The sequence below is a fragment of the Megascapheus bottae genome, chromosome 8 (genome assembly GCF_031878675.1).
Source record: "Megascapheus bottae isolate mThoBot1 chromosome 8, mThoBot2.hap1, whole genome shotgun sequence".
Taxonomy (NCBI): domain Eukaryota; kingdom Metazoa; phylum Chordata; class Mammalia; order Rodentia; family Geomyidae; genus Megascapheus; species Megascapheus bottae.
The window spans coordinates 59,562,561-59,634,649 of NC_143516.1; the positions used below are offsets into that span (position 1 = coordinate 59,562,561).

Sequence of the window (72,089 nt, forward strand, 5' to 3'; positions counted from 1 at the left end):
AAAGTTAAGAAGATTTTGTGATCTGTTCTTAGTAATGGCTTGATTAAGGAAATGAAGAAGATATGCAGAAATCTAGGGGTCAGCTGTGCTGTCTCAACGGAGGACGGACCTACAGCAGAGCACTGTGGATTCCAGCCACGCCATGCCTGTCCTGCGGCAGCACAGGACTAAGCATGCTGGTCACCCCCACAGCTCAGATCTGACCTGAAATCTGGGGATCTGGGCACTGGCAAAGGTGTCCCCAGTGTCATTCCTTTCAGGGCACGGGTGGCCCACCCCTGCCATTCTAGCCACTATGGAAGGAGGCTAAGAACTGAAGAGCAAGGTTCCAGCCAGCCCAGACAGGAGAGACCCCTCGTTCACCTCCACAACTGCAAAGACAAACACGGATACCAACTGCGTGATGGAGGCCAGCAGTCAAGAAGCAGAGATGTATGAAGTAAGTCAGCCTGCCTTCTTTCCTTTGGCCCAGACAGAAAGGGTTGGAATATATCGAAGAGCTGTGGAAATGTAAATATAAAAATAACCATGAAGACTGGATTATAGAAATGGAGGTCCCCCAAAGCGCAAATTATTGGCAATTTGACATGACAGCAAAATGTGCCAGTGGCTTCTAGAATAAGTGATCACAATTTCTCTCAATTATTTTGTGAAAGTGAAGAGAAGTCACAATGTACATTTATTGATATCATTAGCATTGTTGCTTATCTAATTAAAAAGATTTGTGAATGTGTTGTGATGGCGAATGTTTGTCTGCAGGGCGGAGGAGACCTCTCAGAGCTCAAAGGTGATATTTCAATTCTCTGAAACACTGCGGGGTGAAAACTCAGAGCAGTCACTCACTCCAAGTATTCCTCCAATGAATTTTGCTTCCCCATTTTCTGTTGATGTACTTCATATGCTCATTTAAATACTAGAGGTGTTGAACAATTATAAAACTAAGAGTTCTAACAGGGTATCAATGGATCACACCAGTAACTCTAGCTACCCCGGAGGCTGGGATCTGAGGCTCCCAATTCAGAGCCAGTCTAAGGAGGATAGTTCTTGAGAATTTTACCTCCAATTAACCACCAAAAATCCAGAAGCAAGGTTGTGGATCAAGTGGTAGAGAAACAGCCTCTAGCAAAATTGTTCAAGGATATACATATACACATGGACACAATTTAAGTTCTAGAGGACCACTTGATCATTTAAGCTAAAAGCCATTAGAAGTAACTTAAAAAGATGTCTCAAAAATTTTTAAAAAGGGGGGAGATGAAGCTGTGGCTCAATTAGTAAAAAAGTGGGGGAGATGAAGCTTCACACATAAAAGCTCAGGGACAGTGATTAGGCCCTGAGCTCAAGCCCCAGGTCTTACACCAAAAAAGAAAAAAAATCACCAATCATCTGTTCTGGGCTGAGAATGTGGCTCAGTGGCTCAATGCTTGCTTAGCATACATGAAGCCCTGGGCTTAATTCCTCAGTACCACATAAACAGAAAAAGCAGGAAGTGGTGCTGTGGTTCAAGTGGTAGAGGTCTAGCCTTAGGCAAATGAAGCTCAGGGACAGTGCCCAAGCCCTGACTTTACTGAAGCTCAGGGGTAGTGCCCAGGCCCTCAGTTTAAGCCACAGGACTGGCAATAAAAAAATAAACAAAAAAAAGGAAAAAGAGAATAAAATTGAGCTTTACTGATTAGAATAGGTAAATAAGAGAATAATAATATTAATATCACAAGGTATTTTTAACTATGTAATGTGTTTGCTTGTAGCTTTATAGGCATATTCTAGTTACCAAGAATGAGGAAAACCATGCAAACTATGTGCCATTGGGTCTGGCTTACATCACATAATATAATTTCACCCATCTTTCCATTTCCTTGTGCATAGTGAAATATCATTCCTTCTGATGGATGAGTAGAATTACAAAGTGTACATATACCACATTTTCTGGATCCATTCTTCCACCGATATGCTATGATAAGCAATATTGCAATGTACATGATTGTGCTGGTAGCTTTAGTAAATTGGATAAATGTCCAGGAGCAGGATTGCTTGGTCCATGATTAGCCTTTGGGGAACCTCCTTACTGCTTTCTAGAGTGTTTGAACAAGTTTACACTCCCATCAACAGTGTAGTAGCCTTGCCTTTTGGCCGCATCCCCACTTCATCTATTATTGTTAGTTTTCTTGATAATGGCCATTCTTACTGGAGTGAAGTGGAGTCTCAGTATTGTTTTGTATTGCATTTCTTTTGTGGCCAGAGATGTTGAACATTTCTTCATGTGTCTACTGGCCATTATACAGGTGTGTAGGAATTCACACAATGAGGACAAAGGTGGATATTCTTAGGAAAGGATCACAAAGGCTCAACAGCTATGTGCATATGATCTTATAAAATAAGATTTACCAAAATGAACTCTAGAAAATGGAAATAAGAGGTGTTTTGGGTTATTGTTGCTACTCTTCTTGTTTTTCTTTCCTATTGTCTTGTTCATTTGTCTGTCTTTTCATTTATCTGTCTTTGGAAGAATAAGGGGGACACAGAAATGGAGTGACAAAGGTGAACAAATGCACCAGTGGTCCTCACCAGACACTGTGTTGAAAATGAAATACACAACTTGTGCTTGGGGGCAGGAAGGAGAAAAACTGGAGGAGAGTGAGGAAAGGGGTGAAATTTTTCAAAAGGAAATGTACTCTTTGTCTGACTTATGTAACTGTAACTCTTCTGTACCTCCTTTGCCCAGTAACACTAAATAAATTTTTAAATGGTGAAAGTGCTAATCACAGAATACATTGGGCAAACAGAATAATTACATAATTACATGTGACTCAAATAATAATAAGAAATGTATTGCTAATAAGATTTAGCACATTAAATGTGAAATTTATTATATAAATTTTGCTTAAATATGAAAGATTATCTGAGCAATGTAACCAAAATTAATGAAATATAAATGGAAGAGGAGAAATTTGAAGCACTCTCATTAATAGTCTATATAGGTGAAGGCCATACAGATTCCTTTCAACTTAGTCACTCTGAAGCAGGAGATAATTTCTCTTTGAGTGTCTTGGTCATTACAAGGTGTGTACTGAATAATAATAAACTGTAATTGTTCGTAATCACTAAGTTGATAAGTCATTACACTGGAGTATTGTGCAGAATTCTTTTCATGCATTATTGCACCCAGTCTTCAGAATCCTTTGAATTAGTATTATTGCCTTAGTTCATAATGAAAGGACTAAAGCTCAACAAGTACAGACGATTTGCCCCAGATTTCTATTTGATCCAGTCAGAATTCAAAGCCCGCAGTCCGACAGAGACCAGCACTCACCATAAAGGCCCCCTTGTGGAACTGAGTCTAAGTTACTCATCCAGACTCCTTCCTGTGAGAGTCAGTCAGAGGCTTTTCCCTGAATGCCAGTGAGGTGGAAGGTAGCAGTGAGGAGCCCTGATCCAGGCAAGTGTGGGGGGAGGGGATGAGGGTCCTGAGCCCCCATCTTCGCCAACAAGCTGGGGGTGTGATATGTACTGGAACCCTAGCTCTGTAGGAAGTGTAGTTAGGACGACTGTGGTGTGAGACCAGACTACAGAGGCAAAGGCATGGAACTATGTCTGAAAACTAAGTAAAACCAAGAGGACTGGGTATGATTCAACTAGAATACTGGCCTGCCACTCACTGCAGGCCTCTGAACCCAAATGCTGGAATCCAAATCACAAGCAAACAATTACAGCAACAGAAAAGATGAAAATAATCTTAAAACTACCCTTCATTAATTTTCAATATCTAATTAGATCAGAGAAATGAATTAGTTTCTACTACTTTAACACCCTAGACCATCAACATATAGAGTATCAACATATATTCATAATACACAATGCTATATATAATATCTATATAATGTAATATATATTATATTTTATACATAACATGTATCTTATATAATATACATTTGGTTCTTTTGTATATTTATATTATATGTAAATTTGCACATACATATTCATATATACATACATGCACACATATATGCATATACATATACACACATATGTACATAAAAATAAGGCTGACATTGGCTCACAGACACACTGAGCTCACTGGAAAAATTAGAAAACCCAACCTAAAAGATAGCTGATCATGGTTTCTCTCACACTGATGGTCGTTTCCTTTGCAGAGGGGATGCTAGGAGGGATGTGAAGTTCTGCTTTGACATTGTACAGCTGTGAACACTCAGACTTAACTATGACATCTGTGCCATAAATGTGTTCAACCTGCAGATTTGTTTAAGGGTTTGTTTCATTCAACTGTATGCCAAAATAAATGATGAACAGATTTTCAGCCAGTGGAAGTGTCTGAAATGATAAACTTTATTTATGGCTTAGTGATCAGTAGGTATCCCCAATTTTTTGTAGAAGACTTAGTGCTAGAGGCTTGAAAAAATAGAATAGCCAAATGACTGATAGACCATTAGGATACTTTGTGCATTTTAGGTTAACACATTGATTTGAAATATTAGTCTAAGGCTTACATTTTCTGGCTTGCCAAAACAGCAGCTCCATCAATGCAAGGTGGGCATATGTTGAAGAAATGGTCTCTAGCCCCAGTGAAGTCTTCAGGCCTGAAGCTGACCTAGAGGAGCTTGAAGAGTTCATTATATTCAACACATAGTTTGGAGAATTTTGCCTTCTGACATTAACCCTTGAAATCACACTGAAACTGTGAGAAGTAATGGATTTCAGTGATTCTTGCTTAAAATCACAGCATTAAAAAAAAAGAAACTACAAAACTTGGAATATTCTCTCGTACTGTCTGGATATACTTTGGCTGTCTTGCAAAAAGGGGCCAAAAGTTAAATTAATTAATGTAGAAATTATAGTGCATGTAGAACCTTGAACAGTTTTTGTAAAACACTATTATGAAAAGCTTAGAGACAGTGATCAGGTCCTAAGTATCAGCACACACAAACACACACACACATCCACACACACACACACACACACACACACACACACACACGCATGCACGAGTAGAAAAGAATGTCATCAATTTATTTTAAAATGCAATTATTCTCAGAAGTATTTTAAGCAATTGGAGAAAGGTAAGGGCAGCTGGAAGGAAGTGAGGATTTGGAAATCTGTCCTGTTGGCTGAGTTGTGCGACCACTGGCTGAACAAAATGCACTGTGCACATGCTCAATTGAGAATCGTGATATTAAAGGTATGTATGTTAGTTCACAATTTATGGGTGGAGATCTAAACTAATTTCCTCCTTTTTCTGTCTTGAGTGATCAATGAGGTTTGTGCAAATGTTCTAGCTAGGGACTGAAAAATCATTATCCCTCATTCTTTCTGATTCTCAGACACCTAAACACCATTCTTTTACTATAATTGTTAAAGTAATAGCAAATTTAAAGAGATAGGTGTAATGTTTTATCAGGTATAGAATTCAGTTAAAAGAATCAAATTTTTCAATGATACACAAAACCTGGGGAAAGTTTGAAAAATTTTGAAAGTGTTATTACAATTATAGCTATCAATAGAATTTGTAAAAGGTGCTGTGTCCTTGGCTCACATCTGCAACTCCAGCTACTTTACTCAAGAGGTAGGATATGAGGGTCGGGGTTGGGAGTCAGCCAGGAAGAAAAACACACCAGTTTCTCAGAAATGGAATAAATACAGTTGATATGAACTCTATTTCCAATCAAATTTAATTGAAATTTATAAATCCAAATACAGGTTAATATATATTCTTTTATTTCTATTAAAACATTTACAAAGAGGCATCTATTCTAGGCCATAATCATGCTTAAAGAGTTAGACTCATTCAAAAGTATATCATCAGACTTTAATGAAATTAAACTAGAAACTAATAAAGAAAAGATAACTAGAAAATTCCATATTAATGGATGTTAAACAAAATTCTGAATGGACTACTTGTCAAGAATGAGTCTCAATAGCCACACGAAATATCTTGTGTTAAATTCAAATGGTAATTTTAAATTAAAAGTCTGTGAAATGCCAGAAATGCAGTGATTTTAAGGATATTGATGCCATGGAAGAAACATCTAAAATTAACATGTTAAAATACTCCTTTGTAAACTACAGCAACATAATCAAATCAATTATGGAAGGTTAAGAGAGTTAATATTTGAAATGAGAAATCTTTAAGATCTCTGTATCCAAACAGTTTTCTTCAAAAGATCAAGAAAATCTCTAGTAGGCCAAGAAAAAAAGAAGGGGGGTTAGGAAGGAGACGGAGAAGGAAGGGAGAAGAGGAAAAGGAGGAAGAGGAGAATGGAGATGGTGAGGGGAAGATGGAGAGGAAAACAAGAGGAGGAGGAAGGAAAAAGAGAAAATTCATACAAATAGCCAATGTTAGAAATAAAGGTAGGCAAGTAAATTGAATAAAACAATTTGATGACCTTGTTTATTTTTTTAAATCCTGGTGATTTCACAAAAAGTTCCTAGAATTAAAATCTATTAAAAGATCATAGAATATAAAGTGTGCACAGATATAAATTCTGTTCCTCTTAGGAAACAATGAGCAAATGCAACTGGAAATGTGATGCAATCATTATGTAAGTTAGCAACAGTTAATATGATCTTGAAAATTAATGAAATTCCATCGAGCACCAATCTTTTCTATTTATAATTTTAGCATTTCAGGGCATACTGAAATATGAACTTGGGATCCCACACCCATTCAACTGGTTCTCTACCATTTGAGCCATACCTCCAGGCTACATTTATGCACACTAATCGCAAATGGTTCTTATGAACTTCTTTGTTTGGGCTGGCTTTGAACTGAAATGTTTGGATTTTTTCTTTTGTTGAAATAATGAAGCTGGATAGAATGCTTCAGGATCCCTCCCCCACCACAGCAGCTTTTCCCCTTAGGGCTTGAGTCCCACCTTCACTGCTGGCTTTATGGTGTTAATTGGAGATGAGTAGCTTGGACTTTTAGTCCCTCCCTCTTCCCCCAGTCCATCAAAGAAGATAGCCCAAGTTCTTACCTGGTAGATCTTCCCTATTTTATATACAGGGGAGAGTCACTGGCTCATAACAGGATCTACCCTACACAATGGAATTATGAGAGCTACACATACTATTAAGATGAGGACAAGTAATATTCCAATAATATTGGAGTATTCAATATCCCAACAGAGTTTGGGGACTCTGGGACTTTTCAGCAATGTAACTCAAGCAACTGAGAGATTGCTTTGATCAAAAGTAAAAGGAATCATGGGACTGAAAAACAAATGAAGTCTATAAAAAGAATCCTAAGCAAGATTATAATACGGATAGAATCCCAGGTCTGGTTACTGGGAAAACATAGGAAGCATATCACTTTTAATGGACTACATACAATTATTTGCATTTGAATGCCCTATAAAACCTATAGGAAGTGTATTTGTATAAAAGGCAATAGTATTTATAATTGGTTTGGGAATAAGCTTTTTGCAGTGGAATGAGTTTTTCCCTTTGGCATTTACAAAGCAGGCTAAGAACAGATGTGGGGAATTTACATGGAACTCTCAAGAGCAGCAGAAGAAAGGGAAGTCCAGAAGTAGCAGGTGGTCGAGTGATTACAGTGTATGAGTCGCAGTGCTCTCCGGGGCCGGGAAGGCTCCTGTGGGAGCCAGAAGTAAAAATACTCTGCTTTGGAATACTATTTTCCTTAATATTGACAAAGACTTTTAAACAATGCTACAGATGGGTGAGAAATGTTTACATTATATAAAGAGAGCAGATGAGAAAGCTGGTGGCTATGCATAGTGTTCTAGGACTGTACAAGGTAGCTGATTCAGTGCACCAACTTTTAAAGCCTGGTGAGATTCTCTCAGGTATTTTATTTGCCAAAGAGAGAAAACATTTCAGAACATTTCAGTCCACATTGGTAGACTTTGAACTGCCAAATTGGTTCTAAAACATTTACACACTGAAGGAAATACATTTAATTTTTATATGCACAATGTTGCCACCCATGGCACCAAGCGGATGGAGCTGCTAGCTGCGTCCACTGGGCCACCGGGACACCAGGCAGGGGCAGAGCTGGTCTGGGTCCCCAGTGCCGTGGCCACGGTGGAGCTGGAACACCCAGGGAAACCAAGGCGGAGTGGACGGCCCGTGTTCACCACCACGCACCACGGCCGGGTGGAGCCGTGTGCTTGCTCGCCGCTTGGCTGGGCACAGTGGCCAGGAATAGGAGGACTGACTGTTCAGGAGGGGAGAGGACTGATCAGGAGAGGGGAGGCCTGGTCAAGAGAGTGGAGGACTGGTCAGGAAGGTGGAGGACTGTCCAGCATTGGGGAGGCCTGGTCAGGAGGGTGGAGGACTGGTCAGCATCGGGAGGACCGCCACCCTCCCCTCCCCCTGCATCCGTCTGGGCTTCCCCGGAGAGCCCCCACCCCGCCGTGCATAGAATGGTGTCTCCAACGGTCCCACTGGCCAGCGTCCTACATCTACCACGAGGCGGAGCTCAGAGAGAGGGACAGAGGCCTGGGGCTGTGTCCAGGTACTTCAGCCACCCCAGGGGACCGGACGCGGTGGGGAGGTATGGGCGTCCACACCGGGTGGCCACGGAGGCAGAGGCCGGGGAGCCGCTCTGGGCCTCCATGCCCCAGGGAGGCGGAGGCCGCAGGGGAGGTCTGGGTGTCCACGCCTGGTGGCTGCAGGATTGCTCCTCTTTTCTCTCTTCTCTGTGCCAGGCCCCGGCTGAAACTCAGGGCCCGGGGCTGTTTCCGAGCTGATTTTCTCAAGGCTGGCGCTCTGCCGCTTTGGACACGGTTCCACGTAGAGCTTTTGGGGGGCAGTCAGCCTGAGGACTGCCCTATCCTCGAACCGCCGCCTCCCCGGGGGCGAGGGTCACCGCGCGAGCCGAGACCCTGTTCACCTGAGCCTTGGCCGGTGCTGGCCCAGTCTGGAGAAGGGGTGCCAAAGCATGTGTGATGTCTGCTTGTGAGGTTCTGGTGTGTGAGTCTACCGTCAGAAACAGAACCTTCAGAACATCTAATAATCAGACATAACATACACTTTCAGCTTATTTTGGCTGCAAGGTTTACTGTGTTTTGTATTTGCTAAGTGGGATGCTCTAGCCTGACTCCTTGAAGTGAATTAGCATGAAAATATTCATGTACATTCACATACTTTGGAGACCATTTCACTTTGGTTGGAAACGGGTTTCTAGATTCTAATGGACTTCAGGCTTTGTAATTTGCCAAATGGGATACAGCACAGCTCATACTTGTTTTTTAGGGTTCTGCAAAGACCAGCTCTCTCTCTGTCTCTGTCTCTGTCTGTCTGTCTGTCTGTCTGTCTGTCTGTCTGTCTGTCTCTCCCCTGTCTCTCTCTGTCTGTCTGTCTCTCTCCCTGTCTGTCTGTCTCTGTCTCTCTCTCTGTCTCTCTCTGTCTGTCTCTGTCTCTCTGTCTCTCTGTCTCTCTGTCTCTCTGTCTCTCTCTCTCTCTCTCTCTCTCTGTATCTCTGTCTCTGTCTCTGTCTCTGTCTCTCTCTGATTTGTACTCAGTTTGCATGCCAAAATAATCTGGAAGGTTATTAAAAGTACTCCGGAGAAAATTAAAGAAATGAAATGCATACTTTCTAAAAACTGTACTAGCATGCCATTGAAAAGGAAATAATCGGAATATGATGACTCACTTATAACTACTGCAGATCAAAACTACTGAGTATGGCATTGGATTTGCATTCGAGTCCCAGTTCCTGCCCAGGCTACACCTGCTGCTGGACTCAATCCCCCGGACCACAGAGAAAGTGAGGTTTGGTTTCACAGTCACCTGGACTAGGTAAGGCACACAACTGACACAACTGGAAGACACAGTAGCATTATCTTTAAGGAAGTGTGTGTGTGTGTGTGTGTGTGTGTGTGTGTGTGTGTGTATGTGTGTGTGTTGGTTCTGGAGCTTGAATACATGCTCTTGCTTGGACCTTTTTTCAGCGCTGACACTCTTATCAGTGGAGACAGCTCCATGTCTGGCTTCTGGTTGGTTCGTTGGAGGTTAGAGTCCCATGGACCCATCTTGTTGAATCCCCATCCACAGATTTGAGCCTCTGAGTAGTTAGGATTACAGGCGTGAGCTACCAGCACCCACTTTTATCTACAGCTTTTAAATTACACAGAAGGTTGCACAGAAATGATGCTTCATTTCAGATGGGTTGGTAGGAAGGCAGCACACCAGAAAGTTGAGTGTCCATAAGATTAAGTATTTAAGGATTTTACTGAACAAATATCCACTTAACACCTCAACATATTGAGAGGCTATGTTTCTGTTTGATGAACATGTTTAATTTTTTATTACCTGATAAGATATAAAGTTCCACATATAATAACAGTGCCAGTTCTTTTAGACTCTGGCAACAAATATGAATTTTTTCTTCTTTGGTAAATTTGATCTATGAGATAAAAAACTTATTCTGTACCCAACTAAAGATTTAAAAAATGTCTTTAAAGTTTGAATTACTGAATCTTATATCTCTTTAGCATTTAAATTTCTGTGAAAAATTATAGATAATATTTATATTAAAATGTCTCCTATAGGACAAGTCATAAAAGAAATTCTAAATACTGTTCTATATTTTGATGTTCATCTACTTTCAAATAATTAGGATATCAAAATAGCAATAATGTAACCAATATTTCTTTTAACAAACCAAAATATGCCTTTTTCATGGTATTTTTAAAAACATAATGTGTATAAATTCTAAGAAAATGTGGTGGGCTTGATAATATTTTCTGTTTCCATAAACTGTAGGCATAAATTCTAACATAAAAGTGACCATGTAAATACATATTTCTGCATTATTTTAGGGGTATTTATTGCCTGGTGTTCACACTCAAATTGATATGTTGTCTTAAGTTGATTTAAAAAAATATTTTAGGAGAGAAAAATACTGTGTTTGTTCAAATGTTTTATGAGTTTTCATAAAAACATTTCTAAGTTCTATTTTTGGGCCTGCTGATGAAGACTTCTGAAGGCCTGGGATGGCCTGCTGAGAAGGAACTCTACGTAAAGTCTGATTGCTATGCTCAGAATTAAAACGAATAGTGACCAGATGTATCTTTAAGTTCTAGAGGAACTATTTTGATTTGTTCCTGAAACCATATAATTTTTTCATGCTTGATCAGCCATGTATCCAGAGGAGCTTCCTGTGAGGCCCTACTTTCATTAAGCTACATGAGCAAATAAAGGTAGCAGCAAACAAAGACAAAAATTTAAATGTTAAATATTATTGAATGCATAGAAACTCAAAGGGCATTTAAGATTTAAAGAATTATTGGACAGCAATGAAAAACTTTCTAATGCAGTTTTTATGCTATTACCTTACTGGGAATAGTTCTCAGAAGGAATTACTTTAAGCTTCATGAGATCCTTTTAGGCTCTCCTAATGAAAAAGATCGAGAGAAAAAATACCAATCAGTATAAATAGGACTTATACAAATACATACATACACACATATCATATAATGTAAACTTGGTTTTCTGTTGGGTTTTATGGTGCATAGTTGACAAAATTAATACTTGTGTTTTTGCTCGTATGGCCTAGAACTCAGGGTCTTACACTCTCACTTAGCTTTTTCTACCTCTGAGCCACTTTTCCACTTCTGGCTTTATTTCTCATTAATTGGAGATAAGAGTCTCATTGATTTTCTGTCTGTTCTGGCATCAAATTATGATCTTCAGATCTCAAGCTCCTGAGTAGATTGCAGTCATGAGCCACCAGTGGCCTGGCAGTTTTCTCACAGAAGTGCATTCTGTTCGTTTTGTGTATTCTATCTTCTGTTCTGACCAAAGACTCTACCTAGATATTGATTAACTCTGTCATAACAAGGTATCATTGTACAAAATACCATCCAGAGAAATATATATGGATTGGGATACTTTTATTTTATTTGGGCTTTCTGACATTACTTTTTAAATTTTATTGTAAAGGTGTTATATAGAGGGGTTAGAATTCTGTAAGTCAGGTAGTAAGTACATTGCTTTATGCGCAGTGTCACCTCCTACCTCATTTTCTCCCAATGTTTCCCCTCCCAATGGCTTTCCTACTCTTAGAATTCATTTACCTTTCTGCTTCTGGATTCCATGAATTCCTGTAGTAATCTCTGATTAGTGTCATCATGCTCACAGATGTGCAAGCTTTCTACTTTTCATTCAACATGTTTATCAGCAATGTTTTTAAAGCATTTTGAGAACTGTCTTGTAGTTACTTAATTGCCGTGGGAGTTGAGCCTCTTTGGCTTGCATTTTTTGGTCTGCTTCTGTGTTTTGTTCTGCCTGTTTGGAAACAAAAGCAAAATCAAAACCACAACACAACACAATTTAAAGCAAAAAAAAACAAAAACAAAAATAAAAACAAAAAACAACCCAGAGCCCTATAATTACACAGACTTTATAGCTTAAAATCATAGAAAGGTATTCCCCTATCTAAAACCTGCTTTATTTTTGTTTGGGGAGGTTTATTGAAGTTCAGGAAAGGTGATTATATATAGTTGTAGCCAGTGTGTAAATCTGTTGTTTGAGATAAATAAATCCTAACCAGAAAGAGAATGCAATGAGTCAAATAAACAGATTCAAAATGGAAACAAATACAGTCTATGTCCTAGATGAACAATTAAGTATGAATAGACTGAAGAAAATGAATAAGGAGAGAAGGATCAGAAACAAAGGAAACAAATTAAAGTGAAATTAAAAGAAAGAGAGAATGAAAAATAAAGGGAGGAGCAAATACGAATAGAGGAAGAAAGAAAAGGAAAGTAATATAAGGAAGAACACTATACCAAAATCAAAAAATTTATATACATATATATATATATGGTAATAGAATAAAAAATACAAATAGAAAATTGAGCAATCAAGAATGTAGCCAGAACTACGTATGCACACAGCTCAGAAAGAGACCCAAGCACCATCGTTTGTAGACTGCATATCTAAGACCAACAGATCCGTAAAGAAAACAGTAGTTCTACAGTTTGTTTAAGGGACCTGTGTCTCCTGAAGTCTGTGTGGTTTGTCCGTGGCATCTTTAATTCGCGTGCTGTGATCTGCTGTGCCCCACGCAGGCTGCGGCCCGGCTCTCGGTGCGCCCAGCTTACACGGGGCCTCCAGGCCTGCAGGCGCCGCATGGGCAGTGGGCACTGGGCGCTGGCCTCCGGGGAAGGCCATGCACCCTGGTCTCCGTCCTGGTCTCCGCCCTGGTCTCCCAGTACTCGTGGCCTGCAAGCCGGCCGGGCCCCTAGACTCTTTGCAGAGGGCTCGGGTGGGTCCCTCTTATCCTCCAGCAGTCTCCCGTGAGCCTCCTGCAGTACTTTGATTTTAGATACAGTGTTTGGATATTTGTCCCTAGGCTGCCAGTATCAAATATTAATTCGTTTTCCCCAATGAGCATGCGCACATTTGACAGGCTTGCCCATGCTTTGGGTGAAGCATATTTGTCTTCATTTGTTGCTTGTTAAAACTGACGAAACTATGATGTGTTTGTGTTTCTGTGAATTTGGTATCCCATTTTGGTAAGTCAAGAGTTTTTTGCTTTACATGAATAACATTTCTTTATTTTAAAAGGTTGCATCCGTTTTTATTCTTACTAACACCAGATTTCCCCCAAAGCAAGCACTCACAAAGCAAGCATTAAAAGGTGTCAAGTTAATAGTTTAAAAGTCTTTCTAATTTACCATCTCAGAATCATCTCCGCCAGAATTCAGTGCTTAAATAAATGCACCATTAAGGTGGAGTCAATCATACTGGAATTGGAAAAGAATGCTCAAAAAAAGGGGCAAGAAGGACAAGAAAGGAAACTATAAATTAGAGTGATATCGGAGAAAAAGAAAATTGTGACCTAAATTTTAACATCAGGATAATTGTAATAAATTAGAATAGGCTAAAGATAATGAAAAACAATCACAAGAAAAATGGACTTCAAAATCTGATACAGAGGCCAGGAGCATGGCCTGGTGGTAGAGTGCTTGCCTAGCATGCACAAAACCCTGGGTTCAAGTCCTTGGTACCACATACATAGAAAAAGCCAGACGTGGTGCTGTGGCTCAAGTGGTAGAGCGCTAATGTTGAGAAAAGCCAAGGACAGTGCCAAGGCCCTGAATTCAAGCCTCAGGACTGGCAACAACAACAACAACAAAAGAAACCCATGATATAGCTACATGATTTCATTTCATTAAAAAAATAAAACCAGGTTGGTTCCATATCTTTGCTATGGTGAATAGTGCTGCAATGAACATTGTTGTGCTAGTGGATTTAGTATGTCCTTGTTTCTGGATGGTTGGGTAAATGCCAAGTAGTGGAATTGCTGGGTCATAGGGGAGTTCTATGTTTAGCCTTTTGAGGCACTGCCACACTGCTTTCCATAGTGGATGAACGAGTTTGCACTCCCACCAACAATGTAGTAGTGATCCCTCCTGGCCACATCCCCTCCAGCATCTGTTGTCATTCGTTTTCCTGATCCTGGCCATTCTAACTGGAGTGAGGTGGAATCTTAGAGTTGTTTTGATTTGCATTTCTTTTATGACCAGAGATGTTGAGCATTTCTTCATGTGTCTATAGGCCATTTTTGTTTCTTCTTCAGAGAAGACTCTCTTTAAGTCTTTGGCCCATTTTTAATGGGATGGTTGTTACTTTGGAGGTTAGTTTTGGAGTGATTCAATTTTTTGAGTTGTTGATATATTTTAGATATGAGGCCTTTGTCCGTTGTTTGGTTGGTGAAGATCTTCTCCCACTATGTAGGCTTCCTGATTAGTTTACTAGCTATGTCCTTTGCCATACAAAAGCTCTGCAGTTTAATGCAGTCCCACTTATCCAGTCTTTCTCTGATTTGTTGTGATTCTTGGTCCTTATTAATAAAGTTTCGACCTGTGCCAAGGAGGCCTAGTGTATCTCCTATTCCTTCCTGTAAAGTTTTCAGTGTGTCAGCTTTTACCTCCAAGTCTTTGATCCATTTGAAATTAATTCTAGTGCAAGGTGACAAAGAAGGATCCAACTTTAGTTTTCTGCAGGTGCTTAACCAGTTCTGCCAGCACAACTTGTTGAAGAGGCTATCTTTCTTCCATTCTATTTTTTTGGCTCCCTTGTCAAAGATTAGGTGGCTATAGGTCTGTTGTTTAATATCTCAGTTCTATTCCATTGGTCTTCAGGCCTGTTCTTGTGCCAGTACCAAGCTGTTTTGATAATTATAGCTCTGTAATAGAGTCTAAAGTTTGGAATTGAAATTCCTCCAGCGCTCTTCTTTCTGCTAAGAAGTGTTTTTGCTATATGGGGTCTTTTATTATTCCATATGAAATTTTGGATTGCCTCTTCTATTTCTTTAAAAAATGACATTGGGATGTTGATGGGTATTGCATTGAATTTGTAGATAGCTCTTGGCAAGATTGTCATTTTCACAATGTTGATTCTTCCAATCCAGGAGCATGGGAGGTTTTTCCATTTCCTTAGTTCTGCTTTAATTTCCTTTTTTAGGGTTTTAAAGAGTGGATCAACAAGTTGTGGTATTTGTACACAATGGAATTCTATGCTGCTGTCAGAAAGAATGGCATCGCCCCATTTGTTAGGAAATGGAAAGACTTAGAAAAAATCATATTAAGTGAAGTAAGCCAGACTCAAAGGAACTTAGGCTCAATGGTTTCCCTCATTTGTCATAATCAGTAGAAACCTTGGGCTCTACTAGCAGAGATCTGCAATAGAGCAAAATCTGGATACATAAGGCCATATAATGTGAAGCTAATTGAAAGGACCTCCAGGATATTGAAACAAAAGCCATATAATGAATGATTGTTGTCCTTAATGTACTATGTTGTCTCTCATCTCCTTTGCTGTCCCTTGGTTATCTCATATTGGTATAGTATCTCACTTTGTTATCTGATATATTGAATTTATTTGTATTTGGATATTTGAAATTTGATAGGGAAGGGAGGAAAACCAAGACGGGTGGGGCGTGTGGCGGGGGGAGGGAAATGGGTACCAAGACATGTGAAAGGGTATCAATGTATGTGAATTAATGCACCTTCTATCTGGCAAATATCATGTAACCCTTTTACTAATTACAATAAAAAAATAGAAAAAAAATAAAACCAGCGAGTATTGACCCTGGCTGTCCCTCACACAGCCACAAAGGAATCTGTGCTAATGACTGAGACAGGTGGCTCCACTGTGTGAGCATGGCCTAGCGCAGACACCCTTTGGCTCTATTTTGCAGAATGATACTATTTTGCATAAGTTGGCCAATAATGATAAAGGAGATGGCCTGGTATTATTCTGTAGACCTACACACAAATCTACACGAATGTTAGAGTAAAAAACAAAAGAATGAATAAATGAATCTGGTTCGTGAAAGAAAATCTGAGACTTTTATATACCAATATAGGAAAGTCCTCCAATATGTAGTGTTAACTGAACACTGAAGCTGCCATGGATGAACCAGAATTCTGTTTGGATGAGGAAGGTGAGGGTTAAGGTACATTGTTGATAGTTAAGTATTTTCCTCTGAAAGTCAAGGCATGAAGACTCATTTCTGCACATCAATTAAGAAACTTGAAGAAAAGCCATGAAATTGAGTCAGATGAATAAATAATCAACAACTCCATGAATTATTGAAATTGATGCTGAATAGAAAATTAGTCAAAAGAGTGAAGATGAAAAAAGTATTCTTTTTTATTGTAATTAATAAAAGGGTTACATGATATTTGCCAGATATAAGGTGCATTAATTCACATACATTGATACCCTTTCACATGTCTTGGTCCCCATTCCCCCCCCCGTCTTGGTTTTCCCCCCTTCCCTATCCAATTTCAAATAACCAAATACAAATAAATTCAATATATCAGATAACAAAGTGAGATACTGTAACAATATGAGATAACCAAGGGAGAGCAAAGGAGATGAGAGATAACATAGTACAATATCCTGGAGGTCCTTTCAATTAGCTTCATACTATATGGCCTTATGTATCAAGGTTTTGCAGATCTCTGCTAGTAGAGCCCAAGGTTTCTACTGATTATGACAAATGAGGGAAAATGAACATTTGATAGTATTTAATCATTATCCACTGTGGAAATATTTTCAAAGCAAAAAGTACAAAGATACATCTGAACCTGATGAATGATGGTAAAATACAGATAGAGCCAATGTTCACTATACAAACCCAAGACACAGTAAGAATACAGTTTTACCATAATGTCTGCTAAACATTTTATATACTCTCTTAAACTAGTCTTTTTGATTGTCTTTGTAGTGAATTTAGATGAATCTACAGATAATCTCTAAAGCCAAAAGGATAATTTCAGCAATTTTAGCTCTTAAAAATAGAAAGGCAAATCATTTTTCTACAGTAATAAACACACTAAGAAAACAAATGATGAGTACAACAAAACTTATAGAAATGCAGAGCTAGAGAGAGATTAAATAAGATCTGAGAGGTTTATAATGCCTTTGTCACATAGGTCATAAAATGTAGTTAGAAACACACAAAATTGCTTGGCCAGGAGCTGGCCTGTCTACAATGCTGTTAAAAATAGTTAACCCAGGATTTAAACATAAACAGATTAGCAGGAGTTGGTGATGTGGGAGGTATCATTGCTTATTATGCTCCTTCAGTATTCTAGATTAGAAATAATAAGGTCCTGTAGGGAAATAATTACAATAATTAAAAATGAAGAAGAGAATATAAATGAATATGGGAAATACTATGAAGGTATCATTTTAAGAACTCAACAATGTGTTGGTGAGTTGATGCCAAATTTCAAGGTTCTCCCAGGTGACCAGAGTGCAAGCAACAAAGTCACCCAATGATAGAGAAACAAGCTGTTGACACAGTAAAGGCCAAGGGGCGATACAGTCCTCAGAGAAGAGGAAAAGAAAGGTTGAAACAGTCTCCTTGGGGACTTGAAGCACTTAAACGTGTGTGTGTGTGTGTGTATTCTACCTAGAAAAAGTATTTTCAGTCTTGCTTTGAATCCAGAAGACCCATGCCACGTAAGACACGGTGCGGCCAACTTCTCTGAGTGAGAGAGCAGTGCCGCCATATCCCCAGGAGGGGTCTCCTGCCACCCAAGGAGAGGCTGGGCTCTGTGTCCAGCAGATGCCCTTCACTTTGTACTTGGGACTCACCCGGGCCTTGAAAACCCAGCATAGCAAAAGCCTCGCCTCCAAGGAGAGGGGCTCCAAGACTGTCCTCCTCCACTGTGGCGGATCCAGGGAACAGCCAGAGCTCACCTGCAGTGCTGACTTTCCAGCTTCTGTGTTATTGCATGTCTCAGTTTTATGAAGGATCTCTCTCTCTGTCTCTGTCTCTGTCTCTCTCTGTCTCTGTCTCTCTCTGTCTCTCTCTGTGTCTCTCTCTGTGTCTCTCTCTCTCTCTCTCTCTCTCTCTCTCTCTCTCTCTCTCTCTCTTTCCCTCTCCCCTCTTTCTTTCTTTCCCCCTTCGATTCTCTCCTCCTTCCTTTCTTTCCTTCCTCCTCACCTTAAGAATTACATATAACAGTTTATCCTTTTGTCAACTTAAATTCACACATTCTGTTTTGCCTGATAGAAACCAGTCCTTTCCATGGCTTGAGTCTAATCTGTTTTTGATTTTAATTTCTGAATTCCCTTTGAGCCCCCTTTTTCCCCCTGGCTTCATGTATGTTTGCACACCAGGAGCAGAAGAAACTCCATTTCTAGCATTCCAATTATTTCAATGTCCTGCCATTCAGCCCACATTTTTTTCACTACTGCAATGTATTTTAACCCAAAGTGGAAATAGATAGTATTTTTTTGTCTGAGAACTTTCCAAAAGTCTCAAATTTGAAGCTCATTTGTTTCTAATAATTTTCTTGGAACCCCTAAAGCATGTAGAAATTTATGGTCAGATTTTACTTTAATTTTCATGCATTCCATGATTATTTACTTATATTTTTCAGTTACTTTTAATGTCATAATATATTTTTTTAAATTGTTATTGTAGAGCTGATATACAGAGCAGTTTCAGGTACATTAGTCAGGTAATGAGTAGTGAGTAAAATTCTTTTTAACCATGTTTCCCTTTCCCTCCCTCCCTCACAGCTTTTCCTTCCTATCCTCATCCACAGATATCCCAATCATTTTCCACATAGTATCCAGTGAATACCACCGGATATATTGCATTTGTCCATCCTTGGTCCACCTATCATGTTCCCTTTCTTCCTCTAAAAACACAGAAACTATCAAGGCAAAAGGAAAAGGAAACCAAAACAGCAACAATGGAAACTAAAAAAACTGTCTCCTGTTTCCTTTTCTTGGAATTCACTGTATAGAATATTTTGTATGATCATCTGCTTTGAGTTTTTGTCAACCATTGCTTTACACATCATTCTTTGGCCTCAGTATGCGAATGTCTAGAGTCTACATGATTTATCATGTGTCAGTGAGTGTGCATGTGTGCGTGTGTGTGTGTGTGTGTGTGTGTGTGTGTGTGTGTGTTTATGTTCTAGATGCCACAAATGAGGGAAACCATCTAGCCTGTGTTTCTTCTGCTCTGGCAAACTTCACTTAATATATTTTTTCCAAGTCTTTCCATTTCCCTTTACAAATGATACAATATCATTCTGTCCAATGGATAAGTAGAATTCAACTCTGTGTGTGTGGGTGTGTATCACATGTTCTTGATCCATTTATTCACTGAGGCATATCTAGGTTAATTTCATATCTTAGCTATGGTAAACCATGCTGCCACAAATATGGTTGTGCTAGTGGCTTTAGTGTGGCTTGATTTGTAGTCCATTGGATAAATGAGCAGGAACAGCCTAGGCACTGTCTTTGGTCTTTCTCAAGGCTAGTGCTCTACACCAGGAACCACAAAACCACTTCTGTATCTGAGGTGCCAAAGAGTGGAAACCAGGCTTCATGTATGCTAGGCAAGTACTCTACCACTAGGCTACACTCCCAGTTCTATGTTTAGTCTATTAAGGAACCTCAACTCACTACCCTTCAAAATCCCACCATCTTTCTTGAAAGAAAGAAATGCATTCAAAGATTCATATGGAATATTAAAAGACCCAGAACAGCAAAACATTAATCTTTAGCAGGAAGAACAACACTGGAGAAGTATCAGTACTAAACTTCTAGCTTTTTTCCAAAGCCATAGTACTAAAAAACAGCTTAGTAATGGCACATGAATAGGTTCGAGGACCAATTGAACAGAATAGAAGACCCAGACATAAGCCCACAAACATATAGCCAACTCATATTTGATAATGATGCCCCAAATACAGGTTGGAAGAAAGAATCTACTACAAATAGTTCTGGCAAAATTGGTTATCCACATTCAGAAACCTGAAGCTAGGTACTCATGTGTCATTCTGGATCTGAATCAACTCTAAATGGATCAAAGAATTGAATGTAGGGCCAGATACTGTAAAAATATTACAGGAAGAGGTAGGAGAAACACTATATTTTCTAGGCATTAGGCAAAACTTCCTAAACAAAGATCCAGAATCACAGCACATCAAAGAAAGGCTGGATGCATGTGATTATATTAAATGGAAGAGCTTCCACCTAACAAAGGACATAGCCTGCAAGATAAATAGAATGGGAGGAAATCTTCACTAGCTATACATCAGATAAGAGCCTTGTATAGAAAATATATTTAGAGCAAAAAAAAAACCTAACCCCCAAAATAAACCCTCAAAAACACAACAACTCAATAAATAAAGACCTAAAGGAGACTTCTCAGTGGAAGAAAAAAGAATGGCTAATAGACACATGAAGAAGTGTTCAACATCTCTGTCCGTAACAGACCTGCAATCAAAACAACACTGAGATTCCACCTCACTCCAGTTAGAATGGCTGTTATTTAAAAAAACAAACAATAATAGCTGCTGGTGAGGATGTGGCCAGAAGGGAACTCTGTTACACCGTTGGCAGGAGTGTAAACGTGCTCAAGTATTCAGAAAAGCAATGTGGGTGTACCATACATACACTTTTTAAGCTCACCTTGAAATTTTTTCATGAATTGAAATTCTCTTTCTTCTCTTACACATGTGCATTCCTGCTTCAGCAATAAGTATGTTAAAGCAAAGATTAGAAGAGATGTCACCAGTATTGTTTGAACGAAAGGACCGGATAGGTACAATTGGCCCTGTCGTGTGTGTGGTGTTTTCTTCGTGTAGGAAAGCCGGTAGGGTCCATAGCCGGGGAGAAGACGCAGAAGGGAGAAGACTTCCAGAGAGCAGCCACTTCTCCATGCCGTACACGCGTGCACGCTGAGTGGCTGTCCAAGTTTTGGAATTGTCTGGAAATATTGGGGTGGAGGCCGAAGTCTTGTGCTTGTTGGGCTGTCTTGCTGGTTCGTTTGGAGAAGGGATATCACAGGTCGGACTGCCTTGGTTGGCCTCGAACCTTCCTATTTCTGTCCTCAGCTTTGAGGAGGTGGCTGAGAGTACAGATGGTGAGTCACCCCACCCGTGCCACCTTGGAAGTCTGGCACTGAGAACGTCTCCTGGGAAGGTGATGGCGCATCCTCAGGAAGGGTTCTGGGGAGGCCGTCATTGTGGGATGCGTTTCCTGTCGAGGTTGTTTCCGCAGGTGTTGAGTAGATGCTCATGTGTATGGTAGATGAGCCCCAGTGCCGTGCTCTGCTGGCTCAGTGAGGACCTGGCGAGCCCTGGTGGGCGTCCGGGCAGCCTGGCTCTCCCGCTCTCCCCAGCGGTGCGCTGCCCGGCCACGGAGGACTGGCTCGGGGAGCTCCTCGGCCAACCCTCCCTTCTCCTGCCAGGACAGAGCACATCCTGACCGAAGGAGAGCTCTACTTTGAGTGACTCGGAGCCTCAGTTTCTCACAGTTTCCTCACCAAGCACAGATAGTGAAGCATTAGTCAGTCCATGTGGGTCCCGGAAATGCACAGATCCCACCCAGCACGGCACCACAGCTGCGGGCCTGAGGCCGGGAGCTGAGAAGCGGCTGCCCCCAGCTCTGGCCTCAATAGCATGGGAAGGAGCCTCTCCCCATGGCTGTCCAGCCCACCAGGCAAGCAGACCTGCGGATCTCGGCCAGGGTCCCACAATTACTCACGGTCTGTTTTCTGGCTTTGCTAAGACAGAAACAACCCGCTTTCAAAGTTTTAAACAATCTGAAAGAAAGTAGAAGAGTTCCGTTGTATGCCACCTGTGAATTTTATTGAGCTGTAGGATTATGATGTATTAACTTTGGGGTACATATGCTATGTCTCAATTAAATCATTTACCCACATATGTTCCAACATCCCAGATGACTTTGAAGCAGATCCTTTTTCTGAGCAGAACATGCTTTGGATCTTGCCAAGAAAATCAAGCAATATGAAACGATTTTCTTTAAGTTTACCTGTCTTATTCCCTAAAGAAGGAAGGTATACTTGCTTTTCTCTTGCCCAATTTCTATATATAGGTGTATATTATATATTCTATATACATATATATACATACATATATGTGGGTATCCCTCTGTGGTGCCCACGTGGCGGGGGTAAGATGGAGACCGAGTCCACAAGTAATGACACAGATCCGGAGATCATGACTCTTGGGCCAGGTCTAATCTTTATTTCACAAACTTGCCTGCTAAATACAGATCGAATGGTTGCAGCTAAGTCATCAATAGGGATGACCATCAGTCAATGGTGTCCTGAGACACGCCTCACTTGCTCCAGGTGGGTGGGGCCAGGCGCTCGGTGGCTCCTGGCTGCTTGCAGTCACGTACAAACACTTGTGTACTTGATTAAGGGCAGAGGGGTTATCCTCACACATATACGTAAATATATACATGTGAGAAATGGACCATATATAATCATGCATCATATGAAGACTACAAACATATATATATATGCATTTTCTTTGTGTTTGGGGCATTTATTCAATAACATATCATATCATCTCCTTTTTGTGGGTGGGGGGGCTGTCCTGAGGCTTGAACTCAAGTCCTGAGCATTGTCCTGGACTTTCCACAAGGTTAGCATTATACAAGGTGAACCACAGCAAAACTTCCAGTTTTTCCTATGTGTGTGATACTGAGGAATCATTTCCTTGTATTTACCATTCAGTTATGCATTGATTAAACATTCTAGTAACTACATATAACTGCATGTATAATATTTCTTCAGATCTAGGAGATTAAAAATTAATTTCTTCACCTGGAACATATTCGTCATAATATGTGTCAAATAGGCTAAAGGAAAAAGAGGAAACTTTAATTCCTGGACTGTGGCAAGAGAAAAATATAAGTCTGAATACTAAAGAAGTAGTGATGCAGGGCGTGGTGAGCCATGGCTGTAATCCTAAGTTACTCAGGAGGCTAAGATCTGAGGATCAAAGTTCAAAGCCAGCCAGGGCACAAAAAGACCTGAGACTCTTATCTCCAATTAACCTCTAGAAAACAGGAAGTGGGGCCTGGCTCAAGTGTGGGGCAGTAGCTTTGAGCTGAAGAGCTCAGGGACAACCGCCAGACTAGAGTTCAAGTCCCATGACTGACAACAACAACAAAAAACACTATAATACATATTTTTGGGGTGGGACCTTAACCTCAGAGTCTTGTGCTCTTGTTTTGTCATTGTTGTTGTTTAAGACTGGTGCTCTACTTTTTGAGCCACACAGTCCACTTCAGAACATTTTTGCCTGTTAGTTGGAGAGTAGAGTCTCTCAGAGTTGTCTGCCTTGGCTGACACTGAAACTTGATGATGGATCTCAGCCTTCTGTATAGCCAAGATAACAGGCATGTCTCACAGGCATCTGGCAATAAATATAATTTTAATACACATTTCTTTTCCATTGTCAGGACATCAGTAGAGATTGCTGAGTCAATGTGATGAGCAGTTAAGTAGAGTTGTGGCTTCTTTTTGGCATAATTTCAAGTGCCCACATATGGCTACCAACCTGCAGACCTGGTGTAAGAGGTGGAGCCCTGGAGTTCAGTGCAGTGACTTGTCTTGCAGAGGAGCTGGCCGGTCCCCCTTGCTGCTGCCCAACCAGTGCTTGCTGACTTGGGATGTGCAGGAGAAAGCAGCCCCAAGCATTTGGCCTGACTGGCATTCAGCACTTAGTGGGCTAGGACTAGGATGGCTTTGATGAGAGGATGTTTAATTTTTGAGTATTATTTTAATACTAAAACCAGGGGTTACAGTTATACCCCTGGCAGAGCACACATTTCCTTTTGGACAATATCATCCCTTCCCCTGTTCTCTCTGTTTTTGCTCCCATCCCCACCCACAAGATGTACAGTTCACTTGCAACATGGTGTACTGTGAGTACCACCATCACTGCATTTGTTCACTTTTTTATTATTGTTTTTTAAGTTTTCATTAACATTGATTTTTACATCCTACATCAAATATCATGTTTAAAAAACATACTTGTTCGTGTGTGTGTGTGTGTGTGTGTGTGTGTGTGTGTGTGTGTGTGTGTGTGTGTTGGTTATGGGACTTGAACTCTGGGTCTGGGTCTGGCTGTCCCTGAGTTCTTCAGCTCAAGGCTACCACCCTACCCCTTGAGCCACAGCACCACTTCCTGTTTTCTGTTGGTTAATTGGAGATAAGAGTTTCATGGACTTTCGTGCCCAGGCTGCTTTGAACCACGACCCTCAGATCTCAGTCTCCTGAACAGCTGGGATTAAAGGTGTGAGCCACCGCATTGAGCAACATTTGTTCACTTTTTCCCTGAATTTCCATGCCTCTTCTTACACTGCCAAAAGCATATAGACAAACAACACAAAGAAAACAAAAATAACAAGGTGTTGCTTTTTTGAAGCAACTTTAGTAAGAGGTTTCAAATCACGTTTGATCATCTAAACTGCTTAAATGCATTGTTTAAATGTAGGCTTTAATTATATTAGGACACATTCAACTGTGTAGTCAGAGGGCTATATCTGGATTTTGCCATGTGTGTAAGACAAGATAATTTCACCACCTCCTGCTACCACACTCTCCCAACCTCTTGTGTCCTAGAACACCCTGTGTCATGATCCTGTTCTTGTTTATGTCATTTTACCATATGTGAGAGAAAATCTCTAGCATTTGCACATATGGACACAAATTGCAATAAGCTCATGTTCTATGTATTTGTGAGCAAACAAAGCCATTTATTTTTTCTTCATGGCAGAGTACAACATTGTTTTCCTTATCCAACCACTGATGGCTGGCTAGCCAGATTCCCCAGTTTGATAACTGTAAATATTTCAGTGTAAAATCAGGCTTCTTTGTATTTCTTTTTTTTACATAATTTTTATGTTTTATTGTAATTAATAAAAGGGTTACATTATATTTGCCAGAAAGAAGGTGCGTTACTTCACAAACAATGATACCCCTTCTCATGTTTTTGTCCCCATTTCCCCCCAACTCCCTCCCCTCATCTTGTTTCCCCCCTTCCCTATCCTATTTCAAATAAGCAAACATACATACAATACACCAGATAACAAGGTAAAATACTGTAACAATATGAGAATAACCAAGGGACAACAAAAGAGATGAGAAATAACATAGTACATTAAGAACAATAATCACACATTATATATTCGTTTCCATATCCTAGAGGTCCTTTAATTTAACCTCATCCTATATGGCCTTATGTATCTAGGTTTGCCCTATTGTAAACCTCTGCTAGGAGAGTCCTAGGTATGTACTAATTATGACAAATGAGAGAAACCAGTGAGCCTATGTTTGTTTGAGTCTGGCTTATTTCACTTAATATGATTTTTTTCCGAGTCTTTCCATATCCTTACAAATGGGCGATGTCATGCTTTCTGATGGCAGCATACAATTACATTGTGTATAAATACTACGTATTGTTGATCCAGTCATCTACTGAGATCTTTGATCCATTTGGAGTTAATCTTGGTACAGGGTGACAAAGAAGGATCCAACTTTAGTTTTCTGCAGGTGTTTAACCAGTCCTGCCAACACCACTTGTTGAAGAGGCTTCCTTCCATTCTATTTTTTTTGACTCCCTTATCAAAGATTAGATGGCCATAGGTCTGTGGGTTGATTTCTGGATTTTCAGTTCTATTCCATTGGTCCTTAGGCCTGTTCTTATGCCATTGCCAAGCTGTTTTGGTTACTATAGCTCTGTAATAGAGTCTAAAGTTTGGTATTGAAATTCCTCCTGTGCTGTTCTTTTTGCTAAGGATTGTTTTTGCTATACGAGGTCTTTTATTATTCAATATGAAATTTTGGATTGCCTCTTCTATTTCTTTAAAAAATGACATTGGGATATTGATGGGTATTGCATTGAATTTGTAGATAGCCTTTGGCAATATTGCCATTTTTTATTTTAATTCTTCCAATCCAGGATCATGGGAAATTTTTCCATTTCCTCAATTCTGTTTTAATTTCCTTTTATGGGATTTTAAAGTTTTCAACATAAAAGTCCTTTACATTCTTAATTAATTCCTAGGTACTTTATTTTCTTTGAGGCTATTGCAGAAGGAGTTGCTTTCCAGATTGTTGCCTCGATCTTCTCGTTGTTGGCATATAGGAAGGTAGTTGATTTTTGAAGGTTAATTTTATACCCTGCTACCTTGTCAAAGTTTCAAATAATCTCACTTCCTCTTTCCCTATTGGATCCCCTTTATGCTTGCTTCTTGACTTATTGTTCTGGCTAGGAATTTTAATACTATGTTAAAGAGGAGTGGAGAGTGTGCATCCTTGTCTCATTCCTGAATTTAGAGGAAATTGCTTTATCTTTTCACCATTACGTATAATGCTAGCTGTGAGTTTGTCATACACATCCTTTATTAAACTGAGGAATGTTCCATGGATTCCTAGTTTCTTCAGAGCTTTAAGTGTTGTATCTTGTCAAATGTCTTTTCTGAATCTATTGAGAAAATCAGGTGATTCCTGTCCTTGCTCCTGTTGATGTGATGAATTATATTATTTGACTTACATATATTGAACCAGCTTTGCATCCCTGTGATGAATCTTGTTTGATAATAGCATATAATTTTTTGATGAGTTGCTGAAGACGGTTGGCCAGCATTTTGTTGAGCAGTTTTGCACATGTTGGTATTTCTGTATCAAGCTGACTGTGATTTGGAGAGTATATATCCAGATGTTCAATGGCTGAATGCTTTGTGAGCTGGCTCTGTAAATTTTCAGGAAGCTGTACACTGATTTCCACTCTGACAGGATGGACTTGCTTCACCGCTAAAGGTGAAGGAGATTTTCCTTTCCCTGCATTCTCTCCGGGCTCTGATGTTATTTATCTTCCTGGTGGCAGCCTCTCAGAGCAGGGGGGATGTGTTCTCACACCTATTGGCTGCTTGTACTTCTTTGGAAAGTTTGTTTAGTTCTTTATATACTGTTTGTTTTTTGTTATTGTTGAAGTTCTTAATATATTGGAGATGTTAATAGCCTATTGGCTGAGATTTTTGCCTCCCATTCTGTAAGCTGTCTCCTCTCTCTGGCAACGCTTTCTTTGTACAGATGCTATCCAATGGGACCCAGTCCTCATAGGTTTTGTTTCCTTATGATTTACAACCTCACTGAGAAAATCTTCCCCTACTCCTAGTTCTTCAAGTCTTTGTTTTCCATATACTGTGCATCTACCAAGTTTCTCTGGGGGAGTTTGCAGACTCATTCGTGTTTGAACTCAGGGCATCATGCTTTCTAGGCTCAGCTCTGTGTGGTCCTCACTGTGTTTTTATGTCTAACCTTCATGAGTACAAAGAATCACCAACTCAGTATTCAAATACTTCATTTAAACTAAGCTTATAGTTTATTTGTTGTAAATAATGGCATATTAATCTAATAATAACACTTTGACAATAGTCGTTGGACCAATTAAAATACAGTGCCTTTTTCACTCATAAAATAAAGTGTATTTTGTGGTGTTTTTATTTGTTTGGTTTTATTGATCTATGTTCTGTACTTAACACTTGATTTTGGTCATTGGCTGGTCATGTACCTCAATTTTTGTTTAATACTAGTAATTCAGAAAAGTGACTTACATTCCAATATCCAGTACTATCTCGTTTAAACTTTATTATTTATTATTCAAACAAGGCTATATTTTATGATTATGTGGGCCTGGAATTTACAGTCCTCCTGAGGGCTGGATTCCAACACTAAATCTGTGTTGCCATGGACTGGTGTTAGGATGGAATACTTAATTTAGCCTTTCCTCCCTTTTTCACAAAGATTAAATAATTTGGAATGTGGTTGCGCTCTCTCTCTCTCTCTCTCTCTCTCTCTCTCTCTCTCTCTCTCTCTCTCTCCTCTCTTTAGTGATGTAGAGCTATATGCTTTTTCTTTCTTATACATTAAAAATTAAATCAATTGTTATGTGGAGCACATTGACTTTTAACTACCATATGTGTTGTGAGCATTAACTATATGTAATTTGCATTTTAAATTACTTCACAGAAATTTAACTTAATTTAACTTAGTATAGAAATTTCATAAACAGAATGTATTCAATTTCTATGTTTACAGCCTGTATTAAATATAATTTACATCACCAGTATTTATATATGCACTTACATTAATTTACAGAGTTTCTTTTTTAATACTTAATCATCTAATAAATCTTCTAATTTATCTTACTAATAATAGAGCTTGAGTTCAATTGGTGCTACAGTGAACACTGTTATGTAGTTTTTGGATGAACCCTTACAGTTCCGGTAATTTTTAGTAAATATCCAAGAGTGGAGACACAGGAGCACAGCTTCTCCTCCCTAGTGGGGTACAGAGGCACAAACCATAAAGGCCTAGGGTTCCGGTGGGATCCGAGGTGCAGAGACTGGCAGAGCTGGACGGGGAGTGTGGGCGCCCAGTGCCTGGGGAGAGGCCCGGCAGAATCCACCTGCAAGGGCAGGGAAGCCACAAGCAACTGCGAGCGTTCTGGATGCTGGGCAGGCCCCAAGATACCACGGGGAGTCTCAGCCTGATGGCCTCCTCATAAGAGGAGCGTCAAGTACTTGCTCCCGAGGAAAATAGGTGGTTCACAGAAATTCATATCTGGAAATTCAGTTTTGGGAATCCTATTGCAACCCATGGATCCAAACAGTGCTCACAAAAGCTTGTCTCGCTCTAGGATGTGAACTTGTCTTCATCCTCCGGAAAGGCTTCCCCACTAAAATCCCCGGGACGCAGGTGACACACAGGGCGGCCTCTGTGTGAATGCAGCTGGTGGGGAAGTTAGCAGCTGGCCTGGGCAGCCTCGTGGTTTGCTGTGGCGATGTCAGAAGGGAGTGGTAGTTGATTCAGTGAGGAACTGTGACCACCGAGGGAGTCCAGCGGACAGCCAACGAGCCCTGCCCTCAGTCTGACCGCTTGCTCCAGTGCCCCTCTGCGCCCCCCCGCAGCCCGCAGCCCAAGGCAGCGGCCACGCTGAGACTGGGAGGACTGTGCAAAGCCCGCGCCTCCCTCTCCAATTAACCAGCCAAAGCCGGGGGGCTAGCAGCGTGGCTCAGTGGGCGGAGCAAAGCCACGAACCCAAAGGCCGGGTGACGGGGGGGGGGGGGGGGTAGGGGAGGCGAATTCACTGGGTGTCTGTCCAGGCCATGGGCTCGGTTGCAGTCAGACGATGCTGTCTGCTGTTGTAGGACACCAGTGTCTTCACCGGCCGCGGAACGACTCAGAGCAAATCAGACATGCTGCCCAGTGCCCGCAGGGCGATGAGCATGGAAGGCTACGCCTGGTGGCAGTACCCGGGCCAGCAGGGAGGAAGGGGGAAAGCACGTCGTTGGGTCTAAGGGTTGTCTTTCTTATTTGTCACTGAGTCACCAGAGCCCCTCAGTTTCCCCTTTGATACCAACTTTCAGCCAAACCATTAGTATGGCTGCTCTGTAGTTTCAATAACAGAAAAATCCCTGTCCTCATGCAAGTCCGATGACCTGCATCATTCATAGCAACCTGGTGTCCTCAAGGCAGAATGAGAGCACAGGCCCCAGAAGATAAGTGAGAGGTGCTTAAGGTATAGGGGTCAGAAGTCTGGTTATGAGTGTGGTCCACAATTATTTACCCTTCAAAGTGCATGTGCTAGATTGTGGGGGGGGGTATGCAGGTCCTGAGGCTTGAAATTTCAGCCTGGGTGCTGTCACTTAGGTATTTGCTCTGCCATTTGAGCCACAGCTCCACTTCTGTCTTTTTTGTGGTTAAAGACTCATTGGCTTTGATGCCTGGACTGACTTCAAATCATGATCCTAGCATGTTGTCTTCCTGAGTAGCCAGGGCTGCAGGCATGTGCCGCTGCCTCCTGGCTATATTTTGTAACCTGAGAAAATCAGTGCCGGTGTTAGGAGTTGGGCCTGGAGAGTGGAACAGCCAACGGGATACAACAGGTTCCAGCTACTCCCTAGGACCCCTCAGCCGAATCCATTACGCGTTGTGAATCTCTCTGTGATTCCCTACTTATGTCAAATAATTTTATGAATGCCACAAGATCACTGTGAAGATTCAAATACTTGCCATACCTCTAGCTCTATTCAAATGTGCGTAGGGCTAGCACTGGTGGCTCACATCTGTAATCCTAGTTGCTCAAGAGACAGAGATGCTGAGGCTTGCCGTTGGAAGCTAGCCTGGGTAGGGGAGTCCTCCAGACCTTCATTTCCAATTATCCAACAAAAAGCCAGACAAGGAAGTGTGGCTTAAGTGGTAGAGTACCAGCCTTGAGCATAATACCTGGGCCACAGCTCAAGCCCTGAATTCAAACCACACACACACACACACACACACACACACACAAACACACACAATGTCTTGAAATAATCTGTAAGACAAATTAATATTAGCAAGGCTCTCTATGCACAACCCTGAGCACAGCATGAGTCAGAGCAGTTCTACAGTTCATCTTCCCCAGGTCAGAGGTCATAGGAGGTAGATCAGAGGACATAGCAGATAGGTGCCGACTTCTGCCTTTCTTACAGTCCCTGGTCATTCTGGCTGTCTTTTAGGCTCAGGATTGACAACAGAGGGAGCTTAGTTGTTGAAATCATGCCTTCATAGTATAACTTAAATGAAGAACTGGACACATGATCAAGAAGAGTGGGAGAACTTCAGAAATGCAAGCAGTCCTTGTATTATTCAAAAGCCATCTAAGTGGTCGTCCATTGGGAAACTTCCAGTTTCATGTAGTTCAGATTCCTTTCTCTAGCAAACACATAATTATTCTTTTATTTGAATGCTTTCTATTGGCTTAAGTGCATTTGATTCAGGCAGAAAAAAGAACTAAATGCAAGTAATCAGAATAGATGAGCCAATCCTTCACTGCTGCCTGCTTAGAAATGAGTGGGGAGAAAGACAGATTGAACTACGTCATTTTGTCCCAAATGGAGTCTTTGTGTTTGAGGATTCTCACACTCAGTTGAGGAGCGGGACACATTTGCTCATCACTCCACTGACAACCTGGCAGAGGGCCATGGAGCCTGTCTGCAGGGTCAGCTTCAAAGTTTTGAAATGTTGTTTTTATGTATCATTAATCCTTCAGCCACTTACTAGAAGTAAAAAGACATAAATGTAAAAGGCCAATAAAATGGGAATAAGGTCAGACACTTCTTGTGACAGTTCTGAGATTTTTTTTATGATTTTTAAGAGCCAACATTAAATTCAAACTGTGGCATAATAGTAAATGACAGAAAAGGAAAAGCCAAGTACATACCACACAAATTTTATGAATTTCATATGGAATAGAGTCAAATGAAATGGGCAGATTTGTAATTTTTCCCCATTGGACTTTCTTTCTTTCTTTTTTTTCTTTTTGCGAGTTCTGGGGCTTGGATTTAGGGCCTGAGCACTGTCCTTGGGCTTTCTCAAGGCTAGAGCTCTATCACTTGAGCCACAGCACCATTTCTGGCAATTTCTATGTATGTGGTACAGAGGAATTGAACCCAGGTCTTCCTGCACGCTAGGCAAGCACTCTACAACTAGGCCACACTCTGGGTCCCTACCATTGGACTTTTCTTAATGAGACATATTCAGCTAATCATTTGCTAAGAAAAGGAAATATTACGGTGGATTAATTCATTAAACTTTTATTATCAAGTCTATTTCTCCCTCCTAAAATGCAACATAATTTATGTGAAAATAATAAAAGCATGCAGGCTGACTATTTAATTGGAAACACACTTGCCTTGCTTCATTTTGGCTGAGTGATGCTGCATGCTTGTTTTCTTTACACTATCCAAAATATCACCCACATGAACTAGAACATGGGACTTAATGTATTTCTTTTACAGAATTTAATAAATACAGACCAGTATATTTCTTGTAAGATTAGCATTTATGTCAAGTAAATCAAATGTTACTTGCTTATCATCTAGAGTTGTATAAAATCACCAAGAACAAGCTCAAATTGCTCCTGTCTTCATATTTAAATCTTTCTAGGAAGCCTTCCCACATGGAAAGCCAAAGTACAAAACAAAACAACCTTCGGCATTCATGTTTAAAATGAATACAAAAGTGTTGAAAACTGGCATGGAGAATGTTGGTATAGGAGACTGTCAATATGCTTTTGAAAAGTGGCCTGGACAGGAACATTAAAAATTGCATTCATTATAAAAATATTCCACCATGAACTAATTTTGGTTTAATAATCAATAGCCATGTTGAGGACAAGAAAGTTTTCCTAAAGAGCAATTTTTTTAATCTGAAAGTCTTAACAGATTGGCAGAAGAGTTCAAGAAATCAAAACCAACATGATTTTTATTAGTTCATTGCTTATGATCATATATTACTCATATAATATAGTTCATTTTAGTAATGAGGGCCCTAGAGTCTGACCATAATGATTTGAAATCTTGTTGTACGTGCACCTTATTTTTTATAATTACTTAAAAGATCTTCTTCCAATAGTACAGTTATAGTAGAGCTAGTTGAACACCTTTAATTATATACTTAAATATTTATTATATTGTTACTGTATTTTTTTTTCTATGAGGTAAGATCCTGCTCTATTCTCTGGGCTAGCCTCAAACTCATGACAATCCCACCTCGTCTCCCGAGGGCCCGGGCTTCAAGTCGCATGATTGTAATTTAACAATTTAAATGTATCATTGTAATATTCACACAGGTCATGTAGTTCAGCCTAATTTATTCCATTTCCTTATTCATAAATAGTAAATTGTTTTCATGATAAAACATAAAACAAAGGATGTGTTATATTTTTGGAAGTTTTGATTTAGAAGAAATTTCATCCTGAAACACTTTGTTCTTTTGTACTTTATGAATATTACTCCATTGATAATATATTATGCATTGAAAGCTCAGTGAGAACCACACCTAAGCCTCCAGCATTCTCTTCCAGATTATTTATTTTTGGTATGTTTATTTATTTATCTTTATGTTTCGTATTAATATTTTCTTTTCACATTTGGTCTTATGAAACTTTTCTACTTCAGCATGCTTACATCTTATTTTATTCAGCTTCCATATTTTAAATCTTTGATCTATATTGATTTTGTTATGCATTGTATTTTCTATATACTACTAGTTGCTATTTTATTTTTACTTGGAAAATATAAATTGACATTTCCATTTTGCATTAGCCAACCCACACTTATTTTTGTGGAATATTTTGAGTAGCTTATATTTCTCCAGTAGCTTATATATTATTTTTTTTCCAGTCCTGGGGCTGGAGCTCTGGGCCTGAACACTGTCTTTGAGATTTCTCAAGGCTACAGCACCACTTCAGGCTTTTTATGTGGATATGGTACCAAAGAATCAAACCAGGCTTTTGTGCATGCTAGACAAACATACAGGAGCTTATACTTGCTTCATTTATTTACTTTTTTTCCCACACTTGCTAGATAGGTTATCTATTCCCCTGAGCTATGTCCCCACTTCTTGGCTTTCAGGCAGCCCTGAGACGGGATCTTGATACCACTCGGCAGTGTTTAAAGTGGTAGAACCTTCCCCAGTAAGGGCTGGTGGGATGTGTCAGTGTGTTTGGGATTTACCTTTAAAGTGGACATGGACCTTGGCATGCTGTGGCCGCCTCCTCCTCCTCCTTCCTCTTCTTCCTCCTACTCTTCCTCTTCCTCCTCCATCTACTTCTTCTCCTTTTCCTTCTCTTCCTGTTTCTTCTCCTTTCTCCTCCTCTTCCTCTTCCTCCTCCATCTACTTCTTCACCTTTTCCTTCTCCTCCTTCCTCCTTCTTCCTTTCTTCTCCTCCTCCTCCTCCTCCTCTTCCTCCTCCTTCTACCTCTCCTCCCCCTTCCTCTTCCTCCTCCTCCTCCTCCATCTACTTCTCCTTCTCCTTCACCTCCTCCTTCTCCTCCTCCTTTACCTCCTCCTCCTTCCTCCATCTCCTTCTCCTCCTCCTCCTCTTCCTCCTTCATGTACTTCTCCTCCTTCTCTTCCTCCTCTTCCTTCCTCCTCCTCCTCCTCCATCTGCTTCTCCTTTTCCTCCTCCTCCTCCTTCCTCCTCCTCCTTCCTCCTCCTCCTCCATCTGCTTCTTCTTTTCTTCCTCCTCCTCCTCCTTCCTCTTCCTCCTCCTTCCTCCTCCTCCTCCTTCCTCCTCCTCCTCCTTCCTCCTCCTTCCTCCTCCTCCTCCTTCCTCCTCCTTCCTCCTCCTTCCTCCTCCTCCTCCATCTGCTTCTTCTTTTCTTCCTCCTCCTCCTTCTTCCTCCTTTCTCCTCCTCCTCCTCCTCCTTTCTCCTCCTCCTCTCTCCTCCTCCTGCTCCTTTCTCCTCCTCCTCCTACTCGTCCTCGTCCTCCTCCTCATCTCCTGGCTTCCTGGTGTCAAGTCCTGCTCTGACAATCCTCCGCTATGGTGTCCTGCCATGGTGTCCTCTTCCCCAGGAACCAGACATATAGCACAGGCAAAACACCCAAAATAGTGACACAAAATAACTCTTTCCTTATCTCAGTTGAACTATCTTGAGCATGTCTTGCTGCAGTGAAAAGACACCTAACACAGGAAGAACAGGAAAGCTGCAACATGGCTGAACAGGAGAAATGTAGAATATATGCTTTGAATGGGATTATAGATGATTTTCAAAATCTAATCTGTAAAAGCGCAACCTTTCAAACCATGAGCAGATATGCTAGGACACTAAGTGATGTGAATTCTTGGACCTACCTCAATTCCCCATGTCCTGAAAAACACTGGAAACCACCAAGGGAATTTTCACAGAAAACTTAATTTGTAGAAAATCTAAATTATAGAGTAGTTGAAACTGAAATATTAAAACTTAACTAAGGGGGTCTACAGTGTGGGAAAATAAATGAAAGCTCTGGGACAAGTAAATGTTTTATGTTCATTGTGCCCTAAGGTATGTTAATTCATACAACTAAAACAAATATTATTCCTCTAAATTTGATTTATATTATTATAAAAATATAATTTGAATTATGACATTGCTTCATACTATATAAACGCTAGTAGAGTTATATTTATACTAAATACGAATTATGGATAAAATGATGTAATAAGTCTGTAAGTTAAACTTAATACTTGCATTTTTTTGTATTGATTATGGAGATTTAAGTTTTCCATCAAGTTTTTTTTTTGCCAGTCCTAGAGCTTAATCTCAGAGCCTGAGCACTCTCTTTGGGTTTTCTCAAGGCTAGAGCTCTACCACTTGAGCCGCAGCACCACTTCTGGCTTTCACTGTTCATGGTACTGAGGAATTAAACCTGAGTTCACACATGCTAGGCAAGCACTGTACCACTAGGCCAAACTCCCAGCCCCTCATCAAGTTTATGGTGGGGAACATATTGCCTAACGTTCCTTAGGCTATCGAAAGATACAGTCTTACTGGGTGCTGGTTGCTTGTGCCTATAGTTTATTGAAAGTCTATGAGACTCTTATCTCCAATCAACCACCAAAAGGCCAGAATATTGAACTGTCAGCCTTGAGCAAAAAAACTCAGGGGCAGTGCCTAGCCATGAATTCACACACACACACACACACACACACACACACACACACACACACACACACACACACACGTGTGCCTAACAGGTGATTTAAAATGTTACCAGGTGCTGAGAGCAGGTAAGAGTATTTATGACTATTTGCTTGACTGACTCAGCCTCTGTAAACTTGTACTGGAAAGTGTTCAGAACAAAAGCAACTAGAAAAGAATGATCTTTCAGAAAAATCAGCTCTTGTAAGGCTAACCTGAAAGGATTATTTACTCAAGCTTTGTGTAATGAATTTCCTCACATAATTCCATAGAGACTACTCATGCTCTTTGGAAATTCTTCAAATTCTCCTTCTGAAAGTGGGGTTTGGAAAGAAATGCAACAAGAGGGTATTTCTCACTGTAGAATCCTACAATCTCTCCTACTGAAAATTTGTTCCTTTATTTCATTATATTGGCCTTCTGATTATTACATAATTTCTGAATTCACTAGGTGTTACAGCAGTTCCATTGCCACACAAAAAAAGTATCTCCTACTCACTTTCTGTGTGAGTTCTGGCAAATGTCCAGTCCGAGGAATGACAGAGGACAAGTACTCAAAAAATGTCATGAAGAAAAGATGGTGACACCCAACCCAGTGGAATTCAGCTGAGAGGATTGCCATAAAGCCAGTGCACAAGATGTTGAAATCCAACTTATTTACAAGATGACTGAGGTACCTTTTATTCTGAGATGAATTTGCTATGCCTGGGAGAGGGGATATTTCACAGGCTCAAGTCAATGACTCCACCAAAACTTAATGGGAAGGGGGATTTCAGAGTACATTAAACAAGCACACACGATGGGCTATGGTCTTCTCATCAGCTGACCTGCATGGGAGAAGAAAGCTGGAGATATGGTAAGATAAGCAGAAACAATGGCTCTCATTGCACTTGCTTGGGTTTAAATTCACTGGATTTAGCTTATTTGTTCTAACCTATTGAAAATATAAAGATAGTTGAATAAGTGATATTAATTTGCTGTTAACGAGAAGTTAGGTGTTTGATGTCAATTCTGAAAAGTTTTCAAGTGGATGTGTCTCCTCTTAATCTATCTAGTATCACGCCTCACCAATATTAATTAAAATCCCTCTAATGATGTTACAATATTTGAAAAAACAAAACCAAAAACAAACAGTAAGAATCAGTGAGGAGGGGAAATTATAGGCACTATTTTGAAATGCACACATGAGCTATGCCATATTTGCATGTTGGCAGATGTCTCCATTGCATGTAATACTTGCTTGTGAATCAACATACAAAATATCCAATTTGATAGCTTTGCAAAATATTTACCAATTAGGAGAAAACAAGGACTGGTGAATTTTAGTGTTCATGTTAGCATTATTAAATTAGGGAGGTTTCAGAAATATGACTTATGAAAAGAATTGCAGCAATTAACAGTATGCATAATGATTCCCTTTTCATCATAAGACATTGTCCTGCTTTTGTTGAGCCTGATGTAAAAGCAGTGGATGGAAATGCTCTTTCATTTTGAAAGAGATCTACAGATTAGCATCGAGTTTAAATTCCAAGTGCTTCTCATTATTTCATTACATGATGAACACAGATTTGAAACACAAAGTGAGAGTTCATTTGAACATATTAAATGAGACAGATGTATTCACTAATGTGGCCCTGCATTTTATGCCATAAGCTACATGATACATTTTCCAGTTTTGGCATTTTGTCAGAAGCATCCTGAAGGTTTTGATGTGCCTACTAATAATATCTATGAAGTGGTGTAATTAATTTTGTGAATTTTGGTAAATCTGCTTATCTTTAGAGTAAGATAAGTCATAACTAAGTTTGAAAAATGCCATGCCCTTTCTACTTGGGAGTTGTACACAGTTTCATATTCATGCTTAGCCAATAAACACTGCCAGAGACCTGGTAACCATCAGAACAAATGACACATGCTCTCTGCACTGGGAATATTTGCCCTATTAGAAGAGACAGCTCGATTATTAACTATTTCTCACAATGTGAGAAACAAAGTGCTCTGAAACTCCAAGAATGGAGAAATTCTGCAGAAGCCACAGACCAGGGCACTGAGACACACAAAAATCACCAGAAGGGTCAGGTTTGACCTGAGTTTAGAAAGACAAATCCTAATAATTTGTCCAGAATGGGCGAGAGAGTGTTACATACGCCTGGTAAATACCTATACTTGTCAAAACCCAAAGAATAGAAATTTGTGGACCTGATAAGCATTGTTTTGAATTAATTTTAAAAAACAGCATTCACTGCAAAACAAGATGATGAATGATAGGAATATGAAGTTGTTGTGGGGGTGTGGGTGCTTGTTGCAGGGAGGGGAATATGCTCTGGGGTTTACAGGCGCATGCAGGTGGGCAGGCACTCTGGCTGTTGTGGGCTGGGAGCAGCTCTGATCCCTCACCCCGTGCACACCCCTGACCTGTGGCCATGTCAAATCCACACCTCTGTGAAGTCTTCTAGGGTTTGGGTTCATGTCTCCACCAGTGAAAGGTTTAAAAGGTGGAAAAATGGTTCAGGCAGACAGGGCAAGTGTTTGGAGACTGCAAGGAGCAGAAGGAAGGGACTCTCCCTGAGAGGTCATGGAGCAGGCCCAAGAGCCTGCTCCAGCCGGGCCTCCCCCTGCTTGGGCTGCAGGCCACTGGCTGTGCAGCCACCCAGGTCCAGCCCCAGTGACCTGGTACCTCAGCACTGTGGAGGGAAGAAGCTAGGGTGGGACACAAGCCTGGCATGCGTTTGTCCACCATTTTCTGTCCTTAACTGCCTTTGGCAGGGGACTGCACAGACCGCATTTGTACCGCTGCTGGTGTTGGCTCACTGACACAAATACCTTGTACCTTCAGGGAACGAGAGGGAGGAAGAACCTGGATCCCTGGATCCTCAAAAACAGAGACATCATGCTGATGATTCCTAGGAATCATGTCCTAATTTACTATCGGCCTTACTAGGTACAGCCATCTGTACACATGCACGGCGCCTGTGTGCACACAATATGCGCACACACTGGCACAAACTCCCATGCACACGCAGTCACATACACATGCACACACGCGCACACTCACACACATAAGCATACATGCGCAGGAGCACGCGCGCGCGCACACACACACACACACACACACACATATACACACACAGTGTGGCACTGGTGCCCCTTTTATTGGCCTGCTCCGAACGGTGGACCCACGGTGGTGATCCCTGGCAGAAGAGGCATGGGTAGGGGCTGGGCCACATGGAGTTCCCAAGGTTAACCCTTGTTATTGAACCAGAGGACTGGGGCGGGGAGGTACGTGGGGAGGATCTGAGGAGGGGACCACAGGGAAGGAGAGACCCGCAGCCTGGGGCCTCTGCATCTGGCTCCGTCACCTGGGACCAGGTATGGCCAGCTGTGCCCCTGTGCAGGGAATACAGTTGCAGCTCTGTCGGCGCCAGGGAGCTGACCTACCTTGGCAGGATAGCCACCACAGGCCCAGCCCCTTCGTGTGAGCAATGTGCCCAGCCTCCCAGCCTACCTCCCAGCAGCTCTGGGGCCGCAGCAGCAGTGGGGGCGCCCACGCCAGCCATTTTCCCAAGAGCAGCATCCTGGGGCTCAAGTTCACCTTTCCAAGTCCCCTTTCCTGAAGTCGGCTGGCATGGGGTGTCTTGGGTGGATTGACGATCTACCGTCTGATTTCGGCGTTGCCCAGTGCAGCAGGCACGCAGCCTGAGCTGGGGCTGGGGTGGGGTGAGCTCCACACAGCTCTTCCTGCAAAGGAGGGGCCCCGCCCTGTCTACCAAGGCTCAGCACAAGGCTCCAGGCCCAGGTCCTCACACCCATGTGTCTGACCTCACAGCGATGACCAACCCAGAGACCCTGCCGGGAACCAAATGACTCGGCTGTACCCAGGACCCTGTCCAGGCTGCGGGCCCACAGGCCTCACGGGTCCCGAGATCCAACTCCTTCCCATCACTCAGGGCTGCTTTCCTCCTGGCCCTTCGGTGGTGATGGCTTCTAACAGCAGGGCCAAGGGTTGTTGTGAAAACCAGTGTGGGTAGAGACTTTGAATGAGGCAAACCAAGTAAACAACAGGAACTTTTAATAAACCTTCACATACATATTAAATACTAAATGACCCAGAGGAAACTGCAGTCCAAGCTGCCAAGGGGGAGGTAGAGGCCCTTCCTGTGCAAAGGGAGGGAGGAGCCATCTCTGCTGAGCAGAGGGGGAGGAGCCACCGCTGCTGTGCAAAGAGAGGGAGGAGCCACCGCTGTTGTGCAAGGAGAGGGAGGAGCCACCGCTGCTGTGCAAGGAGAGGGAGGAGCCACCGCTGCTGTGCAAAGGGAAGGAGGAGCCATCGCTGCTGAGCAGAGAGGGAGGAGCCACCGCTGCTGTGCAAAGGAAGGGAGGAGCCAGCGCTGCTGTCCAAAGGGAGGGAGGAGCCACGGCTGCTGTGCAAGGAGAGGGAGGAGCCACCGCTGCTATGCAAGGAGAGGGAGGAGCCACCGCTGCTGTGCAAAGGGAGGGAGGAGCCAGCGCTGCTGTCCAAAGGGAGGGAGGAGCCACCGCTGCTGTGCAAGGAGAGGGAGGAGCCACCGCTGCTGTGCAAGGAGAGGGAGGAGCCACCGCTGCTGTGCAAAGGGAGGGAGGAGCCACCGCTGCTGTGTAAGAAGAGGGAGGAGCCACCGCTGCTATGCATGGAGAGGGAGGAATCACCGCTGCTATGCAAGGAGAGGGAGGAGCGACAGCTGCTGTGCAAGGACAGGGAGGAGCCACCACTGCTGTGTAAGAAGAGGGAGGAGCCACTGCTGCTGTGTAAACAGAGGGAGGAGCAACCGCTGCTGTCCCAAGAGAGGGAGGAGCCACCGCTGCTGTCCAAAGGGAGGGAGGAGCCACCGCTGCTGTGTAAGAAGAGGGAGGAGTCACCGCTGCTGTGCAAGGAGAGGGAGGAGCGACAGCTGCTGTGCAAGGACAGGGAGGAGCCACCACTGCTGTGTAAGAAGAGGGAGGAGCCACTGCTGCTGTGTAAACAGAGGGAGGAGCAACCGCTGCTGTCCCAAGAGAGGGAGGAGCCACCGCTGCTGTCCAAAGGGAGGGAGGAGCCACCGCTGCTGTGTAAGAAGAGGGAGGAGTCACCGCTGCTGTGCAAGGAGAGGGAGGAGCGACAGCTGCTGTGCAAGGACAGGGAGGAGCCACCACTGCTGTGTAAGAAGAGGGAGGAGCCACTGCTGCTGTGTAAACAGAGGGAGGAGCAACCGCTGCTGTCCCAAGAGAGGGAGGAGCCACCGCTGCTGTCCAAAGGGAGGGAGGAGCCACCGCTGCTGTGTAAGAAGAGGGAGGAGTCACCGCTGCTGTGCAAGGAGAGGGAGGAGCGACAGCTGCTGTGCAAGGACAGGGAGGAGCCACCACTGCTGTGTAAGAAGAGGGAGGAGCCACTGCTGCTGTGTAAACAGAGGGAGGAGCAACCGCTGCTGTCCCAAGAGAGGGAGGAGCCACCGCTGCTGTCCAAAGGGAGGGAGGAGCCACCGCTGCTGTGTAAGAAGAGGGAGGAGTCACCGCTGCTGTGCAAGGAGAGGGAGGAGCGACAGCTGCTGTGCAAGGACAGGGAGGAGCCACCACTGCTGTGTAAGAAGAGGGAGGAGCCACTGCTGCTGTGTAAACAGAGGGAGGAGCCACCGCTGCTGTCCAAAGGGAGGGAGGAGCCACCACTGCTGTGTAAGAAGAGGGAGGAGTCACCGCTGCTGTGCAAGGAGAGGGAGGAGCAACCGCTGCTGTCCCAAGAGAGGGAGGAGCCACCGCTGCTGTCCAAAGGGAGGGAGGAGCCACCGATGCTGTGTAAGAAGAGGGAGGAGCCACGCTGCTGTGCAAAGGGAGGGAAGAGCCACTGCTGCTGAGCAAACAGAGGGAGGAGCCACCGCTGTTGTGCAAGGAGAGGGAGGAGCCACCGCTGCTGTGCAAGGAGAGCAAGGAGCCACCATTGCTTCCAGAGGGAGGGAGGAGCCACCGCTGCTGTGCAGAGAGGGAGGAGCCACCTCTGCTGTCCAGGGGGAGGGAGGAGCCAACGCTGGTGTGCAACGAGAGGGAGGAGCCACCGCTGCTGTCCAGAGGGAGGGAGGAGCCACTGCTGCTCTCCAAAGGGAGGGAGGAGCCACCACTGCTGTGCAAAGGAAGGGAAGAGCCACCACTGCTGTGCAAGGAGAGGGAGGAGCCACCGGTGCTGTGCAAAGGGGGGAGGAGCCACCGCTGCGGTCAAAAAGGAGAGAGGAGCCACTGCTGCTGTGCAAAGGGAGGGAGTAGCCATCACTGCTGAGCAGAGAGGGAGGAGCCACCGTTGCTCTGCAAAAAGAGGGAGGAGCCACCGCTGCTGTCCGAAGGGAGGGAGGAGCCACCGCTGCTGAGCAAAGAGAGGGAGGAGCCACCGCTGTTGTGCAAGAAGAGGGAGGAGCCACCGCTGCGGTGCAAAGGGAGGGAGGAACCACTGCTGCTGTGCAAGAAGAGGGAGGAGCTACCGCTGCTATGCAAGGAGAGGGAGGAGCCACCGCTGCTGTGCAAGGAGAGGGAGGACCCACCGCTGTTGTGCAGAGGGAGGGAGGAGCCACCGCTGCTGTGCAAAGGGAGGGAGGAGCCACCGCTGCTCTGCAAAGGCAGGGAGGAGCCACCGCTGCTGTGCAAGGAGAGGGAGGAGCCACCGCTGCTGTCCAAAGGGTGGGAGGAGCTACCGCTGCTGTCCAGAGGGAGGGAGGAGCCACCGCTGGTGTGCAACGAGGGGGAAGAGCCACAGCTGCTCTCCAAAGGGAGGGAGGAGCCACCGCTGCTCTCCAAAGGGAGGGAGGAGCCACCGCTGGTGTGCAAAATGAGGGAGGAGCCACCTCTTCTGTGCAAGGAGAGGGAGGAGCCACCGCTGCTGTCCAAAGGGAGGGAGAAGCCACCTCTGCTGTGCAAAGGGAGGGAGGAGCCACCACTGCTGTCCAATGGGGGGGAGGAGCCACCTCTTTTTTGCAAGGAGAGGGAGGAGCCACCGCTGCTGTGCAGAGAGGGAGTAGCCACCGCTGCTGTGCAGAGAGGGAGGAGCCACCTCTGCTGTCCAGAGGGAGGGAGGAGCCACCGTTGCTGTGCAAGGAGAGGGAGGAGCCACCGCTGCTCTCCAAAGGGAGGGAGGAGCCACCGCTGCTGTCTGAAGGGAGGGAGGAGCCACCGCTTCTGTCCAAAGGGTGGGAGGAGCCACTGCTGCTGTGCAGAGAGGGAGGAGCCACTTCTGCTGTCCAGAGGGAGGGAGGAGCCACCGCTGGTGTGCAAAGGGAGGGAGGAGCCACCGGTGTTTTACAGTGGGAGGGAGGAGCCACCACTGCTGTGCGGAGAGGGAGGAGCCAGCTCTGTTGTCCAGAGGGAGGGAGGAGCCACCTCTGCTGTCCAAAGGGTGGGAGGAGCCACCGCTGCTGTGCAAGGAGAGGGAGGAGCCACCGCTGCTTCCAGAGGGAGGGAGGAGCCACCGCTGCTGTCCAAAGGGTGGGAGGAGCCACCGCTGCTGTCCAAAGGGTGGGAGGAGCCACTGCTGCTGTGCAGAGAGGGAGGAGCCACCACTGCTGTGCAAGGAGAGGGAGGAGCCACCGCTGCTCTCCAGAGGGAAGGAGGAGCCACCAATGCTCTCCAAAGGGAGGGAGGAGCCACCTCTGCTGTCCAAAGGGAGGGAGGGGCCACCACTGCTGTGCAAGGAGAGGGAGGAGCCACCACTGCTGTGCAAGGAGAGGGAGGAGCCACCGGTGCTCTCCAAAGGGAGGGAGGAGCCACTGCTGCTGTCCAAAGGGAGGGAGGAGCCACCCCTGCTCTCCAAAGGGAGGGAGGATCCACCTCTGCTGTCCAAAGGGAGGGAGGAGCCACCGCTGGTGTGCAAGGAGAGGGAGGAGCCAAAGCTTCTGTGCAAAGGGAATGAGGAGCCACCACTGCTGTGCCCGGAGAGGGAGGAGCCACCGCTGCTGTGCAAGGAGAGGGAGGAGCCACCGCTGCTGTGCAAGGAGAGGGAGGAGCCACCGCTGCTGTGCAAGGAGAGGGAGGAGCCACCGCTGCTGTCCAGAGGGAGGGAGGAGCCACCGCTGGTGTGCAAGGAGGGGGAAGAGCCACAGCTGTTCTCCAAAGGGAGGGAGGAGCCACCTCTGCTGTCCAAAGGGAGGGAGGACCCATCGCTGCTGTCCAAAGGGAGGGAGGAGCCCTCGCTGCTGTCCAAAGGGAGGGAGGAGCCCTTGCTGCTCTCCAAAGGGAGGGAGGAGCCACCTCTGCTGTGCAAAGGGAGGGGGGAGTCACCACTGCTGTCCAAAGGGTGGGAGGAGCCACCTCTGCTGTGCAGAGAAGGAGGATCCACCTCTGCTGTCCAGAGGGAGGGAGGAGCCACCGCTGGTGTGCAAGGAGAGGGAGGAGCCACCGCTGCTGTGCAGAGAGGGAGGAACCACCTCTGCTGTCCAGAGGGAGGGACAAGCCACTGCTGCTGTCCAGAGGGAGGGAGGAGCCACCGTTGCTGTCCAAAGGGTGGGATGAGCCACTGCTGCTGTGCAGAGAGGGAGGAGCCACCTCTGCTGTCTGCCCAGAGGGAGGGAGGAGCCACCGTTGTTGTGCAAGGAGAGGGAGGAGCCACCGCTGCTCTCCAAAGGGAGGGAGGAGCCACCGCTGCTGTCCAAAGGGAGTGTGGAGCCACTGCTGCTGTCAGAGAGGGAGGAGCCTCCTCTGCTGTCCAGAGGGAGGGAGGAGCCACCGCTGGTGTGCAACGAGAGGGAGGAGCCACCGCTGCTCTCCAAAGGGAGGGAGGAGCTTCCTCTTCTGTGCAAGGAGAGGGAGGAGCCACCGCTGCTCTCCAAAGGGAGGGAGGAGACACCTCTGCTGTGCAAAGGGAGGGAGGAGCCACTGCTGGTGTGCAACGAGAGGGAGGAGCCACTGCTGCTGTGCAAGGAGAGGGAGGAGCCACCGGTGTTGTTCAGTAGGAGGGAGGATCCACCGCTGGTGTCCAAAGGGAGGGAGGAGCCACCGCTGCTCTCCATAGGGAGGGAGGAGCCACCCATGCTGTCCAAAGGGATGGAGGAGCCACTGCTGCTTTCCAAAGGGAGGGAGGAGCCACGTCTGCTGTCCAAAGGGAGGGAGGAGCCACCGCTGCTGTGCAGAGAGGGAGGAGCCACCGCTGCTCTCCAAAGGGAGGGAGGAGCCACCGCTGCTGTCCAAAGGGAGGGAGGAGCCACCTCTGCTGTCCAATGGGAGGGAGGAGCCACCTCTGCTGTGCAAAGGGAGGGAGGAGCCACCACTGCTGTGCAAGGAGAGGGAGTAGCCACCGGTGGTCTGCAAAGGGAGGGAGGAGCCACCGCTGCTGTATAAAGAGATGGAGGAGCCACCTCTGCTGTCCAGAGGGAGGGAGGAGCCACCGCTGGTGTGCAACGAGAGGGAGGAGCCACCGCTGCTGTGCAAGGAGAGGGAGGAGCCACCGGTGCTGTCCAAAGGGCGGGAGGAGCCACTGCTGTTGTCCCAAAAGGGGTGGAGCCATCATTGATGTTTAAAGATAGGGAGGAGCCACCGTTGCTTTCCAAAGTGAGGTAGGAGCCACTGCTGCTCTCTGAAATGAAGGAGGAGCCTTTGTGGCTGTTTTAAGGGAGGAAGGAGCCACTGCTGCTGTCTTAAGCGAGGGACGAGCCTGCTTCTGTCCAAAGAGAGGGAGGAGCCATTATTGTTTTTTAAAGAGAGGGAGGAGCTATTGCTGGTGTTCTAGCAGTCGGAGGAGCCATTTCTACTGTCCAGCAAGGGAGTTGCCATTCTTGCTGTCTTAGCAGACGGAGGAGTTACTGCTGCTGTCCAAAGTGAGGGAGGAGCCATTGCTGCTGTCCAAAAATTGGGAGGAGACCTTGCTGCTGTCCAGAGAGAGGTAGGAGTCATTTCTTCTGTCCAAAGAGAGGGAGGAGCCATTGCTGCCGTTTTTAGAAAGGGAGAAGCCATTATTGCTGTTTTAAGAGGGGTAGGAGCCATTGTTGCTCTCTTAACAGACGGAGGAGCCATTGCTGCTGTCCAAAGAGGAGGAGTCATTGCTGTTTTCCAAAGAGAGGGAGGACCCATTGCTGCTGTCCAAAGAGAGGTAGGAGCCATTTCTGCATTCCTAACAGAGAGAGGGGCCATTGGTTCTGTCCTACGAGAGGGAGGAGCCATTTCTGCTTTCCAAAGAGAGGGAGGAGCCATTGCTGTTGTCCACAGAGTGGGAGGAGTCACTGCTGCTGTCCTAAGAAAGGGAGGAGCCATTTCTCCTGACTTAACATAGGAACCATTGCTGCTGTTTTGAGAGAGGAGCCATTGCTGCTGTCCAAAGAGAGGAACCACTGCTGCTGTCCTAACAGAGGGAGGTGCCATTGCTGCTGCCCTAAGAGGGAGGAGCCACTGCTGCTGTCCAAAGAGAGAGAGGAGCCATTGCTGCTGTCCAGAGAGAGAGAGGAGTGATTGCTACTTCTTAATCTTAACAAAGGGAGGAGCCATTGCTGCTGTCCAAAATGAGGGAGGAGACACTGATATTGTCTTAACAGAGGTAGCAGCCACTGCTGCTGTCCAAAGAGTAGGAGGAGCCATTTCTGCTGTCCTAACAGAAGGCGCCATTGCTACTGTCTAAAGAGAAGAAGCCATTGCTGCTGTCCAAACAGAGGGTGGAGATAACGCTTCTGTCCGAGGAGAGGGAGGAGCCACTGCTGCTTTCCTAAGAGAGGGAAGAGCCCCTGTTGCTCTCCAAAGGGAGGGAGAAGCCACTGCTCTTGTCCAAAGAGATCAAAGATCCACCGCTGTTGTCCAAAGTGAGGAAGTATCCATTTCTGTTGTTTAAATAGAGGAGCCATTTCTGCTCTCCAAATTGTGGGAGGAGTCATTTCTGCTGTCCTAACAGAGGGAGGAGCCATTGCTGCTGTCCAAAGAGAGGGAGGAGCCATTGCTGCAGTCCTAACAGAGGGAGGAGCCATTGCTGCTGTCCAATGAGAGGGAGGAGTCATTGCTGCTGTCCAAAGAGAGGGAGGAGCCACAGCTGCTGTTCTAAAGGAGGGAGGAGCCACTGCTGCTGTCCAAAGAGAGGGAGGAGCCACTGCTGCTGTCCTAAATGAGGGAGTAGCCACTGCTGCTGTCCTAAAGGAGGGAGGATCCACAGCTGCTGTTCTAAAGGAGGGAGGAGCCACTCCTGCCCAAACAAGGTCGTGGCCTCTGATGAGGGATGTTGGGGCATCTGCTGATATTCAAAGGGCCTCTGGTGCTGTTCAATGGAGTATATTTCCTATGCTGATATTCAAAGTTGTTCAATGGAAGGAGGTGAAACAGGTGCTGTCCAGTGAAGAGCAGAGCCTCTGCTGCTATTCAAAGAGAGGGCTATTCAAAAGCGGGTGGGGCCTCTGGTGCTGTCCAATGGAGGGCGGGGGCTCAGGTGTTCAATGGAGGGCGGGACCTTTGATGGTATCCAATGGAGGGTGGGGCCTCTGGTGCTGTCCAATGGAGGGCGGGGGGTCAGGTATTCAATGGAGAGTGGGGCCTTTGATGATGTCCAATGGAGGGTGGGGCCTCTGGTGCTGTCCAATGGAGGGCGGGGGCTCAGGTGTTCAATGGAGAGTGGGGCCTTTGATGGTATCCAATGGAGGGTGGGGCCTCTGGTGCTGTCCAATGGAGGGCGGGAGCTCAGGTGTTCAATGGAGAGTGGGGCCTTTGATGGTGTCCAATGGAGGGTGGGGCCTCTGGTGCTATCCAATAGAGGGGGGGGGTCAGGTGTTCAAAGGAGGGCAGGGCCTCTGGAGCCTATTCAGTGAGAGGGTGGGGCCTCTGATGGTGTCAAATGGAGGGCGGGGCCTCAGGTGCTGTCCAGTGGAGGGCGGGGCCTCTGCTTGTCCAATGGGAGGACATGTCATTTGCTGCAGTCCAATGGGAGAGCAGGGTATTTGCTGCTGTCCAATGGAGGGTGAGGCCTCTGGTGCTGTTGAAAGGGAGAGTTGGGCCTCTGGTTTTTATTAAAGGTGGGGGACCTCAGTTGTTCAATGGAAGGAGGTGAAACAGGTGCTGTCCAGTGAAGAGCGGGGCCTCTGCTGCTATTCAAAGTGAGGCTATTCAAAGAGTGGGTGGGGCCTCTGGTGCTGTCCAATGGAGGGCGGGGGCTCAGGTGTTCAATGGAGGGCGGGGCCTCAGGTGCTGTCCAGTGGAGGGCGGGGCCTCTGCTTCTGTCCAATGGGATGGTGGAGCTATTCAGTGAGAGGGTGGGGCCTCAGATGCTGTCCAATGGAAGGCGGGGCTTGAGGTGTTGTTAAATGTAGGGCGGGGCTCAGGTGTTCAATGGAGGGCGGGGCCTCTACTGATGTTCAAAGGGAGGGTGGGGCTCTAGTGAGGCCTCTGGGGACAGGGAGAGGCGGTGACATTGACCCCACTGCCCCAAACTGGTCCTGGCTTGGACGGCACGACCATGTCTGGGGGCTCAGCCTCCTCCACGGGCCAGCAGAGCCTCTGGTTCTCAATGTCCCCAACTCAGCGAGACCTGCACTAGATGTCCAGGTCACTGTCGAGATCCAGGTCGTCCTGCATCCCGGAGGCAGCCTCGTCCCCCGTCAGAACCGGGCTCTGCTCAGCCAGCGCCAGGCCCAGCAGGGCCAGCTCCACATCCACGGCCTCAGCGGCCCCCAGGGCGTCCCCGGCCTCTGTGCGCGCCGGGGCTTGCTGGTCTTTGGGGCCACTGCATGGTCTCCAGTGCCGTGGTCTGCCCTCGCATCTGTGTCGGTCTCTGGCTCGTCTTCTTCCAACAGATCTGGAAGTATCTGAACCCATGGCCTGGGCATTGGCAGGCGGGGACCCAAGGAGATTCTGGGATGCAGTAGCCTCTGTGAGGCCAGCGCTAAGGCGCCTGCTCTGAATATCAGACCCCTGTTTCCAGGGATATGGGCCAGGCCGCGGGCTGTCACTGGGCGTCCCTGGATACCAAGCTGGCCCGGACTCCGGGCAGTCACTGGGCGCACGTGGATACTAAGTTGGCCCAGACTGCAGGCACTCACTGAGCGTCCCTGGGTGCCATAGATCTGGGCCAGGCTGCGGGAGCCCACTGGACGCCCATGGACACCAATCTGACCTGGGCCACGAGTGGTCACTGTGCGCCCGCGGATACCAATCTGGCCTGGGCTGTGGTTGGTCACTGGGCGTCCGTGGACCCCGTAGATCTGGGCCAGGCTTTTGGTGGTAACTGGGCGCCCCTGGACACCAATCTGAACCGGGCCTCGGGCAGTAGTACCCCAGCGCACCTGGCTCCGGGCTGGGCCACAGGCGTTCAGGGAGTGCCCCTGGAGCACGGGGAAATTGGCTGGGCTGTGAGTGGTCTTGGGGGTTCCCCGACCCTCAGGGGTCCACCCCAGGCTGGCAGGGGCCACCTTCGGGCTCCTCCAGTGAAAGGGCCAGAGGCGCCTGGGTCCGGCCGGAGGTCCGCCAGGAAACCCAGGCCGGGATCGTGACTCAGATCTGGGCTGGGGCTGGGGCTGGGGCTGGGGCTGGGGCTGGGATAGGGGCAGGGGCTCCACCCGGGCTGTCCAGCGTCTCAGGGCGCGGACCAGCCGTCCCCTCCATGATCCACTGAGGCTGGAGCCAGGGGATGAAGGCAAACCACACGAGGACATACTAGCTGCTCCACCGTCGTCTGACAAGTGAGCGGGTCTTCGGCGGGAGTGGCTATTGGATTCTGGATTCTAGGTTCTATCCGCCCTTTGTGAGCCCCGTGAGGTCACATCCGTGAACTTGTAGGCATCCCCGCCCCCACACTCCAGCCTGGCTCGCTTCTGGCTCATGACGTCTGCAGCCCGGCCTCCACCCCGGAAGGCCCAGGGCAGAGGCACTCAACTTCCGGGCCCCAGTGGCCTCGAACTCCTGCTCTGATCCTCGGTGGTGACCATGGCCGAGCACACTGCCCCTCAGGGCCTGCTCAGCTCCACCAGTCCTCGCAGACACGGGTGCTGGATGGGCCTTGATGCGGCCACAGGGCATGGCCGCGATCCCCTGTGCTGACTGGGAACCCCAGAGGTAGCCAAGTCGTTCCCCACTGCGGAGATTCCCAGTGGAACCAGCACGGGACACCCCGGCCCGTAACCCCCCCCCCCCACACACACATCCTTGTGATACACACCGTCATGTGCACACAGTGTCATGGCCTTGTTATCATGGCACCCCTGCCTCCATGTGGCTAAATGTCCATAAACTAAGGCTCTGACTTCTGCACTGAACCTTTGTCTCCTTAGCACCTCTCAGCCATCATGTTGGAGGCCAAAATCTCAGGCTGGCTTCCCAAGCCAGCTGCACATAAAACTCACCACCTGCATTCCGGGAACCTTGGATCCTGCAGTGTAAGGCAATTCCTTCTTGAGTCACTTACCTCTCTATCCTCAGGTCTTTCATTTGTTTAGTTATTTATATGTCTTTACTAACTTAAAGTACACTTGGGATTTTGATAGCTTTCAGCCTCTTTTCTCACGGCTGGTATTCTACCACTTGAGTCAGCCTCTAGCTGAGCTTTTTGCAGATGGTGTCTCATGAAACTTTCTGTCCATGCTGCTTAAAGCCTCTCTCCTCCTCTACTCTGCTGTCAACGTAGTTAGGATTATAGACATGGAACCAGAATTGGCTGCCGCTCCTGTCTTTTATGCTCTGACTTAGAGTTGTTCTCCATCTCCAAGTTTTCCTTTTAGTTCTTCATGATTCAGGAAACAGTATAATTTATGCTATTCCCCAATTCTAGTTGGCTTTTGTTTTGTTTTTAACCATCAAAAAAAGCCAAAGTGTTGCTGTGGCTTATATGGAATCATCCTAGATGTAAGCAAAAAGCTCAGGAACAGCACCCAGGTCCCTGAGTTCAAGCCCTAGGCCAAGAAGTGTGAGGTCAAACAAAGTTGAAAGGCATTTTCACTATGATTTTATTTCATACCTTTGAACATTGACACTCAATTCAGAGACAATTACTTTCTAACCTTTCCCCCACTGGTGTCTAACACTAGGCCGTGTGTATATGGAGAATACCATTTCTGTCTTAGGTAATTGTAATAAGATGAAAGGGCAAAAGCTAGAATTGTAATGATAGAACAGAAACACACACTATGAGATACTTCTTGTTTCCATTATTTCTGTTTGGTCTCCCATCCATGGTGTAGATTTTGTTTGCATAGAAACCTATTTAATTTTGAAACATCCAAATTTAGTTATAAATGTTGGTAAGTTAATACACTCAATACATTTCTCTTTCAGATAACTTTTTGTATTGCTTAAGTAAAAACATAAAATTCAATTTCTCAGCATGGGAAGTTCACTGAATTTCAAATTTCAAATCTTTAAAAAAGGTATTTATTTATTTACTGCCAGTGCTGGGGCTTGAACTCAGGGCCGGCTTTTTCTTAGTATGTGGTACCAAGGAATCGAACCCAGGGCTTCGTGCATGCTAGCTGAGCACTCTTATCACTAAGCTACACTCCCGGCCCTCAAATTTCAAATCTTGATTGGAGAAAAATAATTCATCCAAGAGATTTGGCATCCACAACAGAGAGCAGTAGAAAGGCCAAGCTGTGTCTATTTTAGCACAGGAAAGAAATGAAGATGAACAGCCTTTGGTATTTCCAGCTGTTTGACTAACTCTGAATGTGAGCCATCCTCTAATAGGGACAGGTACCTCGAGTATTTCAGGCTTTGAATGTCCTGCTTTTACATCAGTTAAGATCAGATAGAACACTGAGGTACTGTTTAAGATGTCATGTTATAAATTGGGCCTTGTGTTACCCCAAATGCAGGGAAGGAAGGAGCGGGCATACATAGATCAAAGGTGTGAGGTAAATCTGGAACAAAATGAGGAGAGAAAACTAAAAAAAATATTAACAGAACATCAACAAGAAATAGCTAAAAAGAAAAAAACCCTTGTAGATGTGATTCACAATATAGAATTGAAGCACAGAGTCAAACACACCTGGTAAAGAGTACACAGGCCATGGTAGATGCTGAGAGCTGAGGATTGCAGGAGGGAAGCCAGCCTGGGAAGAAAAACCCAGGTGACCCTTCCCTCATCAACAGCAACAACAAACAAGCCAGCAAGGCAGAAGTGGACCTCAGGCTCAAAACAAAAGTGAAGCTTTTAACAGGTTCAACAAAGTGCTAATTTTCATTTCAGAAGGCCATGTTTATAGCTTATGCATTGCTACATCTATTTGTTAATAAATGTCTGGGCTGAATATTAATTTTTTTGCCAGTCCTAGGGCTGGAACTCAGGACCAGGACCCTGTCCTTGGGCTTTCTCAATGCTCTCTACCGCTTTCCCTACCATTTGAGCCACAGCACCACTTCTGTTTTTTTTTCTATGTATTTGGTACCGAGGAATCGAACCTGAGTCTTCATGCATGCTAGGCAAGATTTCTATCTCTAGGCTATGATCCTAGCCCCTGATTATGAATGTTTGTTCATTGATAAGTGAGCTGTGTTTAATTGCTTGGTTCAGAGTCAACTGCAATGTTTAAAACATTTCAGAGACTCCATTTATTTATTGCTGCTAATCAGTGACATAGTGTCCAAAGAAATTAAAGTGACATAAAAAGGGAGTAGTGCTTGTGTTTCTCTTTTGTTTTATTTATCTGTGCATTGTTATTGTAAAGGTGATGTGCAAAGCCGCTACAGTGACAGGAATGAGGTCCTGAGTCCATTTCCTGAGGACAGTGTCACCCCTCACTTCTCTCTCTCATGGGTTTCTCCTCCCATCTCCACCACAAGTTGTGTAGTTCATTTTCCACACAATCAGAACGACTGCTGCATTTGTTCGCTCTTTGTCCACCATGTCTGCTTCGTTGATTTTTATCTTTTAACGTGCATGGTGATCAATGGCACGGCCTCTTCCATCATTTTCCCACCTCTACTCTGTTAGAAGTAGAGTTAGGGCTGGGTGCAGCTGGCTTGCACTTCTAATCGTAACTACTCAGAAAAACAACAACAAAACAAAACTAGCAAAAAAAAGAAGCCAGGCACTGGTGGCTCACACATGTAATCCTAGCTACTCTGGAGGTTGAGGGCTGAGGTTCAAGGTTCAAAGCCAGCCCAGGCACAAAAGTCTGTGAGGCACTTACCTACAATTAACCACCTGAAAACCACAAGTGGCGTTGTAACTAAGAGACTGAGCAGTTTCCTTGAGCTGAATAGCTCAGGGAGAGTGTCCAGGCCCAGAGTTCAAGCCCCATGGCTGACAAAAAAAGAGGAGTCATATGGATTTTCATGACCCAGCTAGCTTTGGATTACGATCCTCAGATCTCAGCCTCCTGAGAAGCTGAGATGACAGGCATGAGTGCACAGGCAAGCCAGAAACATTTCTTAATCAGCAATGCGTCTCCAATATTTGGTGAACCAACAGTAACATTCTTTTACTGAAAGAGGATTAATAATAACACAAAATGACCTGTAATAAACATTCTGCCTTAAATATTGCCCCGAGCATTGTTGATAGTTTGCATTTTAGGGAAGAAGAATTTACATGCCAAATTCTACCTGAAATTCACAACACTGATATTCATTCTGTGAAATGTCCTGATTCTGTATGTTCAGCAGAAACCAAAGGCCAGGAAGCTTCAAGCACTGGGTTGAATTTCAGGTTAGTTACTCACTGACAACCTAAATCCATTAAATGCTAATGCTCTTCGGAGATTAGTTTTGGAGTGATTCAATTTTTGGAGCTGTTGATATATTTGGATATGAGGCCCTTGTCTGTTGTATGGTTGGTGAAGATCTTCTCCCATTCTGTAGACTTCCTAATTAATTTACTAGCTATGTCCTTTGCTATACAGAAGCTCTGCAGTTCAATGCAGTCCCACTTACCCAGCCTTTCTCTGATTTGTTGTGTTTCTTGGTCTTTATTAAGAAAGTTTCGACCTGTGCCAAGGAGGCCTAGTGTGACTCCTATTCCTTCTTGTAAAGTTTTCAATGTGTCAGCTTTTTACCTCGACGTCTTTGATCCATTTGGAGTTTATTCTAGTGCAGGGTGACAAAGAAGGATCCAACTTTAAATTTCTGCAGGTGCTTCACCAGTTCTGCCAGCACCACTTGTTGAAGAGGCTGTCTGTCTTCCATTCTATTTTTTTGGCTCCCATGTCAAAGATTAGGTGGCCATAGGTTTGTGGTTTAATATCTGGGTCCACAGTTCTATTCCATTGGTCTTCGGGCCTGTTCTTTTGCCAGTAACCAGGCTGTTTTGATTATTATAGCTCTATAATAGAGTCTAAAGTTTGGTATTGAAATTCTTCCTGTGCTGTTCTTTCTGCTAAGAAGTGTTTTTGCTATATGGAGTCTTTTATTATTCCATATGAAATTTTGAATTGCCTTTCTATTTCTTTAAGGAATGACATTGGGATATTGACGGGTATTGCGTTGAATTTGTAGATAGCCCTTGGCAAGATTGTCATTTTCACAATGTTGATTCTTCCAATCCAGGAGCATGGGAGGTTTTTCCATTTTCTCAGTTCTGCTTTAATTTCCTTTTTCAGGGTTTCAAAGTTTTCATCACAAAGGTCCTTTACATTCTTAGTTAAGTTAATTCCTAGGTACTTTATTTTCTTTGAGGCTATTGTGAAAGGAGTTGCTTTCCTGATTGTTGCCTCGTTCCTCTTACTGTTGGCATAGAGGAAGGCAGTTGAACTTTGAGGGTTAATTTTATACCCTGCTACAATTCCAAAGTTTTGAATCAGCTCAAGGAGCTTGGGAGTAGAGTCTATAGGATTCTTTAAATACAGAATCATGTCATCTGCAAAGAGGTATAGTTTTACTCCCTCTTTCCCTACTTGGATCCCCTTTATGCTTGCTTCTTGCCTTATTGCACTGGCTAGGAATTCTAATACTATGTTAAAGAGTAGTGGAGAGAGTGGGCATCCTTGTCTCGTTCCTGATTTTAGAGGGAATGGCTTTAGGTTTTCACCATTAAGTGTAATACTAGCAGTGGGTTTCTCATACACAGCCTTTATTATATTGAGGAATGTTCCATGGATTCCTAGTTTCTCCAGAGCTTTTAACATAAAGGAGTGTTGGATCTTGTCAAATGCCTTTTCCGCATCTATTGAGACAATCATGTGATTTTTGTCCTTACTCCTGTTGATGTGTTGAATTATATTAGTTGATTTGCGTATGTTGAACCAGCTTTGCCTCCCTGTGATGAATCCTATTTGATATAGAGTATAATTTTTTTGATGAGTTGTTGTAGACAGTTGGCCAGTATTTTGTTGAGAAGTTTTGCATCGATGTTCATCAAAGAAATAGGTCTATAGTTCTCTTTCTTTGATGAATCTCTGTCTGGTTTGGGGATGAGAGTTATATTGGCTTTATAGAATGAGTTTGGTAAAGAACCTTCATTTTCAATTTCGTTGAAGAGCTTGAGGAGTATTGGTGTGAGCTCTGCTTTGAAGCCCTTATAGAATTTAGCTGTGAATCCATCTGGCCCTGGGCTTTTCTTAGGTGGAAGTTCTCTAATTGCCATTTCTATTTCAGAGCTTGAAATAGGCCTGTTGAGTTGGGTTAATTCTTCTTGGTTCAGGGTGGGTATGTTAATATTGGCTAGGAATTCATCGATTTCTTCTAGATTCTCAAATTTGTTGGCATAAAGGTTTGAGAAGTATTCCCTCATGATACTCTGGATCTTAGCAATTTCTGTCGTGATATTACCATTTTCGTCTGTGATTTTGTTTATTTTGATATGCTCTCTTCTTTTTTTGGTAAGATTTGCTAAGGGTTTGTCAATTTTGTTAATTCTTTCAAAGAACCAACTCCTTGTTTTGTTGATTCTTTCTATAGTGTTTTTGAATTCCAAATCATGTAATTCTGCTTTGATTTTAATAATTTGCTTTCTTCTACTGGGATTAGGGTTGGTTTGTTGCTCTTTTTCCAGGAGCTTAAAGTGAGACATTAACTTGCTGGTTTGCAATTTTTCCAACTTGTTGTTGTAGGCACTCAGCGCTATAAATTTTCCTCTGAGTACTGCCTCTGCTGTGTCCCAAAGGAGTTGGTATTTTGTGTGTCCCTTATTGATAAATTTCATAAACTGTTGGATTTCTGTTTTGATCTCTTCGATGACCCATTGGTGATTCAACAATGTGTTGTTCAGTCTCCATGAGTTACAGGGTTTTCGTTGGTGGAGATGTGTGTTCAGTTCCAATTTGATGCCTTTGTGGTCTGAGAGTGTGCATGGAATAATTTCAGTGTTTCTGAATCTGTCCAGGTTAGTTTTATGGCCTAAGATGTGGTCTATTTTGGAAAATGTTCCATGTGCTGCTGAGAAAAACGTATATTGTGTTGTTGCAGGGTGGACTATTCTGCAGATGTCTGTTAGATCTAGTTGGTCTATATATTGTTCAGTTCTAAGGTTTCTCTATTGAGTTTTTGCCTTGTTGATCTGTCCATAGGTGAGAGTGGTGTGTTAAAGTCACCAACAATCACTGTATTTCGATCTATGTATTGTTTCAGTGTAAGTAAAATTTGCTTGATGAAGTTTGGAGCTCGGGGATTGGGTTTGTAAATATTTAGGATCGTTATGTCTTCCTGGGGGAAAGATCCTTTTATTTATTTATTTATTTATTTTTTGCCAGTCCTGGGCTTGAGCTCAGGGTCTGAGCACAATCCTTGGACTTTCTCAAGGCTAGAGCTCTACCCCTTGAGCCTCAGCACCACTTCTGGCTTTTTTCTATGTATGTGGTACCAAGGAATCGAACCCCGGTCTTCATGCGTGCTAGGCAAGCACTTTAACCGCTAGGCCAAACTCCCGGCCCGGAAAGATCCCTTTAGTAGTAGGTAATAACCTTCTTTGTCTTTACTTATTAATTTTAGTTTGAAGTCTATTTTATCTGATATGAGGATGGAAACTCCAGCCTGTTTATGGGGGCCGTTAGCTTGATAGAGTTTATTCCAACCTCTCACTTAAAAAACATGATTGTTTTTTTGGGTAAGATGTGTCTCTTGAAGACAGCAGAACGATGGCTCTTGCTGTTTGATCCAATTAGACAGTCTATGCTGTTTAATTGGAGAGTTAAGTCCATTGATATTGAGAGATAGGATTGAGAGATATTTATTAGTTCCTACCATTTTTAAAAGCTTTTATTAGGGCCTGTGTCTTGACAGTTCTTGTGGTCCTTAGATGGTATGCTGTTTAGGTGCCATTTCTTTCCCTATATTTCATTTATTGTGGTTTTCTATGTATAGAACATCTTTGAGAATTCTCTGTAGTGTTGCTTTTATTGCTACATATTGTTGCAGCTTTTCCCTGGAATGGAATGTTTTTATTGTTCCCTCAGTTATGAATGAGAGCTTATCTGGGTACAGTATTCTTGGTTGGTAGTTATTTGACTTAAGGGCATGACATATATGCTTCCAGTCACTTCTTGCTTGCATGGTGTCTGCTGAGAAATCTGGGGTTATTCTGATTGGTTTGCCTTTATAGGTTATTGATCCCCTTACCCTGGCTGCCTTTAGGATCCTTTCTTTGGTTTCTATTGATCCAGTTCAGATTACAATGTGGCGGTGGGATGTTCTTTTCTGGTCAGGTCTGTTTGGGGTTGTAAAAGCTTCTTGTATCTGGATGGGCTGCCCTTCTGGATATTTGGGAAATTCTCTGAGATGAAGAGTCATATATTTCCAATCCCATTGACCTCTTTCTCCAGACCTTCCTCAATACCAATTAGCCTTAAATTAGGCTTCCTGATTGTATCTTGGACCTCCTGAAGCGCTCTCTCATTTTTCCTAGATTTGGATTGACTCCTTTTCTGTTCTTTCTCTATAATAACTAAATTATCTTCAGCCCCGAAATTCTCTCCTCTGCATTGTCTAACCTTCTATCAAAGCTATCTACTTTATTTTTCATCTCCTTTGCTTCTAATTGCTCATTTTTGATGCCTTGCATCTCTTCTTTTAGATCATGTATGGATTTCTTTAGCTCCTTGATTTCCATTTGAGTGGTTAGCTCAGTAGCTTTATTTTCTTTGGACATTTGCTGGAGTTCGGTCAACTTTTTATTTGTGGATTCTATGAATTCATCCACCTTTCTTTGAAAAACCTTTATTGTGGCCTCCTTTATGGCTTCTTCTTTTTCACTTATCACCTTGTTTATGGTTTCCTCTTGTTTAGCTATTGCTTCCTCCCTTATCTCTTTTTTTATATTTTCACATTTTTCATTCATGATGTTTATCAATTGCATTTGTACAGCACTTGGAAGACTCTCCTCTAGGTTTGCCAGTGACTGTTCCATTGTCTGTTTACATTGGGTGGGGGATGTTGTTTCTTGATTTGACATTTTTCTTGAGTTTCTTGTTCTGCCCATTTGAAAATGGGAGCAAGATTAATACTAAACACGATTATAGTTTTTCAGATATAACCAACTTAGACCTCTGAAGCTGGCAGACACTAGATGTTCATAATTTTGATTGGTGTTATCACTCTTTCTTTTTGTGCACTTACAGACCAGTCTAATACAACCACTGATAAGTGACTTATACCCAAAACAATAAGCCTCTCAATCCAATCTCTATTGTCTTTAATTCCCTCTGAGCCTAGAGAATAATTAAACACCTAGATATACAGTGTTGCTCAACTTCCATCAAGTGTAGATCCATGCATTATAAGGGTTGAAAGACGAGCAGAGGTCCAGAGATAGAAAAATAGAATGAGAGAGGTCAGGGGAGGTACAAGAGGATTAACCTAGGAATGTAAGAATATTATAGTAATGTAGAAAATGTATAGCTTAAGGATAACCGACCTAAGTTGGTAAGTAGGTAGAGTATTTGAGTACAAAGTTTGGAAATTATTAGAATAAAATTGATGTGTTGCTGCACGACTAGCTCTTAGCCCAACCAGTGGCCTCACAGTGGACCATGGGATGGATCTGCGAGCTTCAGTCTGAGTGCGCTGGGCAAACGTTTTCCTGTGCTGCTAACAGGGGCGGCCCCCAGCCAAGGGTCTGGGGTTTGAGAGTTTCCAGGGGCTCTCAGTAGGATCAGCAGGAGACCGCTCTGTTCCCAGGGGCGGGGCCCAGCGGAGGATGTGGGCTCCAATGGTGGAGCCTCGCCTTTCTGATTCTCAGAAGGCAAGCTTGGCTGCTGGTCAGCCCTTCAGATCCCTGCTGTGTTTCCACTGCTTTGTCAGAGAGTCTGTGACTGTGGGGGGCCCCTCAGTGCTGTATTGCTCAGGATTCCCAGCTGGAGGATGCCCCGCTCAAGAATTGAGGGGGGACAGATGCTGGCTCCTATTTCCCCACACACACCCTTCCCGCTGTTGTAAGGCAGGGTCCCAGCGCTCTCTACTCTCCAGATCCAGTGGCCTGGGAGAGGAGCCTGGTAGGCGGGTGGGAGCTGGGACAGCCCCGCCTCCCTTGGTGGGGTGCTGGGTCTTATGGGTAGCCCGCCTGTCAATCTCCAGTCAATGGCCTGAAGGAGGGGGCTGTTGAGGGAAGGGACACGATTCTAAATTCCTTGCCCCCCTGCTCCTACCAGTCTTTCTCTGGCGGGGTGGAAGGGGCTGACTTATGTTCTATTGCTTGGCAGGAGCTCTGCTTTCCAGATGTGTTTGGGGACCCGCTGTGTTACTCACGCCTCTGTGTTCTGTCTGCGGGTGTTTGTTCCACAGTGGCAGGGAGTCTTTCACTCCCCTCGGGTTTCCTCCGCAGCCTGTCTTCCGCGTCTGGGTTCTGCTGGTTGCTGTTCTGGTTCCGCGTCTGGGTTCCACTGCTTCCGTAGCTTGTTGGCCCGGTCCTGTGCTGGTTTCCGCAGCTTCTGGGCTGCCCAGCCCGGCGGTCTCTGCCGCTTTTCGTGACTTGGAGCCAGCGGTGAGGGCTGGGGGAGGGGTCCTCACATTCTGAATTCTTTGAGAAAGTTGGATGTGAGCTTTATCTGGATTTTTCTTTTCCGGTTTGAGTCCTTCTCCATTGCTTTTTGAGTTTGTTGTTGTGGATTTCTTAAGGTAGTTGGCTCGTGGGACTCCCAGGTTCTCTCTTTTTGTGAGAGAGAGCTAGGCAGCGTCCCTATTGTCTCGGCGCCATCTTCCTTCTCTATGTATGGTTTCAAAGAATGTAATGTTTGCTTGATGAAGTTCGGTGCTCCGGGATTAGGTGTGTAGATATTTAGGATGGTTATGTTTTCCTGGAGGAGAGTTCCCTTTACTAGTATGTAGTAACCTTCTTTGTCTTTTCTCACTAATTTTAGTTTGAATTCTATTTTATCGCATATGAGGATGGCAACTCCAGCCTGTTTATGGGGGCTGTTAGCTTGAAAAATTTTGTTCCAACCTCTCACTTTCAAAAGATGATTGTGTTTTGGGGCAAGATGTGTCTTTTGAAGACAGCAGAACGATGGATCTTGCTTTTTGATCCAACTAGACAGTTTGTGCTGTTTAATTGGAGAGTTAAGTCCATTGATATTGAGAGTTAGGATTGAGAGATATTTATTAGTTCCTACCATTTTAAAAGCTTTTATTTAGGCCTGTGTCTTGACAGTTCATGTGGTACTTAGATGGTAAGAGGTTTAGGTGCCATTTCTTTCTCTGTATTATGTTTGTGTTGGTTTTCTAACCATCCCATCAAAAGATGGGCCAAAGACTTAAAGAGATTCTTCTGTGAAGAAGAAATAAGAATGGCCTATAGACTAAACATAGAACTCCCCTATGACCCAGCAATTCCACTACTTGGCATTTACCCAACCACCCAGAAACAAGGACATACTAAACCCACTAGCACAACAATGTTCATTGCAGCACTATTTACCATAGCAAAGATATGGAACCAACCTAGATGTCCCTCAGTTGATGAGTGGATCAATAAGTTGTGGTATTTGTACACAATGGAATTCTATGCTGCTGTCAGAAAGAATGACATCGCCCCATTTGTTAGGAAATGGAAAGACTTAGAAAAAATCATATTAAGTGAAGTAAGCCAGACTCAAAGGAACTTAGGCTCAATGGTTTCCCTCATTCGTCATAATCAGTAGAAACCTTGGGCTCTACTAGCAGAGATTTGCAATAGAGCAAAATCTTGATACATAAGGACATATAATGTGAAGCTAATTGAAATGACCTCCAGGATATTGAAACAAAAGCCATATAATGAATGATTGTTGTCCTTAATGTAGTATGTTGTCTCTCATCTCCTTTGCTGTCCCTTGGTTATCTCATATTGGTATAGTATCTCACTTTTTTATCTGATATATTGAATTTATTTGTATTTGGATATTTGAAATTTGATAGGGAAGGGGGAAAAACCAAGACGGGTGGGGGGTGTGGGGGGGGAGGGAAACGGGTACCAAGACATGTGAGAGGGTATCAATGTATGTGAATTAATGCACCTTCTATCTGGCAAATATCATGTAACCCTTTTACTAATTACAATAAAAAAAAAGAATGGCCTATAGACACATGAAGAAATGCTCAACATCTCTGGTCATAAAAGAAATGCAAATCAAAACAACTCTAAGATTCCACCTCACTCCAGTTAGAATGGCCAGGATCAAGAAATCTAATAACAACAGATGCTGGAGGGGATGTGGCCAGGAGGGATCACTACTACACTGTTTGTGGGAGTGCAAACTCATTCAACCACTATGGAAAGCAGTGTGGCAGCTCCTCAAAAGACTAAACATAGAGCTCCCCTATGACCCAGCAATTCCACTACTGGGCATTTACCCAACCCTCCAAAAACCAAGGGCACACTAAATCTACTAGCACAACGATGTTCATTGCAGCACTATTTACCATAGCAAAGATATGAAACCAACCCAGATGTCCCTCGGTTGATGAGTGGATCAACAAGATGTGGTATTTATACATAATGTAATTCTATGCTGCTGTCAGAACAAGAACTCCCCATTTGTAAGGAAATGGAAAGACTTAGAAAAAATCATATTAAGGGAAGTAAGCCAGACTCAAAGGAACATAGGCCCTATGGTTTCCCTCATTTGCCATAATCAGTAGAAACCTTGGACTCTTCTAGCAGAGATTTTCAATAGAGCAAAACCTAGATACATAAGGCCATACGGTATGATGCTAAATGAAAGGACTTCTAGGATATAGAAAGAAAAGCCATATAATGAGTGATTGTTGTCCTTAATGTACTATGTTATTTCTCATCTCATTTGCTTTCCCTTGGTTATCTCATATTGTTACAGTATTTCACTTAGTTATCTGATATATTGGATACATTTGTATTTGGTTATTTGAAATTGTATAGGAAAGGGGGAAAACAAGATGAGGGTGGGGTGGGGGGGAGAGGGAAATGGGGACCAAGACATGAGAAAGGTTATCAATGTATGTGAAGTAATGCATCTTCTATCTGGCAAATGTAATGTAACCCTTCTATTAATTATAATAAAAATTATATGGAAAAAAACTAATGCTCTGCTGTGTGTCTCCTTTGGCATAAGTATTCTTTTTAGTCTGACTATACATCATGTTCTAGCACATTTGTGATTTAAATGTCATCTTCAAGGTCAGAAGTCAGGCTTTACTCATATCTACTTTTTCTGTCCCAACTTGACAGCTAATAAATGAATGAGATGCCCAGATAATTGAATGTGCTTTTATATAACTTGATCAATTTTTCTAATTTAGAGTTATCACTTATTTTGTTTTGATAGATAAGATTACTTCAGTTGATATACATTGTATCATGTATTTCAGTTTTTATTTTTTGCTAGTCCTGGGGCTTGAACTCAAGGCCTGGGCACTGTCTCCAGTTACTTTTGCTCCAGGCTAGCACTCTACCACTTGAGCCACAGTGCCACTTCTGGCTTTTTCTGTGTGGTACTGAAGAATTGAACCCCGGGCTTCATTCATGCTAGAATTGTAAATGGATGTTTTAATTTTGAGAAGTGTCATAGTAAGGTCTTTCTATTCATACAATCTTTAATTGGGCAAGGTGGTTTTCAGTTGGATGCATCATATTCTCAGCCCCATGCTTCCTGCCCCCACTCTGCATTTACCTGCTTCCATCCTGCAGAGGTGCATAGCCCTTCCTCACTCCATTTGTCTATCCTATGCCCTTGATCTCCCTCGGGAACCTCCAGTCCTGGGAATGATGCACAGGTGAGTTCCTCGGCTTGGGGACCCATTTCATCCTTCAGGGAAGGAGCTCCAGTCCTCCACCAGGCGCCATTTGTACCTGTGTAAAAGAAAAAAAAAAACATGAGTGTAAATACAAGTCACAGTGGGAGCACTTTAGGATGTACACTTATCTTTCTGTTCTTGGCGTCATGCTGGCGCTGCTATCTTGCCTTGTTTCTGCCTAGCAGCCCTTGTGTGTATGTCCCGGCCTGTCGCTGGCTGCCCAGGCCATCTCCCCTTCCCCGGGCTCCCGTGGAGCTCGAGTACACAGCTGTCCACAAGGCCTTCACAGTCCCATAGCTGCCCTTGAGTCTTGATGGAGTAGCGTGTGGAGAAGGCCGTGCTGGCCTGGCTGCCCCGCAGGTCCCTCCCTAGGCCTGGGGCAGGAGCTGCAGCCTGTGCCCACGAGGGGTCCAGAGAAAGGAAGCTGGTGTGGCCTTGAACTCACTTTTCTCTTTTTATCTCAGACTTCCTCAGGTGAGGATGACAGCCTGGTGACTGCCCACGGCTCCATAATCCCTGTCTGTGAGGGGAGTCTAGACATGCCAACCTTGTCAGATTACACCGAGTGAGGACACCGAAATGAGTTGGCCCTGTTGCCAGGCCCTCCCAGTGCCCAGCCATCCAGGGCTGAGGGGACCGGAGCCGCCAGCAGGCCTGGGTCCTCTAACTACACAAGGCTGACACTCTTCAGGCACGGACACCAATCCATGCATTCTTTCTTCCATGTTTTTCTTAGTATTAACTATTTGCACAGGCCATTTCACTCTGTCCTGTCCGTATAAGCCTATAATGCACCTTGATCAAATTCTCTCTCTGCCTTTTTCCCTTACAACCCTTCCCCACCTTCTCTCACTAAACCTCATTTTCACATTTTCATTTCCACCCAGGAACTCCACATTCTCCTCTGCTCACCCTTCCCCAGGCATGCTAGCCACGCCTCACATAGCCTTTGTTTCATGTGTCTGCTTTTTTAAAAATGTAAACGAATCATTTAGTGAGGTTTCAAGTGGGCATTTCACACGCTGGTAGATGGTGTTTCCAGCTGCTGAGTCATCAGCCGTCCACCACTTGCTATTACTCAATAGCATTCCAAGAGCTCAACTGTTGGATTGAGTTCCCATTCTCTTTTGATATCATCATCTGTACATTATAAGTATTTCAGTATTCTTAGCTGTCTTAGACTAACATTTCCTCTCCTTCCGGTTCAAGCTGTGTGTGTGTGTGTGTGTGTGTGTGTGTGTGTGTGTGTATGTGTGTGTGCATGTGTGTATATGAATGTATGTATGTGAATGAGTGTGTGTGATTTTGTGTGTATCCTCTGCTTGTTTATCTTTAAGGTCTAGCATCCACCTGAGAGAAACACAGGATCTTTTCTTTCTGAACCTGCCTTCAGTTTTACCAATAGCTCTGCATACAGTATGTTCTCATTCTCTGTCCCAGGTAATAATCCACTCTTTCCGTGTACCCTCCTTCCTTATCCATTAATCTGCCTAGTCTGCTTCCGTGGCGTGGCTCTGTGCACCGTGCTTCAGTGGTCATGTTGTCTGTCCACTTTCCAGCATGGTCCTGCAGCGGGTATGGACACACTGGGGGGCAGTTTCATCTCAGATTTGAGGAAATGCCTGCTGCTTCCACAGCAACTGTACTAGTTACATTCCCACCAACATTTTCACAAGCATTTGTTTCTCTCTTGGTGATGGCCGTTTTCGCTGAATGGAGCGGATCTCCATGACGCTTGACTGACACGTCCTTTATGTCCAGGAATGGGGAACACTGTTTCCTGCATTGACTGGTCATTTGTTCTTTTTCTTTTAGAATTCCCTATGCGTTTTCCATTTTATTAAGAGGGCCATCTATTTTTGGGGAGCCTAGGCTTTTCACCTCGCTGTAGGGCCTGGTTATGGATCTCTTGTCAGAGGCATAGCCCACAGATATATCCCCACTGTCAAGACAGCCCCTTCCCCTCTGCCATGAAGAAGATTTTGTTTGATGCAACAAAATTTGTCAATTGCTGCTTTGATTTGCCAAGCTGCCAAATTTGTATCCAGAAAGTAACCAAGTATACCAGTGGGTTCTAGTGTTTAACTGTCTTTCCTGCAGTTGTCTGAGAGTTTCAGGGCTTAAAATATTGATCCACCTCAAGCTGATAGCGACACAGAGTGAGAAGCAGAGGGGTCAGTGCTGTCTTCTGTCTGTGACAGACTTGCAGGAGAGGGTCTCTTTCTGTAGTGTTTGGGGCTCCTTTATCAACCCCAGATGGCTGCAGTTGCATGAAGCTATTTTGTTTGTCTGGACGGCTGTGTTGGCACCAATTACTAAGTTTGTGTTACTCTGCTTTCATTGTAATTGGAAATCTATTTCTGTAGGTATGGTGATATTTCCAACCTGTTCTCCTTTCTCAAGTTTACTTTGGCTATTTGAAATTTGTTGTGTTTTCCTATGAATTTCAGATTTGATTGTTCCAGCATGAAACCAATATTTTGTTGCATTTCTCTAAGTAGTAGAGAAAAAGAAACGTGCTCAAGAATTTTTAATTTTGAAACCAGAAGATATAGAATAGGATGTCCGTGATCTCTATGGGGACGGATGAAATACTTGCTTAGTGTCTCTTCAAACCACATGTATCATATATAAGCACAATATAAACAAAAGAATGCCAAGTCAAATGAGGGCTGTCAGGATACTAGTCTGAACCCATACTCATCTTTCTCTCTAGTGGAAACATGAAAAGACAGATGCACATTTTGGGGTTAATAATAGCATGCAGAGAAGCCCTTCCAGAAAACATGGAGGCATCAGCAATAAAAATAATCCTGTTGAACCAGACAACATGTCTATGTCCTTTTCTGCCAATTTCACACCCTGGAGAGGGTACTTGCTACTGGTGCTAATAGCATTCTTAGATGACTCCTAGGGATGGTTTGTGCTCTTCCTGCTAGACAGGAAGGTGAGGGAGCCAAGAGGGCAGAGGCACAGAAGCCCAGGCCTCACCCTGATGGGGTCCCTGGGCTGTGGGAATCGCCACACATAGTAGCTAGACTACTTGTGTAATTGACACACATTCTTCAAGCTGGAGGGTCAGAGCCAATAAAAAACACATGTAGCCACTGTACCTTCCTGCCCAGGTTACATTCTAACACCTCGGGAATAATTCCCAACTAAATAGCAAGTTAATAGATGGGTAGATTAAAAAAATACTCTGGCATTTTCAGTGGATAAAGGAAAGATCCATGAATTAGATAGGTAAAATGATGATTAATGTTTACATAGCACATTGAGGTAATTTAGTAAGTTATCAATTGAAAATATTCTCTGTATCTGCTTATCTATTTTCATCCAAAATGAGAATAAAAAAAGATATCGCGTGTACCTAAGAGGAAGATGAACAAGAATGAGAGGCTATTTTTGATCATTTCACTTTTTCTCCAGTTTTGAAATTTTTTCTTGTCTGAGTTGTATTTGTGTGTGTGTGTGTGTGTGTGTGTGTGTGTGTGTGTGTGTGCGTGCGTGTGCGCTAATACTGTGGCTTGAACTCAGGGTCTGGGCACTCTCCTGAGTTTTTCTATTAAAGGCTGTTGTTCTATCACTTGAGCCACATCTCAATTTCCAGCTTTTGGGTGTGGCTTTCCTGGTTGATTGGCTTTACACAGTGATCCTCAGATCTCAAACTGCTGAGTAGTTAAGATTAGACGTGCGAGCCAGCTGCACCCAGCCCTGACTCTACTTCTAACAGAGTAGACGTGGGAGAATGATGGAAGAGGCCGTGCCATTGATCACCATGCACTGCACCTCGAAACTGACACATTAAAAGATAAAAATCAACGAAGCAGACGTGGTGGACAAAGAGCGAACAAATGCAGCAGTCATTCTGACTGTGTGGAAAATGAACTACACAACTTGGGGAGGAGATGAGAGGGGAAAGCAGGAGAAAGGAGAGGAATGACACCGTACACAGCAAATGGACTCGGAATCTCACTCCTGTCACTGTAGCCTCTCTGTACATCACCTTTACAATAACAATGCACAAATAAATAAAACAAAAGAGAAACACAAGCACTGATCCCTTTTTATGTCACTTTAATTTCTTTGGACACTATGTCACTGATTATCAGCAATAAATAAACTGAGACTCTCTGAAATATTTTAAACATTGCAGGTGACTCTGAACCAAACAATACGACACAGCTCACATATCAATGAATAACAATAATCAGCCTAAACATTTATTAACTAACAGATGTCATGAGAAATAAATCGCAAACATGGCCATCTGAAATATAATTTAGTGCTTTTTGTTAAATGTGTTTAGAGTTGATTATGATGTAATGATTATAAGAGGTGATATCATTACACAAACTTCACAAAGCTTTTTAGAATTAGGAAAGGATATAGAGTTTGCAAGTCTCAGGGGAAGTATATAATTTATACATACTTAATAATAATAATTATTACTGGCTGATGCCAGTGGCTTATACTTGAAATCCTTGCTACTCAGAAGGCTTAGGTCTGAAGATTATGGTTTAAAGCCATCCAGGCAGGAAAGTCAGTGGGATTCTTGTCTCCACTTGACCAAAGGCTGGAATTGGAGCTGTGGATCAATGGGTAGAGCATTAGCCTTAAGCAAAGATTCTCAATATGGCCATGCTTCAAGCCTCTGGACCACACAAAATAATACTAATAATATTGTATTAATAATAATAGTAATTTATTCCTGTGTGAGTTGTGAGCAGTCATCTGGATGGACTGTAGTTTAGAAGTACTGATTGTTGAATTTCTACTCTTTTTCTCAGTACTGAGACTGGAACTCAGAACCTCACACTGGTCCTTATACTTTGCTCTCAGGGCTAGTGCTTCATCACTGGAGCCACAGATCCAGTTCTGGCTTCTGGTGGTTGCAAGGAGGTAGAGGCAGCATGGACTTTTCTTCTCAGGCTGGATATGAAGCACTGTTCTCAGATCTCATCGTTCGTAGCTAGTATTCGAGGCATGTGTTAGCAGGCCTGGATCTAAAGCATTTTACATTCCAGTCATAACATAAGGAAAGCCCAATGTCATAGCCATCAGAACACTGCTATAATGTAATGGACAATTTTTTACAGAAGCCAATGAAGTTTACGTATGTATCATGATCTTCCAATCACAACTCTTTAGAATTACAAGTTTTCAAGAAGTGAACTCAAGTTTGTATCTCAATAAGCAGAACTTTCTTCAGTCTTCTTTTTTGGACCACATTTTATGTTTCACTTTTATTGTAAAATAATAATTTACAGTATATCACAAAGCATGGGATTGGAGTCTTTTGTTTTCTTCAAGAAATTTGAGGGAAGATTGACTGACATTGAATTGATGCGATATTCTGAAATCTGTCATGAATATTTTCCAAGAAACAATATCCTTGGGTCTAATCAAAATGTCAACACAAAGATCAGGAAATTAACGTGAAGCACACCTAATTCACAGGTGAATTTATGAAGCATGTATTCTTCTACGGAAGGACTTTGTAGGAAACACAGTGGAAACCAGCCTCTACAATAACTTGTGGGTCACCTCGCAGTCTTCAGCCTGGAGAAGTGCCACTGCCCCCATTGCCCTCCATGACTTCCACACTTCCAAAATCATGGAGGTCAGCTTGAGCTGTGAGATGGTGTGTAGCTGCTGGATTTAGATCCCTCAGCATTTCTTTGATGTTGCCTCGCAAGTCCAGTAATGTATTTTTGGCAAACAATATCCTAGGAATTCCAACCCCTTTCTCCTCTTCTCCTGTGTTGGATGGTCAGAATTTATGGCCGCCTGGCTGTTGAAGGGACCTTGAACCCCTGACTGAGTAACATCTGATTCTGCACTGAAGTCCCAGTTCTCTTTTCAAATCAATACATATTTTGTGAATAATCTAAATTTTGTCAATTTTAACCAATCAATTTTATCATCCATTGTTTTTCTTGGTTGAATTGTTTATGTAATGACTTTGCTTGTTGTAGTACTAAAAGTCACTGATTTAAATAGTTTGGATTAAAAATAAACGAAATGCAGAGCTGGGAGCTATTGTTCACACTTGTAAGCTCCTAAGGAGGCTGAGAACTGGGAGACCATCGCTGAAACCAGCGCTGGCAGGAAAGTTGGTGAGACTCTAATCTCCAGTTAACCCCTTGAGAGCTGGAAGTGGTGCTGTGGCTCAAGCACCAGCCTTGAGCAGAAAAGTTCAGGGATGGCGTCGAGGCCCAGAGTTCAAGCTCCAGTAATGACACACATTTGTCTGCATTTTCTTGATTTCCTTGGACTAGGGTAATATATCACAATAAAAGCAAACACTTACAAAGCTTTATAAATGCTCAATACTTTTAAAAAGGGAAAATGATTCTCAATATAAAACAGTATACAAAAGTTGTGACTGGTGTTTAGAAGTGACTTTGTCACAGAAACTTTTATAGAAGATTAAGAAGGTAAGACGAGGATAAGAGAGGGGTACAGCCTAGCAAAGAGAGAGGTTCATAAAAACACCCATTCCCATTCTTCCCTCCCAACATGGTGTCACACTCATCTGCTCTTTGCACACAGGCCCAGTGATAGAGCTACCTAGATGAGTGGATTCCAGCATGCTACATGCCTAGACAGTGATAAAGCAAGAGCAGGGGGCCCTATGATCAAGCCCCTGCATTACCTGCACAGTGGGGAAACCACAGCGGAGCCCTGGAGGGTGAAATGGAGACAGATGTGATGGGAGTCTGTGGACAGCATGTCCCACTGCACATATTTCTACATTATCCTGACTGGCCTGCCAGAGAGCTAGCTTTTGCACAGAGAAAAGCAGCTCGTGGTCCCATGTTTGTGTGGCAATTAGGAGACAGCTTGAGTGAGTCACTGCATTTTGTTCAGGGAAAATACTTATGCGAATGTCATCATACATAGTGATGGAATTGGAGGGATTTCTTCCTTCACATGACTGAGTGTTCTATTCCTAGCCCCTCCTCCTATGGAGAGGGCCCACCGGGGTCATTAACGTGCATAATGCGCATCTGTCATCCCAGCAGAGCCATGGAAGATGGGGGGGGGGAGAGGGTGGAACAAGCCTCAGCAAGTGGAGAGATCCCCAAGCCCCATCATGTGTGGAAATGGGGGCCCTGAGTTCTACAGCCACCCAGCACTAAAAGGTGTTTCATATCCTCCTGCACTCTGCATGATAAACTTTCAGACTTACTGGGAAAGCCAGCTGCCCAGGGGCCCACAATAAAAGTAGTAAATGTGCAGACACATCTCATATCCAAGAGCATATTTAATTATACATGGACCCTGTAGTCCATGCAGTACTGATTTGTATGTGTGCTTCAAATAGAACTAATGATTAAGGGCTGGGTGTTATATCATGTATGTGTTTGTTGGTTGGTTGCCTTATTCATGTGATCCTTCTGAGGCTTAAACTCAGGGCCTGAGTCTTGTACTTTATATCTTCAGGGGCTTGAACTCAGGGCCTGGGTCCTGTCCTTTAGATCTTCTGCTCAGGATAGGCACTCTGTTACTTAAGCCATAGTTCTACTTCCAGATTTTGCTGGTTCATTGGAGATAAGACTCTAATGGCATTGTTTAAGTAAGGCTGTTTTAAGACCTCCATCCTCAGACCTCAGCCTTCTAAGTAGCTAAGATTACAGGTGTGAGCCACCAGCACCCAGCTCATCTACTATTTGTTTGTTTGTTTTATAGATGAGAGAATGCACTCACCATTTTTAAAATTAATAATGAATAGAAATCTTCTGGTAAGCAGTAGAAGAGCCAGTATTTTTGATCTTTCTCTTTCTTGGGCCTTGATCTACCATTGATCATATATTTTGGTTACTGCATTGTGAGATCAGGTGCTGGCTGGGGCTTAGCAGAGGAAAGAAAACAGGGAGCTGGGCACTCGTGTGTGTATAGCCACATTTTTTCACAGCCAGACCCTCTCCTGCAGTGTGTTGCCACAGTTTCAATCATCTAGTGAGGCACAGTTATCTCGGTGTGTAAATTGACTTGATGATCTCTGGGACACATGCCTCAGTGACTTCCACCAATGGTTCATTCTTCAGAATATCACTAGATCCTCAAGTAACACATCTCTGTATTACTCTATATTCATGCATAGCTTTATGCAGTTTTTCTTATTCTGGGGATTGAACTCAGAGCCCTAGCCTTGCAAAGAAACCACTTTGCTAATTGAGCCACTCTCCCAGTCTTTGTTTGTTCATTTATTTATGTTTCAGATATATTCTTTATTTCTATCACTTTGCATAAAGTCTCTTCAATCCAAACGCTAACTCTTGTATCTGGAGTTAACTGGGATTACAGGAATAGCTTGTTCTGTCCACGTGGTTGGGAGTCCTCAGTCTTCCTGCCTTCACCTCCTGAGTGGCTGGGATTGCAGGCAGGAGCACCACCCCGGGCCTGGCCTCGCTGTACAGATTAGTTGTGAGGAATTGGCATGACAGAGTCTGAGAGGAAGTCTTTAGTGCTGAGCTTCAGGCTGGAAAACTCAGCGTGTGTGTGTGTGTGTGTGTGTGTGTGTGTGTGTGTGTGTGTGTGTGTGTGTGTGTGTGTGTGTGCTGGTACCAGGGCTTAAACTCAGCCTCGCAGTTCGGGTAGAAGTTTTTCACACAAGTAAGGCACCATTCCCACGTCCAGGGCTGGGGTGCTGAGCTCACCACCAACTGCAGCTGTCAAGATACACCAGGCTGTGCCCAGGTCCCCAGCAGAGGAAGATGAATGCATGCTTGATAGTGTTCCCTCCTCCTTCTTCCTCCTGCTCCTCCTCCTCCACCGCCACCACCATCTCCTCCTCTTTTTCCTCCTCCCCCTCCTCCTCTTCTTCTTCCTCCTCCTCCAATCACTACCATCTTCCCCCTCATCCCCTTCTCCTCTTCCTATTGGTAAAGCTAAGTGCTGTGCTCTGGGCCTGAGACCAGTTAAGCCCAGGAGCTCCCACTAAGGGACAGAGCTCACTCCCCACAGCCAAGAGCAAGGGCTGGGTGCAGGCACATGTGCACACTTAGAGCTGAAGCAGAATGGTTCACCAGTCTCATTTTAGAAGGAGTGATGTGAGGTGAACTTCCGTGTGCCCCCAGAGTGAACCACACCTCTCCACAGCCCTCAGGGTGCCAACACCCTGGCATTACTTGTGGATTCTGAACTCCTCCCCACCAGACTCCAGGCCCTGCTTTACACTAGCTTGTTTCATGTTAGTGATTTTATTATTAATTTTATC

The 72,089-nt window shown here is 44.1% G+C and overlaps 1 protein-coding gene and 1 long non-coding RNA gene across 3 annotated transcripts; one reads left to right on the top strand and one right to left on the bottom strand.

Annotated features, from left to right (window-relative positions):
• Nucleotides 1–9,657: 9,657 nt before the first annotated feature.
• LOC150060008 (uncharacterized) lies at nt 9,658–45,635 on the top strand. Of its 2 annotated transcripts, none has more exons than XR_016536490.1 (3): nt 9,658–9,777; nt 36,261–36,482; nt 45,580–45,635. It is a non-coding gene; the product is annotated as an uncharacterized LOC150060008 (long non-coding RNA). The 2 variants fall into 2 exon arrangements; XR_016536491.1 differs by having other exon boundaries at nt 45,583–45,635.
• Nucleotides 45,636–46,065: 430 nt separating this feature from the next.
• On the bottom strand, nt 46,066–49,517 carry LOC150060009 (uncharacterized). The gene has a single exon (XM_090338498.1). The coding sequence runs from the start codon at nt 49,408–49,410 to the stop codon at nt 48,358–48,360; it is 1,053 nt and encodes a 350-aa protein (XP_090194624.1). The 5' UTR covers nt 49,411–49,517; the 3' UTR covers nt 46,066–48,357.
• Nucleotides 49,518–72,089: the final 22,572 nt, after the last annotated feature.

Coding starts and splice junctions, on each gene's coding strand:
- LOC150060009 (XM_090338498.1), bottom strand. CDS start 49,410: ATGTCCTCGTGTGGTTTGCCTTCATCCCCTGGCTCCAGCCTCAGTGGA.